Source organism: Chrysemys picta, chromosome 5, assembly GCF_011386835.1.
Source record: "Chrysemys picta bellii isolate R12L10 chromosome 5, ASM1138683v2, whole genome shotgun sequence".
Lineage (NCBI taxonomy): Eukaryota > Metazoa > Chordata > Testudines > Emydidae > Chrysemys > Chrysemys picta.
This window is the reverse complement of record NC_088795.1, coordinates 1,947,327-2,019,415: the sequence shown is the minus strand read 5'-3', so window position 1 is coordinate 2,019,415 and position 72,089 is coordinate 1,947,327.

Below are 72,089 nucleotides of genomic sequence, written 5' to 3'. Positions count from 1 at the left end.
AGTCCCCCTGAGGAGGGAGTCCCCGACCACCACCACCCGCCTCCTTCTCTTGGGAGCGGTGGCCGTGGAACCCCCATCCCTAGGACAGTGCATCTCATGCCTTCCAATTGGTGGAGTCTCCTTCTGCTCCTTCCCTCAGATGTATCCTCTAGTCCACTCGCCGCATTGGTACCTGTGGAGAGAACATGAAAACGGTTGCTGACCTGTATCTGCATTGCTGGTACATAGACGCTCCCATTTCTTCTTCTGGAGGTCACATGCTGCCACATTTCTTCACCATCGTTCTGTCCCCACTGTGCAGCCTGCTCTGATTCTTCAGAATGCTGTGCCCATAGAAGTATATCCTGAATAGGGGGAGGAGATGGGGTTGAATGGCTACTTGTTGTGTGCTCTTCTTAAGTAAATGTCTAGACTGGCAGCATTCCCTCAGCTCCAATGCCCAGTGAAGTTAATGAAAAGATGCCCATTCCCATTCATTTCAATGGGGGTTGGAGCAGGGCCAGCAGCCCACTCTCCTGCCAGGCTGTGGATTCCGGTCCAGTCTTCTCTCTGAAATGTATTGCTTTATCCTGCTGCGGAACATAACTGCCTGGCTGCACTGGCCTGCCGTGGATGGGCCCGGGGCCCTGTGCTGCTCACATGGAACCCGCTGCAGAGATTCATTCTTGGAGTCTATCCCCCTTTCCTGGCTCTTCAATAACACTTCTTTGTTGCTCCCCCTCCTTTCATCGCCTCTCCCTCCTTCCTTCTCCTGGTCAGGGTTCCTTTGGCAAACTTGATATTCAGTCCTGACAGGAGCCACGTTTACTTTTTTTAAGAGCTGGTCAAACCATGCTAAGTGAGAGGAGAGATGAGGGGAAATGAGAACACATTTTTCTCATTTGCTAAAAAATGAAAAATTTTGACCACAATAAAAATATTTGGTGAAATATTTTGTTTTGGTCATAAACCCTTTAAAAATTGTACAAAAAAGCTGGTCAGCTCTATTTTCTCATGATTGCTTTGCTTATTTGGCTCATGGAACGTTATACACTGTTTTTTGCCTCCTGTAATGTTGTTATAATTCTTTACTTCCTTTTCTCTCTCCCTCTCTCACCCATATTTCTGTATCTGTATGCCATTTATGGGATTGGACCTCATTTCCAAGAAGTCAGCCATGCAGTTACACACATAAAAATACCCGTGCAAGTGTGTGTCTAAATTGGGTACACAATTGCCATGAGCGCATAACAAAATTGGGTGGTTCCATGAGCAAATGGACTGTTATGAAGGAAACTCACCATTTGAATGCACAAACACCCAATGTATGTGTAAACTGCAATACTTGCAAGCACAAGTTAATGCAACTGCTGGTTACTCATTTTTGCGCATGTAATTACGTGCCTGACTTTTTACAAATTTAGGTCCATTAACATTTACCTTGAAATATAGAAATGAAATGGGGAAAAAATAAAAACGCGCAGGAGTCTATTCATGATAAAAGATCTATATGAAGGGGGAAACCCAGGTCTGTATTTTCAAAGTCAGATATGCTCACATGCATACATCACATATGCAAACAAGCATCAAATGAGCATGTGAAAATCTGCAGTACAGCAGTCTATAGATAACCTATGTGGCACAGAGGATCCCCAGATCTATGTCCTCTTACATTTCAAGGGGCCACTTTCATGTCAGCACTTGCCTAGGTTGATAAAGTGACTTATTGCTTGGATAACCGTGGCAGAGCTATTATATATTACACAGTCAATCCATATGCCCCTCTCCTCTGTAGCGGTGAACCCCTTATTAGCTCTCCATGTCCTTTCTTAGCCAGATGCTGTAACTCATTCACAATTAGGATAAGAAAAGCAGAACATATTTTTTATCCCTCAGTTCAATAACAGGGAACCAAAGGTATTTCTCGGTAGACTAGCTCCACAATTTCTCACCTGCAGTGGGCCACCAAATTGCATCTGATAATTTGTCCTCCTCTCTATTTGGTTTCTAGTTCTTTGTAGACGTTATTATAGTGGTGTCTGGGGGCTCCAGCATAGACCAGGGCCCCACTTGGCTGGGTCCTGCGCAGACACAGGGTGAGAGAGTCCCTGCCCCAGTTTTTAGACTATAAATTGTCAGGACAGACAAAGGGTGGAAGAAGTGAAGCAGATTAGATGGGATTTTCAGACATGCCTCATGAGCATAAGTCCCAGTGAATGTCACTCAGGTGACTTTGAAGATCTCACTCATGATCTTCACTTTATAAATGGGAGACAGAAGACCAAGGCATGTAATGACGGTCTCAAGGTTACACTGTAAGCCTGTAGTTGGGTCATGCAATGAACGCAGATCTCCCGAGTCACTGTCCAGGGCCATAAGCATAGAGCCATGTTCTTTGGGTGCAAAGCACTGATGATGCAGTGATACCAACTACCCACCCTGAGCTGCTGTTTCTGACTCTGGCTTGTGCCACACGACAGGGGATCACTCCTTGTAAAACTCTGTGCCCATCACATGTTTCCGCCCCCATTGTGTCGCCTCGTTGTTCCGAGCACCTGGCACCTTAACAAACCAAATCTCTTTACAAGGGGTTGAAAATAAGTCATAGAAACATGGAATATCAGGGTTGGAAGGGACCTCAGGAGGTCATCTAGTCCAACCCCCTGCTCAAAGCAGTACCAATCCCCAACTAAATCATCCCAGCCAGGGCTTTGTCAAGCCTGACCTTAAAAACCTCTAAGGAAGGAGATTCCACCACCTCCCTAGGTAACCCATTCCAGTGCTTCACCACCCTCCTAGTGAAAAAGGTTTTCCTAATATCCAACCTAAACCTACCCCACTGCAACTTGAGACCACTCAAGTCACTCTCCTTTGCAGCGAAGAGCAGCTTTAAAGGCCAGCTCCTCAGCTGGTGGAGTTGCTATAGCACTGCTGCTCCCCATGTCCACTCAGTGGTTCTGCCTCACTTTGGGCTGGCACCTGGAGATGTGCCCAGGCCAGTCGAGAGAATGCCAAATGAATTCATCATTGTGACATGGGGAGCAGCAAGTGGGCTTGTGATAATATCGCAGACACGTACTTCCAATTGCTAGGGAACACGGGTATTGAACCAAGGAAAGGGGAGGAAAATGTTTCACTACCTCCAATTTCAATATTCCACCCAAGGGTGGAATCCAATGTCTATGCCTTATACAGGACCCAGGAGAGGAGCTTTTTGCTTTTTATTAATTCCGCTGCTCAATTTTGTCTTAAGTGGGAAGGTTATGAGACAAAACCACTGATTTCTATCTCAAGAACAGATATAGCAGAAAAATGGGATTTAATCCTAGGTAGAAAACTGCACACAAGCCTACAGAGCTCTGGAGTTCAGCTCTGGTCAGATAGGCCAGGGACAATAGGAGCAACCTTTGTGCTGTAGGAGTCAGAGATGCCATGGACCAGTGAAACCCTCTGACAGGTTTGTGGGGTGAGGAAATGGTGAGTCAGTGTATCTCTGACTCCTTCGCTCAGCCTCATATTCAGTGGAAGCCTTTAAACTCTGACTAAGCAAACCTTGCCTGTAAATTACATTGCACATCCTGGGTGAAGCTATGATGTAAGCGTAAGGGCGATCAGTGCCCAATAATAGCCTCTCCTTCCAGTCTACACATCACACCCTGCAGTATAAGGTGTGTCAGAGTTTTCCCCCTCCCCCACTCTGAACTCTGGGGTACAGATGTGGGGACCCGCATTAAAGACTCCCTAAGCTTATATTTTACCATAGGTTAAAAAATTCCCCAAGGCACAAATTCCTTCCCTTATCCTTGGACAGTATTGCTGCCACCATCAAGTGATTTACACAAGAATTCAGGGAAGGGTCACTTGGAATCCCTATCCCCCCAAAATAACCCCCCAAGGCCCTTCACCCCCTTTTCTGGGGAGGCTTGAGAATAATATACCAACCAATTGCCTTAGCAATGTGAGCCCAGACCAGACCCTTTGTCTTCAGTACACTAAAAATCAATCAGGTTCTTAAAAGCAGAACTTTATTATAAAGAAAAAGTAAAAGAATCACACCTGCAAAATCAGGCTGGAAGGTAACTTTACAGGGTAATACAAAGATTTTAAACACAGAGGATTCCCCTCTAGGATCAGCTTCACAGTTACAAAACCAGGAATAAAAACTACCTCTGTAGCATAGGAAAATTTACAAGCTAAAACAAAAGATAACCTAATGCATTTCCTTGCCCTACTTACAATTTCTGTGGTTTTAGATGGATTATTCCAGGTATATTTTCAGGAGATGTTGTACCTGCTTGGTCTCTCCCTCCGTCCGGAGAGGGAACAACAAAGAGAGAGCACAAACAAATCCTCCCCCCAGATTTGAAAGTATCTTCTTTCTTTGTTGGTCTTTCTGGTCAGGTGCCAACTAGGTTATTTGAACTTCCTAACCCCTTACAGGTAAAGGGATTCAGTACAGCTGTCAAGGAGGGATTTTATGCCACCCTTCTCTCTATATTTATGACATGCCCCCCAAATCACAGAAGGTGCTGGACAGCCTGTTCCGCACTAGCTGTGATTTCTTCCTGGAGCTCTGTGTCAATGGAGTGGTATGCCCGTTCGGTCCATCCTGGGGTGGCTGAGAACATCGGTGCAAAGCTAGTGCACAGCTCCTTGATCTGCTGTTGCTGCATACATTCGAGGGTCATGGAGAGGTTCACCTCTTCCATGCCACCGTTACTTTTTCCTTCATAGTAGAAACCTTCAGGCCACTCAGTGTCATCTCCTCCCTGGGCTGTAAACTGAAAATCCTTGAATTCTCTGGACTAAAAGGACTTTAGAAAATGAACTTGGATAGTATTGCTGCCGCCACCAAGTGATTTACACAAAAATTAAGGGAAGGGTCACTTGGAATCCCTATCCCCCAAAAATATCCCCCCAAGGCCCTTCACCCCCTTTTCTGGGGAAGCTTGAGAATAATATACCAACCAATTGCCTTAGCAATGTGAGCCCAGACCAGACCCTTTGTCTTCAGGACACTGAAATCAATCAGGTTCTTAAAAGAAGAACAATAGTGCAGCTAGAAGCATGTCTTCACTGCTCAAGTAATTTGGGTGATTGGTACTCAGGTTGGCCTAGCCTGGGTGCAAGCAAAGCCTTACCTGCGGTATTGTGTCCTCATTGTTTCTGTGCTTACCTGTGTGTGACTGGACGCATAGCCCCTGGCTCTCTGTGCTGAAATGCTCTAGGATTCTTTCCCAGTCAACTGTGAGAGAACTTGTCTGTCCTTCTGGGAGAATTGTGGGAAGGTATTGGTGGGCTATCAGCACGTGAGTGATTTTACCTGAGTCCTCCCTGCAAAGTGGGCAGTTCCAGCCTATGTTAAACCAGAGCCCAACGCTAACCTACAGCCCCAGTTGGGTAAACTTGCCTGGGCTTTCAGATTTGGGCTCCAAATCTGGGTCTCAGGATTTTATGAGTGGCTATTCATGAAGGGGAAGGGGGAGTTGGGCTAAAACCCAGGTAAAAGTCCAAGTTAAATGTGCAGTGTAGACATACTCTTGGTGTAGACCAGGCCTAAAAGTTTAATTGTATATAAAATATACACATAGAACGTGAAGTTTACTGGATTCAAAACACTTCATAGGGAGATAAACTAAGTTTGAAACTGATTGGTTCTGACACAGAATGTCTATGAAATGTCTGTGAGAGGAACTGATTAGCCTGACTAGGCCACATTTATCTAAATGGTTAACCCCCTTCTATCAAGCCTGATGATCTTGATATCATGGGCCAAATTCAGATCTGATGTAGATGGGTGTAACTCCACTGGCTTTAATGTGTTGAACCATTTTACACCACGTCTGACAGAGGCCCTGCATCCCAACTAGTCTCCTCTTTGTCTTGGATAATTTTTGGCTTGCTTTCTTTGTTTCCATGAGAAATGGTTTGGGTCAGATATTTCCTTTGTCCTTTCTTTAAAATGTGTGGAGTGGCAGGAATGGATTAATCTTCAGCTGCACTGATGATGAAAAGCTGCTAGTAATTTTAAACAAAGACACAATGTTAACAGGATTTGAACTCAGGACTTTTGCACTAAGAACTAGACACGCTATCCATGGGGTACTGAGTCAGCAGCTCAGCCCTGTAACTATTTACACTTCTCAACTTGGCCACCAGAGGGCTCCCTCAGTGTTCCAGAAATACCTGAGAATGAAAAAAGAAATTAACTTTACCATTGAATAAAGGGGGAGGGGAAGCACATTCGCTGGCTCCCAGCTGGAGTAATAATGACAGGCAGAAGGGCTGAACGTGGGTAAGAAAGAGGCATTATTTTAAAGATAAAGGGGAAATTATCACTTGCTGTTGGCCAAGCATCCTGCTCTTCAGGGCCCCAGCTCTGGGCCCCCTTAGGAGCATGGGACTAACTCAGTGTTCAGAAACCACTGGCTCTCAGTGGAGACAGCAATGCATGTGGCTCCAAGGCCAGGGATGCTATTACATCCTCTATTGCTCTCCAGGCGGCAGGGAGACTGTGCAAGCACAGGCAGGGCGGCAGATATCCCCAACAGCCGTCCCTCTCGTGCAATCCGTGCCTAGTCCCTAAGTGTCTGCACAAGAGCAGGCGACCTCCTGAATGCCTGATGGAGGCTCCTCGGCAGCTGGGACTAACACCAGCACCATCCCTGACATACTATTGGCTGAACCCCTGGTCTAGCACGCATCTCTGCTCCTGGCTGGCTGGCTGCGTGCCCCACACTCACACGGCCCTAGCCACAGCTCAATGCAGCTTGAGCCCAGGGACAGACAAGAAGGCGGGAAGGGACGTGCTTTTCACTCCTGACATCTGCTGGCTTCCCCAGTGAAAAATGCCTTTGAATGCACCTCACATGCAAAACCTGAGGTGGAATCTCCATGGGAATCCTGTTGCCATGCCGGCCACCTCACCACACCATGGACTTGCTTATACAACACGAGCAGCTTCACCAGGCCAGGTGCTGCAGACACGAAGACTCCCCACCTTATACTGGGGTTACTAGAGGGCCTTGGGGGACATCAGGGTACATGTGAAGGGCAGTTCTGATATCGGACTCACCATCTGATGGCCTAAGTGTAGAGACACTAACAAAACTTTAGCTAGGGCAAGAGGCATCTCCCTGCATGCACCCAGCCTGGGACACATGGGAAGAACAGTACACTCCACATTCCCTGCTCGGAGAGGCATAATAAAAGTGCAACAGTTACTATCTGCAAAGGCCTAAATGCTCTGGGACGCAGCTACCACAGAGGCAGGAGAGACTCAGGGACCAGCTTCCAACACTTGGGAATTATTCTTTGCTTCTAAGGCACATAAAGCACACCAGCTACCAGTGCGATGGCACCCAGTCAGGTCTCTAAGAAATAAAAGTAATGACATAAAGTAGAAATGTCTGCGCAGAATTTCATGCAAATCAGTTTTCATTTTCTTCCTGTTGTGTGTGTTTAGCAGCAGTAGCAAAGAAAAAACATTTCTTGGCCTATCAGCTATAAACTTCTCCATCAACAGATTATCTAGACCGTCTCTTCTAAGTGTCTCTAGTACCTCTGTGCAGGTTATGGAGCCCCATGTCCCATGCACATGGGTGCCATGTGATTCAGGGTTGCCAATTTTGGTTGGATTTATTCCTGGAGATTTCATCACATGACATAATCTTTAATTAAAGATTCGTCTTTAATTCCTGGAGACTCCAGGCCAATCTTAGGGGGTTGGCAACCCTAAAAGGGCGAGCTCTGATTGAATCAGGGATGGGCAGAGAGCGGAGCTGGCTCCAGAGCCCTGGCTGGCTCGCGGAAGGAGAGAGAATCTCACCCCTGACTCCCTGGAACGAGCCCACCCTCCACTGGAGGAGGGGAATGCAGCTGGGTTTTCCCAGACAGAGACTCTTTTTTGAGCTTCTGTTCTCTGTCCTGGTGGATTTTTCAAATAACAGGCAATGTCTTGGATTCTTGCAGAGCAGATGCTGTACCTCAGAAAGAGCCCGGATTGATCCGCTTCCAATGGGTCCCTGTCCTGTGTCCGCAGCTGATTGATCTATTCCCCTGCACCCGCAGCTGCTGGATCCCTGCCCCCAGCCCTGGGGAAGGAGTCCTGCAGGGAGGGGCTGCCTGACGGACATCACTGCATCCCGAGCTTGTGCCAGCTCCCCTGCCACCATGACAGGGAGTGACACTGCCCCCCACCTCCAGTGATTACCCCCACTGCAGGTATCCCCAGGCCAACGAGGGGGGGGGAAGCCGGTACAAATTACTGGGGCCCGGCGGTCCAGAAGGAGGCCTGGGGCCCGGCTCCCCCCCACCTCTCATTGGCCCTGTTTAGCTGGTCCGCCCTTGCTGGGGAGGCCCGAAAATCTTTTTTCACCGGGGCTTGAACCCGCTCTCGGCGGCCCTGGGTATCCCCTCCAGCTCCCTTTCCTCCCTCCCACCCAGATACACCCTCTATCAGGCTTCTCTTTTTGGGAACCTGATATGGTAACTCTACTGAAGGAGCAACCTGGACCCAGCAAGGAGCCGTGACCAGCCCAGTGGCCATGAAGATGATGCCAGGCAACACAGCAGAGACTGGGATTCACCCTCGCAACTCACACCCCACCTAGCCAGTGCTGCCAGGGGCAGGAGGTGCCTGCCCTGAGACTGGAGCTGGGGTCGGATGGACTCTTATTTGGGCTAGCGAATGCTGGTCTGTATGTCTGGGCTCTGGGGACTAAGTACACCGTGCTCTAGTTGGAGGGAGGATGTGAAACTCCCCATGGGCCCACAAATGGTCTCATGCTATTTGCGGGTTTGTCCAGCCCATAAAGCCACTGGCGTGATAGCTGAGTGCAGCTTTTATTTCCGGGGTTAATTCCTGCCTCCCTGAGGGCTGTAGAGGGACCCCAGGGGGTTGGGAGGCAAGCAGGGTTCTCTCAGGCGTGAGGCTTGGGATCTTGGGATCTGGGGTGCACACAACAAACAGAGGGTGCCCCATCCCCAGTGGAGCACAGCATGGGGGAGAACAGTTTGGGGGCTGCCATTCCCCTCCTGTGCAGGCGGGCAGGGACTAGGGAGAGCATAGAAGATTAGGGTTGGAAGAGACCTCAGGAGGTCATCTAGTCCAACGCCCTGCTCAAAACAGGACCAATCCCCAACTAAATCATCCCAGCCAGGGCTTTGTCAAGCCTGACCTTAAAAACCTCTAAGGAAGGAGATTCCACCACCTCCCTAGGTAACCCATTCCAGTGCTTCGCTACCCTCCTAGTGAAATAGTGTTTCCTAATGTCCAACCTAGATCTCCCCCATTCCAACATGAGACCATTGCTCCTTGTTCTCTCTTCTGCCACCACTGAGAACAACTGAGATCCATCAGGTAGTTGAAGGCTGCTATCAAATCCCCCCTCACTCTTCTTTTCTGCAGACCAAATAAGCCCAGTTCCCTCAGCCTCTCCTCATAAATCATGTGCTCCAGCCCCCTAATCATTTTTGTTGCCCTCCGCTGGACTCTCTCCAATTTGTCCACATCCTTTCTGTAGTGGGGGGCCCAAAACTGGAGATGAGGGGCTTTGGCTCCATCCCTCAGTGCACTAGCCAGCAAAGCCGAGCCAGCACAGAGAAGGAAATGATCTGCTACTGGAATGCAGCAGGAGGAGATTGTCAGCACCACAACTCCCTGCCTGCTCCTTGCCACTGTCAGCGCAGCACTGTGTCACACCAGAACCCAGCCCTTTATTCCTCATGAATAGGTCTGTGCAGACCAGACTCTTTCCTTAACAGAGCTCCAGGTCCCTCCAGGGGATCCCCAAGCAACTTAGCTTTCCAAGAAATCACTTGCTGATCAGTGCAGCTTCCTCTCCTTGGCCTCTGCCAGCCAAGATGCATGAGGTTCACACAAGAACTCTCAGACTAATGATTCTGTATCTGAAAGGAGCTGCCCTGGGCAAAGGGATTACAAAAAATCCATGAGAAATGGCAAAATACAGATGGAATGCCTTATAGAAGTGTGTTGAGCTGCTAGACCTAGTGAGATGTGGCCTGCATTTAACTGGCTAAGGATGAATGTGAGCCACTATCTAATTCAATCCAAGAGCATGTGTTCCCATTCACATGCCTAATGTTTTACTGGTTGTTGTGCATTCTTTCTGTTGTTCTAGACTGCATTCCCAGTGTCAGGGAAATCCAAACTCATTAAACAAGTAACACATGCTCTCTTTGAACCACATGCCCACAGTCCAGCAAGTTTCCCAGAGCAAACCCGGGGGCAGATAGTTGGAAATCAAGGGAAATGATCATATTTGTTTCATTTTATTTTTGCTCGTTGTGTGTCTCAGATGATGTATTCATACCGAGCCCGAGATCTATGTCTAGTTGGCTCCATGTCTAGTTGGCAGCCGGTATCAAGTGGAGTGCCCCAAGGGTCGGTCCTGGGGCCGGTTTTATTCAATATCTTCATTCATGATATGGAGGATGGCATGGATTGCACCCTCAGCAAGCTCGCAGATGACACTAAACTGGGAGGAGTGGTAGATACGCTGGAGGGTAGGGATAGGGTACAGAGGGACCTAGACAAATTAGAGGATTGGCCCAAAAGAAATCTGATGAGGTTCAACAAGGACAAGTGCAGATTCCTGCACTTAGGATGGAAGAATCCCATGCACTGCTACAGACTAGGGACTGAATGGCTAGGCAGCAGTTCTGCAGAAAAGGACCTGGGGTCACAGTGGACGAGAAGCTGGATATGAGTCAGCAGTGTGCCCTCGTTACCAAGAAGGCTAACGGCATTTTGGGCTGTATAAGTGGGGACATTGCCAGCAGATCGAGGGACGTGATCATTCCCCTCTATTCGACATTGGTGAGGCCTCATTTGGAGTACTGTGTCCAGTTCTGGGCCCCTGTGGCAGGGCAGGGGTAAACCCCCCTTTAAAGCCTGCCAGAAAACTGGCTGCAGTCTGCTCGCTGGCCAGGAGGCCAGGGGAGAGACACAAGTATTCAGAAGTGAGCCCAGCTGCAAGCCCTAATCAGGGCTCGCTCGGAGGAACATGCTGAGCTGAGTGCTGACTGCTGGGCTGAGGCCTGGGAGGGCTATAAAAACCCTGAACACACGTCAGTGAGGAGGCTAGACTGGGAGGAGACAGGAGGGTCGTATCGCTGTCTCCTTACCCAGGGCTGGCTCTAACTTTTTTGCCATCCCAGTCAAAAAAAAAAAGAGCACCACCCCGCCGTAATACCCCCCCGAGCTCCGCACCACCGAAACCCCTGCCCCCTCCCAGCACCGCACCGCACCGCCAAAACCCCTACCCCCCACCAGTGCTGCGCTGCACTGCACCGGGCTGGGTCGGGCCGGGCTGCCGAAACCCCCACCCCTTCCCAGCGCCGCGCCGGGACGCCCAACCCCCCGCCCAAGCACCGCGCTGGGCCACCCAACCCGCCCCCCAAGTGCCGCGCCGGGCCGCCCAACCCGCCCCCCAAGAGCCGCGCTGGGCCGCCTAACCCCCCAAACCCCGAGTGCCGCACCACGCCGCCCAAACCCCCGCTGAGCGCCGCACTGCGCTGCGCCGGGCCGCCCAAACCCCGAGTGCCACGCCGGGCTGCCCAAACCCCCGCCCCTCCCGAGCGTTGCGCCAGCCCCCACCACCCCCCCAGTGCAGCACCGCTGAAACAAAAACAAAAAACCTCAAGCGCCGCCCCACCGAACCAAAAAACCCCGCGCGCCCCCCCGCCACCCCAAGATTGGCCGCCCCTTCCAAGGTGCCACCCCAAGCACCTGTCCTTACCAAAGAGGGAAGCGTCAAAGGCAGGAGACCCTCGGGAGGGTCTGTGGGGTGCTAGCTTTTGGGAGACCAGGGAACTGCACGAACGCTGTAAATAATGACACTTGGGTGATCCAGCAAGAGAAGGCGTGGAAGGCTCTTAATTATACCAGCCTAAACACAGGGTGCAGGCACAAAAGTGGAAGAGCCTGCGCCGACCCTGTGAGAGCGCCACACTACAAGAAGGATGTGGAAAAATTGGAAAGAGTCCAGCGGAGGGCAACAAAAATGATTTGGGGGCTGGAGCACATGACTTATGAGGAGAGGCTGAGGGAACTGGGATTGTTTAGTCTGCAGAAGAGAAGAATGAGGGGGGATTTGATAGCTGCTTTCAACTACCTGAAAGGGGGTTCCAAAGAGGATGGAGCTCGGCTGTTCTCAGTGGTGGCAGATGACAGAACAAGGAGTAATGGTCTCAAGTTGCGGTGGGGGAGGTTTAGGTTGGATATTAGGAAAAACTTTTTCACTAGGAGGGTGGTGAGGCACTGGAATGGGCTACCTAGGGAGGTGGTGGAATCTCCTTCCTTAGAGGTTTTTAAGGTCATGCTTGACAAAGCCTTGGCTGGGATGATTTAGTTGGGGATTGGTCCAACTTTGAGCAGGGGATTGGACTAGATGACCTCCTGAGGTCCCTTCCAACCCTGATAGTCTATGATTCTATGATCAGCAGCTGCCATGTCTTCTTTTCAGGTTGCCATGCATAGAGCAGGAGACTCCAGGAGTTTGCTCAGGGGAAGGCTTTCCCCACTGAGAACCGGCATGGGACAGATATTGGAATAGTGCCAGAAGCCCGGCTGGCCCTTCACTGGCTCCCAGATCCCCACACATCTGCCCCCCCCCGCCAGCTGCTGCCCTGGAGCCCCTGTTTATGGGTGGTGGTGGTTCACACTACATAATAACCCAGTTCTACTCCCTGCAGCCACCAGCCAGCACTGCCACGGGAAAACAGCTCTGCATTTGCAACTGTTCATTGCATGGGCTAATACAGCACTCACCCCAGACACCCAGGGCATGGCACAAGTTTCAAGGCAGAAATTAAAAGAAAATGAGCGTTGAAAAAATTCATGTCAAAGGAAACAATGGTGAAGAAGAGGATTCTGGCCTGAAAGATCCCACCCGGAGCCTCGAGGCAATTGCTGAGGGCAGTCCTGAGCCCTAGTTCTTGGGGCTTTTTATGGTGTGTCTGTACAGTGCCTGGCACACTGGAGCCCTAGTCTATGACTGGCAGCCCAAGCTCCTACCGCAAGTCAAGTAATGATGCTGTTAATAGCAGCCCCCTGAGGAAGGAGAGGCAGGCAGCTTGTGTGATCTAACTACATTAGAGGGCCATAATGGGAGAGGCTGCCTGCCTGTACCTCAGGCCTAGGTAATAACAGGGAAGCCCCCCAGCTGCTGTAAAGAGCCATCCCTCCATTGACCAACGCAGAGCTCTGACATGTGCCGCCAGCTGAGGATGGGCTCTGAGGAGTTTCAGTACTGCACCATCTGAAAGATCTTGAATTGGGCCTGTGGACAAAAGCCCCTGGTAAAACAACACAAAACACAGAGACAAGTGAAGGTAGCATACCAGCTTTTGTGCCATGCTCCCAACAATACTTCACAATAAAACAGATGTTTGCAAATGACTATTGCTCCCTGTGTTCAGTGGTGCGTGGTGTGAGTCATACAGCCATAAGGCCCATTTCTGACTTCACATTTCCCCCAGGTCCCGCCTTAGACATCAAAGTTAGGATCTTCAGAAGTACGAAGCATCGGTCTAACTCTGCTCCCGTAGAAAATCCTTCCACAAGATGATACGCACCTGCACCTTAGAAATGGCATAGAGCAGTGGTTCTCAAACTTTTTTTCGCTGACCACTTGAAAATTGCTGAGGGTCTTGGTGGACCACTTAATGATCTTTCCAAATGTTGTTTGTACCGTTAGCTAACTATTGTAAAACCCCTTGGATAAAAGCGCTATAGAAAAAAACTTAATAATTAATGTTTTTTTTGTTCTACAAATAAAAGCACACAACTCATATTTTAATACCAGTAATCTAACCTTTCTAGTGTAATGGATGTGCCCTCTCTCCCCCGCCGCAGCAGCCCCCGAGCTGGGGCTGGGAAGAAAGGAGGTCTCTCCCTCTCTTCCCCGCCTCGGCAGTTCCTGAGCTGGGGCTGGGAAGGAGGGGGAGTCTCTCCATCTCTTTCCCACCACAGCAGCCCCTGAGTTGGGACTGGGAAGCAGGGCTGTCTCTCCCCAGCAGTCGCAGCCCTGAAGCTGGGGAAAGTCACCTCTTTCTCTGGTCATCGCAGAACTGCACAACTCAAGTTCCCCCCCCCCCGTCTTCTCACCCCACTGCTCCCTCCCACCTATCCCCTATTCCCCCAAAGGCCACCATCTCTCCTTACATGTGTGTCTTCTCCAGGGTCCAGGCACCTAGTTAGCAGAGCCACGCCTGCGCAGCTCCGCTAATTAGATGGGTGACTCTTCATTCTCTTGTGTGCGGCCGCCCAGGCATGCACCTTAGAGGGAACTATCTGCGGACCACCTGAATGGAGCTTGCAGACCACCAGTAGTCCACGGACCACAGTTTGAGAACCTCTGCTCTATCACTTTTATCATCTGCTTTGGCCCATTAAAATTCACTCCCGGCATTCCTTCCTGTCCTGCCTGTCTATTTCATAATTTTCCTTTAAAGTCTCTCTCTACTCCCTGTGTTCTTGTTTTTTGTTCCTCTGAGAATTGGAGCACCTCTCAAAACATGTCCTCCTTGTTCCTCCTTGGTTGCTTCCTTATCTGGCAGAGGTGCTCTGCCTGTGTAGGGGGGTTCCCCTGAAGGCCACATCTGCAGAAGCACAAGAAACAATAAACAGAAGCATGATTGTTAGTGCACACACAGCATTGAATCATTATAGTAAAACATCTCCTTTTAAATACGAATCAGTTTCTTACCTTGGCAAGCACACAGCTCAGCAAATGCCCCAAACACGGTAAGTTCGGCCTGGGGAGGGTGGGGTGGGTGTTCAAGATGGTGCAAAGGGTCTAGGTGGGTTTTTAAGGGGATCACTGCACGCAACTATGGACAATATTATAAATTATGCCACCATTTTCCACAGGATAAGCAAGGATGCAAGGGTGCATCTCCTGCATGCATGCGGCTTCAGACCAGGTGTATATGCTGCTCATCTGTGTGACACTTTGGTCCCCGCACAAGTGATTGCCAATTGGCACAGGAAAGTTTCCTACAATGGAGGAAGGAACAAAGCTGCTCTGCCAAGGAACCTTCGGCAGAGGATTGCCAAGTACCATCAGGAAAGTTTCCTAGAAATCACTCTGGAGGATTCCCATGAAATCTCGATGTGCATTAAACACACTGATCTGCCGCACTGCTTAGCTGTACAGGGGAATGTGGATCACACAGAAACACAGCGAGTCGTGTACATTTCTGTCCCTTCACCCACTTCCAGAATATACAGTGCAAAGGGCAGCTCTACCTCATATGACTGAGCAGCATCAACTCAAAAAGTTCACTTACCAGAGATCTCCTCTCCTGCATCAAGCGTGCCAGAGACGGACTGCTGGAACTGGCTAGACCCCTCCGGAGTTCATTAAGGGGGTTCTGACAGGCTGCGCCCTGCTGTGTGCTCCACATCGTCCTCCAACTCAACCTCCTTGTCCACGACTTCATCCTCAGGGTTGAGTCTGCTGTACACTGTCTCCAGCCCTGGCAAAGTATCCACAGCGCTCTTGGCGGTGGTGATGGGGTTGCCACCGAGGACGGCGTCCAGCTTCTGATAGAAGCAGAAGGTCTTTGGCACAGCACCAGAGTGACGGTTTGCCTCCCTTAGCTCCTTTATCTTCGCACAGCACTGATACCTGTCCTGTTTGTAGCCCGTATCCAACATGCCATGAGAAATCTGCCTGTAGATATCAAAGTTCCTATGGCTGGAAGTGGAGCTGGGACTGCACAGATTCCTCTCCCCACAGAGCCGGCAGATCCAACAACTCAGGTGTGCTCCAAGCAGGAGAGTGTTTGCTGCATGGAGCCGCCATAGTCACCTGGGAAGATGTGATGTGAGCTCTCCAAGCCAAGCAAAAAGGAAGTGAAATTTCAAAAATTTCCAGGCCTATAAAGGGGAAGGGGCAGATGCCTGTGTATCTGGGCAGCAGAGTTCAAACTGCTGACCAGAGCGGTCAGGATGGGCATTGTGGGACACCTCCTGGAGGTCATTTACAGCAACATAACCAAGCGCAGTGTCTACACTGGCACTTTGTCGATATAACTTTGCCTCTACAGTTCTCATCGAGGTGATTTTATTTTGTTGGCAAAGCAGGAGAGTTTTGTTGGCAGAAGGAGTATTGTAGTGTGTACACCTCCACTGCTTTGTTGGCAAAAGCTGACTTTTGTCAACAAAACTCTTTAGTGTAGACAAGCCCTGAGGGATCATAATGGTACCTTTTTGCTTTCCAATCTGTGAATCTATTACATTTACCCAGCGGCTCAGGCTGATTAAATGAGCCTAATATACACTCTTGAAGTGTTTGGGTCAAAGAGCATGTCCAGTATCTTTCTACTTTCATAAAGATGCTGTAGAATGTGCTGCTTAGCCTGAGAAACCCCCCGGGACTCCTCTGTACGTGAGACTGCACCGGCAGTATTTGCATTTAGCAGTGGGGGCAGTGTATGCATTTAAGAACAATACCCTTTTCATTCAGGAATATTCCAATAGAAGTAATTCACATGGACAGTATGGGCCTGCAGCTTCTCTTGAATTCAACTGGAATTTGAGTGCTTCTGCCCATAATGCTGTCCCTACAGAGCACCAGGTAAATACAGTCAGGGCCACCCAGAGGATTCAGGGGGTCTGGGGCAAAGCAATTTCGGGGGCCCCTTCCATAAAAAATAGTTGCAATACTCTAGTAATATGTATTTGGAAATATAAAAAATGACCAGTGAAATACATTCAAAAATTAATTTGTAATAATTTCAAAATACACAAAACACATTCTTTAAAAACATTAAATGCTTTAATGGTATGTCTACATTTGCAATTACATAATGGGCTGTCGCTGGGTGATGGTGATGGTTGGTGCTAATGGGCTGTCGCTGCCTGGGGGTGGCGCTACTGTTGCCCAGGTCTAGGTGGGGAGCTGAGCTCGGGGTCGGGGGGTGCCCGGCTCACAGGGGCTGGGCTCGGAGCTGGGGGTTAGGGCTGTGGAGGGATGGGGTCGGGGGGTGCCTGGCTCAGAGGGGCTTGGCTCAGAGCTGGGGGTCAGGGCTGGGCTCGGAGCTGGGTCGGGGGGTGCCCGGCTCAGAGGGGCTGGGCTCGGAGCTGGGGGTCAGGGCTGGAGGGGGGATGGGGTCGGAGGTGTCCAGCTCAGAGGGGCTGGGCTCGGAGCTGGGGGTCAGGGCTAGAGGGGGGTTGGGGTCGGGGTGTCTGGCTCAGAGGGGCTGGGCTCGGAGCTGGGGATCGGGGGGTGCCCCACTCAGAGGGGCTTACCATGCCATCTCCCCCCTTTCCCAGAGCCATGAGCCGTGTCCAGGAGCTCCTGCTGCTTGGCCCGACGGAGCTCGCAGCCCCACCCCTTTACCACACGGCTCCGAGCAGGAGGACCTCAGGCCCGCCTGCCCCATGAGGCTGCAGCGCTGTCCAGGGCCGCTCCTGGACGCAGTGTGCTGAGGTGCCAGGGGATGGGGAAAGGCTGAGGCGGGGGGGGGGGGGGGAGCCTCCGACATTCTCGTGGGGGCCCCTGCAGGTCCTGGGGCAAATTGCCCCACTTGCCCCACCCCTGCCCGGGCAGCCCTGGATATAGTTAGCAAACTAGGTAACTGCACCCTACCTGTCCCCCCCCCCCCCCCCCAACCTGAGACTATATGGCTTTTTCGCAAAAACCCAAGGGACTGCTACTTCATGTCCTCTGAGGACTTGGACTCACCCATGAGGGAAGGAACTAGCATATGCAGATCTCACTCCTGCACACCTGCTCACACGAGGAGGCCTATCCAACTCAGTGGCACTACTTACTTGAGTAAAATGTGCCTTCGATTTTACACGAGTCTCCACCTTACCACAAGGACCAGTCCTGCATTGACTTCCCCTGGCATCTTGCTAGGAATGCTGGATCCGACCTGGAGTTTTTCTGTTTCTGGGTATTGGAACAGACATGAGACATTCCACTGAACTGACTCTACTTGGTTGTGTCTCATCTTGTAGATTGTCAGCTTCTCGGGGAACGTACCACCTTTCCGTTCTGTGTGTGTCCTGCACCTGGCACAATGGGGCCCCAGCCCCTCGGCCCTATTACAATTCAAACAATACTAATCCTGCCAGAACATCTCTTGACACCTGTGTAATCCATTTGTACCTGCATAAATCCAGAGTTGCTCCACTGAAGTCAATGAATTACTATAAATGCTCACTAGTGTGAGAGCAGATTGTGATCCACAGAATCTGGGCCAGATTATCAGCCGGGGGTGTCGTTTCTGCACTTGGCAGAACAGGCCTGCCTGAAACTCTCTTGTGTTTGCAAAGGAGTTGGTAGGGGCTGAAAGACACGTTCATAACTTGACTCTCCCCTCCGTTCTCCCAGCTCAGACAGAGCTGGGGCCACAGGCGACCAGCTTCAGGGGAGGGGGCAGTTGGATTGAAAGCAGCTGAACTACCTGCCCACTAGCAGAGAGTTCTCCTGCACAGGAAAATGCCCTCTAACTGTCTGGCCAGACTGCTTGGCTTACATGGTGCAGAGTGGTCTCACCAGACCAGAGAGGCTGGCCCTACTGGTGGGGTTTCCAAAGTGCTCAGCATTGGCCTGACTCTGCTCCCAGGAAAATCAGTGGAAACACAACTGCTTTGCGTCAGTGGGAGCAGAATCAGGCCAGTGCAGAGACAGCTGGGAAATCCCACACTCAAGAAGGACCCATCAGGTGGGACCAGGCTCTAAGAGGAAACAGATTCCCCCTGCTGTGAGCGCCGCCTGTATCTGGCTGATAATTACGTGATTCACCCAAGGATGAAACTCCATGTTTAAGGGACAAGTGATTAAGGGACAAAGAGCTGAGCCATTCCTCACAGAAATCAGGGGACTGAGGAGAAGGAGTCAGATCATGATTAGGACGGCTGATCCCTTTCGGGGTAAAATAAGGTCAGATCTGAGCACAGGATTTTTATTGTAGGGTTAGTTACCTGGAACATTATTTTTATGGCATAACTCAGTTCATCCTGGTTTTAGTGCAGGACTAGAAGTGCCAGCAGCACAAGATAGGCCACCACTGGCCCATGTCAAAACATTTCCATGTCCTCATAGATTCATAGATTCATAGATTATAGGACTGGAAGGGACCTCGAGAGGTCATCGAGTCCAGTCCCCTGCCCTCATCCCCAAAAGGCATCTCATCTAAAAGATACAAACCACTGCACACAGAATTTTGTACCCACTGTTGCTTTGACTTGTGATGACTTTCTGGGCAAATATGCTATCTGCATGCTACATCACTGTTATTGTCCGCTCAGTTATGAACAATGCCCACATTTCGGGGAATGTCTTGGGACTAATCCATTCACAAAAATTGCAGTTTTCACAATGAAATAACTAAGCAGGCCTTCTGCTTCCTGCTGTAATAATTCAGGTCATAAGCCTCATGAATGGAAACAAGGATGACAATTGTGTATTCGTTTAGTCTGCACCAACCCATTTGTTTCTCCATAAATTAGGGAGCCCCAATAGTGACTCCAAGGGACTATGACCATCTCCACTTAAAACTCAGTTTTGACATCTCCTCCTATCTTTCTGAACAAAAAGCCCCTTTCTGCCTGAAAATTTCTCACGCTCCGTCTGGAGCTGGAAGAAGGTTTGAGATGTTGACATTAATCTGACAGGATCTTTTCAGGTAAGGAATCTTTTGGAAAGTCTTAATTTCTTTTCCTAAAAAGCATCACTTGTCTAACATGACCTGTGCAAGCCATGAAGGTATATGAGTGTTCCATCCATTTCTCCTGCACTTGGTCTGGTGTATTCCGCTTGTAAACTCTTTTTGGGGAGGACTGTCTTATTGTCTGTGATAGTACTGTCACGCTGGCTGACGGGGCTCACGACTGGGAGTGCCAACCTCAGGGCAGACTGTCAATAAGCAGGGCACAAACCCCAAACTGGAGTTCTATAATTAGATTTTACCATCCCAGTAACAGGTAACTCCTAAAGTGCTGTAACAATCTTACCATGGGGTCACAGACAGTCCCCTTGGGCACTCCAGTCTATCTGCCCACCCAGGCCAGCTGGACGTACTGACTGTTGGTTGCCATACACCAAAGATCACAAAATATTCAGTTTGCTCCCAGTCCCAAGAGACCAGTCACTGAACCCAGGTCAATTTGTACCTCAGATCTCACCCTAAAGACAACCTATAGTAAACAATCTCAGGATTTATTAAGTGAGACAAGAAACAGGAGAGTTATTTACAGGTTAAAGCAGGCAAACATATATACACACATTAGTTTCAGCCTATGGGTTCCAAAAGGTGACAGAGTTGTAGCAATCTGTCAGCTCTGAAAGTCTTCTAGGGCTAACTTAGGTTGACCCTGGGAATCTCTGCTTTTGTTTTGTAGCTATTATTTCCATCTTCCAGAATTCAAGCTGATGGGATGAGCCCTTTGGCACGTAGCCCCTTCATGGGTGCAAGGGGGCAATTAATAATCTTTGTATTGTGATGTCCCAGAATGGCCCATTTAGTTTGATGGGCCTTCTTGATGGGCAGGAGACGATCCCTCCTGACTGGGTTCATAGTTTCAGAGCAAACTTTTTACAGTTACCACAGGAAAAATTTAAATATTACTTTATAGCACGGGACAAGGATACTATAAGTGGGATTGTGGCACCTTAGAGACTAACAAATTTATTTGAGCAAATAAATTTGTTGGTCTCTAAGGTGCCACAAGTACTCCTGTTTTTTTGCGGATACAGACTAACACGGCTGCTACTCTGAAACCTATAAGTGGGATTAATGCACATAACAATCTATGCACATTTCATAAAGTCTAAACACTGCACACATAAGCCCAATACCTGTTCTAACCATTCTAACACAGAGATGTAACAGACTGATTTCCAGCTATGAATTAAGTCTTGGTGCTTGGTCTGACAGCGTCACAAATGCCAGCACTGTGATTAAGGTGCCGGCTTAGAATTCAGGAGATCTGTTTGCCAGTTCCACCTCTACCAGTGACTTTGACCAAGTCACTTAGTCTCCCTGGGCCTCGTTTTCCCCATCTGTGAAGTGGGGTTAATACTTCCTTACCATATGGAGACACTGTGAAGATGAATTCAGTCACATTTGGGAAGTTCTCAGACACAGCAGGGATTGGCCCCATGCAAATGTCTCTTGGGGTTTTCCCTGAGATCTTTTTCACCAGCTTTCCCGAGAATTCAGTTTGACCTTAGTTTTGGTATTGAGGTATTTGTATTTGGCATGCAGCAAGGCTACGTGGAATTGATTAGACTCAAGTGTAGAGGGCAGATATAGGCATACCATACATCCATTGTTGTCTTGGTCATTGTCAGTGGTTCCCTGGGGATTCCCACATCTCTTACCTGGTGCAGACATTCTGTCTCCAGCCTGCTGAGCATAATCCTGTCCCCCGAGAAATGAGGTCTCACCCATGTGTAATTAGTCATGTCAAGTCAGGCCAGGCCTATGGTGCCTAGCTAGATCTAAATCCTTCCGGCTTGCTTCCTACCTTGTTCCTTGGTGAGTGCCACCATGTGCAATGGGCAGCTCTGGGTGTGACTGTGCCCCCCATGGCCACTCCATGCTGCTTCTGTACGAATGAAGAGTGGTCAAGTCTTGCTGATGGTGTGTGTAACAGCCGTTACTGGGGAAGAGATGGGTAGTCATCAGGAACTGCCCGGCTAGCTCAGCGGAAGACAGGCAGGTCTGCCACGTAGGAGCTTGAAAAGCAATGCAGTGCAGTCTATGGGAGAGGCTAAAGGCGTCATGCTAACAGCAGGGGGCTGCTCTGCCCTGGCTGGACATGCACTCGGATTGGAACAAGCTCAGGTAGGACTTACGCTCTTTGAGATGCCGGGCGACCAGGCTCACTGGAGAGGAGCCGGAGGTGCATTAATTGAAGAAAGGAGATGAGTGGCAGCACCCCAGGCTGCATTTCTGATTGATGGCTCATCACTGCTGGCCATATTATTGTAGTCCCTACCCTAGTAGCTAGAGAGGCAAGGGGGTGTCAGGAGTACACAGTATGTTAAGAGACCAAAGAGGCAAGGAAAAACATCCCCAACTGAAGGGAGCTATGTGGCCAAGTGCGGAAATAGAGCTGGGAGGGGACCAGATTTCCCGTTTTGGGGGAAATTCAGCATTTTTTTTCTGTTCCGAAACTGAATGAAAACAAACACTGGGGGAATCTCCCATGCATTTTGGTTTGATAATATTGAAACATTTTGTTCTGATTTTCTCCTTTGAAAGGTGTGTTTGTATTAAAGACAATGTACTGTGTTTCAAAGAGGCATTTCAAAAGGAAATATCAAAATCACCCCAGTCCCAACATGGCAAGAGGAGGAACTTTTCATTAAAAAAAAAGTTTGGATGAAAACTTTCAAGCAGTTCTACTCAGAAGCTTCTGCCAGCTTGCAAAAGTGCTGAATGAATCACTGCAAAATGTCGGGTGTGTCAACTCCTAATGTTTCCATAACTCAAAAGCAGCATTAGCCTGTCTCTGGGTATGTGGAACAGCTAATCTTCAGGGACCAGGAGGCTCTTGAGGACCAGGAGACCTTGAATCTTTACTCAATTTCCTTTCTCTTATCCCTCTTGTCGACAGCAGTGACGTGCCATTAATCAAAAGGCAAGTGCTAAATGCATTCAGATCCCTGCACACCATGCTTCATAACTAACACTGTCTGCTTGTGGAGGCTGGCAGCAGGATGGAGGATGGCTGGGGATGCGTCAGCATGTAACATAAGAGTCAGACCAAGGAGCCCAGGGTGGGTGGGGTTTTCTTCCTTTTAGTTAATGAGAAAGAAGGTCTTCCAGAGAACAAGGCACAAGGGAGCAGGTGAGGCTCTTTTCCTTGGGAGAGTTGTGAAGCATTCCCACAAGAATATCTCCAGTAGACAAGCCCACTGTGCTGAGGACAGCACTCGCTTTGGGCTCCTGTGGGAGCTTCCCATTCAAATTGGAATTCCCCATCACCAGGAGAACAGGAGGAAGCATCTTGACTGGCACCCAGTGTAGCCATTAGCTGGAGATCTCCTAGCGATGAGTGTGATGGCAGACTGAGGACAGGCAGTCAGATTTCCTTTCAGGTTCAGTGCCATCTGCAGTTCTCAGGGCACCCACTGATCCTGAATAACTTCACACCTCCCCTTGTCTTGTCTGGTTATTTTATACACCACTCTTACAGCAGGGAGGATGTGCCCATGATAATGGCACCCCACACCATTTCCCTAAGGGAACGGAGCAGTGGAAAAGAATTGGCACCCACAGGAAACCTGCATTCAGGTTCATAGAAAGCTGAACGTTCTGTAGTTTTCCCGACGGGCTAGGTGCTAATGAAAGGCTTGTACTGAAGACACTGCAACTTGACATGGGGCTTTTCATGGAAAATGGTGGCATTTCAACCTAGCTAAAAAGTAGTCTTCAGCTAAACATTATGGCCATGATGTTCAAAAATGGGTTTTCCAGGTGCTTTTGGAAAGTGCTGAACCACCTGTTATTCCCATTGCCCTCAAGGAGATGTTACATGCTCAGCACTTAAATCAGAGCACTTATTTCACTCACTAGATATGGAGCTAGGAGGCTACATTTGGCAGCCATTTTTGCAAATCTCAGCTTTGCCAATGCCACACATTCAAGTCATCAGACAGAACCACAGAAATCATGAGACTGACTTAAAAATCTTTAAAAGAATGCATCTGAGGTTCTTTTTATTTGCCTTCTTGTTTGAGGTTTCAGAGTTCATATCTTCTAGCTTTTCTTGAAACATGAGGGCTAGAAACGTATTTTTTAAATAAACAAAAGCTGTGAGTCTCATGTAATCACAGGACTGCGGGAGCTGGGGCTTTCATAAAAGCCACTAAATAGTGCAAGACTTGCAATAAAAATCACAAGAGTGATTCTTGCCCTAAGGTTCTCTAGACTGAGTCTAAAAGGCTTCACAGGTCCAGCTCAGACAAAAAGTACCAGATAACTTCGGTGACACTTCATATTATCCTACCTAGAGGCTCTATTTTCTTCAGCAATCAGCAGTTCTCTTGATGAACACAGGGAGCATCCCCCTGGAGCCTGTAATCTGCATTTTCCATTGCAATTGTGCTTATTTAAATAAATGCTTCTAAATAAGGTTTCCAGAGGCTGAATGAAGCTGGGGGCTTCACGGGGGAGAGAGGCGCATTCTGTGCATTTAAAAAGCACCCAAATGGAAGGTTAGGTTGCCTGCTGCTGGAAGTGCCACTGGCCTTAGCTTCCAGGATGACTATACTGTTACCTACTCAGTATGTTACTGCAGGACGGCCGCAGCCCTTAGCAAAGACTAGCACCCAGCCTAACCACATCACTTCCCTGGATTTAAAGCTCTCCCTTTAATTCTGTTGCCCATATGACCCAGGACTTGCTCATGTAAAGCCTTTCCCCGTGTGTATGTGCCTTTCCCAGGTCAGAACTAGCTCCTGCCCCCTACCTCCCTCCCAGACCCCACACCCCAATGTGTATGCTCTTGCCAGTGGAATACACCAAAGCATGACAACCTCCATTTTTCAAAGTTCTTTTCACAGATTTTTCAGGCCGGAAAGCACCACTAGATCAACTAGTCTGAGCTGCTATATAGTAGGCCAATGAATGTCACTCAGTGTTTCCTGCATTGAGCCCAATAACTTGAACTTCTGAGCTAAGGTCCCTTCAATGTGCGCAATGGGTGCAATTTTATTGATTTATTTTTTAAACAGCTCTACATGGAATAGCACCATTTTTTTTTTGCAGGAAATTATTTTTAATTTTTTAAAAATATATATATTTCCCCCAAACAAACTGAAATGTGAAAAATTAAGTTTTTGAAAAACAATTTTTACTGAAAAATGATCCAAAAGGTCCCAGGATATGAGAGAGACAAGGTGAGTGAGGTAATATCTTTTATTGGCCCAACTTCTCTAGGTGAGATGGACAAGATCTCAGGCTGCACACAGACCTGAAGAAGAGCTCTATTTAACTCGAAAGCTTGTGTCTCTTGTGTCTTCTGTGAACATTTTCATGTGAGTCAGAAAGCCAGTCCTCTGAAAAAATGGCCAGCAGCTCTTTCCCTGGCCATAGAATCATGAAAGGGAAGAATCTTCTTCTCAATGAAAAGCTGAAGAAAACTCCCATTGGTTTGCATTCCTAAGTCATTTAGTGTACATCTACACTGCAAAAAAATGGTGGCAGTGAGTCTTTGATCCATGGTCAACTGACTCAGGCTCACCTGGCTAAAAATAGCAATGTAGACGTTTCCACTTGGGCTGGAGCCAGGGCTCTGAAGCCCAGTGAGAGGGGTAAGGGTCTCAGAGCCTGGCATCCAGCCCGAGCAGGAACATCTATACAACTACTTTTAGTCCCATAGTGCGAGCTCCACACAGCCAGGTCAGTTGACCCAGACTCTGAGACTCGCCATCAAGGGTTGTTTCCCCACCCACCGTGTGGATGTACCCAAGGTGCTTTTAAAACTCCCCCCACAATGTAACTGACATCAGAAATGATCACTGGCTGAGGGCACAGGTACCATGAGAAGCATTGCATTGCTCTTACCGGGCTTCCCATTTTGGAGGTGAGGAACGACATAGCCAGAGCTGTAGAATTTCATAGTGTACAACTCTTGGGAGCTTCTTCTTGAGAAGTGCAATGCAGGCAACCCCCTCCCTGCAGGGGGAATCCTGACTTTTACTGAATCCCTCCCGTGTCTCCAGCTATGTCTGCATCGCAGTCAGAGAGGGGACTGTAGCTCGAGGGTGCTCGCCTGAGCAAGCGAACGCAGATAAAAAGAGCAGTGAAGACACAGCAGCACAAGCCCCGGATCAGACTAGCAACACACTTACACTCCCAGTGTTGGCCGGTACAGTCTGCCCTGACGCCTGGGCTGCAGCCTCTTCACTGCTATGTCTAGCTCAGCTAGCTAGATTAGAACCAGCCTTGCTGGGCTGCAATCACACCTTCCAGTGCAGTGCAGCCTTCTCTGAGCAAACGTGTCCCACCCTACTGGGCATGGACAAGTTTAACAGAAGATTCTTCCCTTGCTGGGACCACTTTTAGTACTGTCACTGACCGTACCCCCCCAGGAAGCCAATGGCCACCCTTCCACTGGCTGTCCTGAGTGCAGGACGGAGTGTTTGGTGCCACTCCCTTTCCATTCATCACCATTAGTCAGTGGCAGCCATGCAGGGTTGCTGTGTGACTGACTCCTCCAAATATTCAGCACAGTCACATTTTTCTTGCTTGTTTTTAGCCAGAGAGGTGAGGCAACAGTAACTATTCCTGTGCGTTGCCCTTAGCTCCTGGGTGGGCTCTCGCATGCTGTCTGGGAAGTGGTGAGAACAGAGAGAAGCAAATATCAATGACCCCTGCCCCAGTTCTGCAGTAAATGTTTTCTCGCCAGCAGCAAGTGTAACAAATCTCTTGGGCAGAGCAACCCGGGGACGTGGGGTTGGGCCGGTGAGATTTACCCAGGGAATAACAGCCCTTGGGTATGTGACATGCTCTCTTCGGGACCCATGCACAGGGATCTGGGCAGAGCACTGGAGCCAGGATGCAGGAATGGAACACATCAGTTACTGGGGATAGGGCCAAGCCGTGTGTATCTCCACGTAGGACATTTTATGAAATGATCGAAGGGGCTGTTTTGCACATTTGCATTTTGTAGACCTATGTAATTTAGTGCTGGCGAGAGGCCTCTCCCAACAGCCCTGAGGAAGCCCTTTGGGCATCAGCAGGGCAAGCTTCATGAACACACTGCCCTGCCAGCCTGCCCCAGACAGATCGGGGGGAGCTTCTTCTTGGAGCCACAGGGCCCATGGGCAGTGGGTAGAAGAGACTGCGGTGCACCAACCTCCGGAGGTGTGCTGGCCACTGCCTTTGGAGTGCTGCTGACGAAAGGGCATCCTGGCCCTGGATGACCAGGAAAGGTCAGGCACACACTATTACAAACTCAACGCTAACTTCAGAGCAGGGTTCCCATAGCCATTCCCCAGCGGCAAGCCACAGAAATGAATAGGAGTCATGAGATTCAAGTACTTTGTAACTGCAGCTCAGACAGAAATCAGCAGCCCACAACAGGAAATAAGTGATTTGTCATTTCACTGTGGAAGAGCCCAGCATGTTCTCTCTTCTGATCCCAAGGGAAGTTGCGCTGAGCAAAGGAAGGGATATGCCATGTCATTGAATGCACCCCTCTGCAAGAGTCAGCCCCCAGAGAGGACAGTGACAAGCTACACTACTCATCCTAGGAACTGCGTCCATTTAAAATAAATCAGTGCAACCCTCCCCCCTCATGTGGACACATTGATTTCAGTTTGAGTATGGTTGCTATTGGTTTAGCTTAGAGCTGTTCCTAATTAATTTAAGCTAATCCAAATCAAACCAGGGTTAAATCAAAATAAGAGCATCCACACTGCTATCTAACTAAATCAATCTGGAAATCACACCACGCGACCCTGCATGTAGACAAGCCCTGTGTCTCCTCTGACTCTTGTGGCAGGAGCTCCCCTCAAGGTAAGACAAGTCTGCACTGAACGACAGACAGATGCGGTGTAACACACGGTGGTGGTGCAAAAAAGCACTAATCAATAAACAGCTATGGAAATGGGGGAGGGAATGATGAGGGATTCCCTTTACAGGATAGCTGACAAATCCCTAGGGAAGTCACAGACATCCCCTGAGATGTTCAAGTATATTCATAGCACAGAACATAGGTACGGGTGGGCATCTGTACCAGTCCATAGTGCTAGATCCTAGCACTCTGTTATATTCCAGTTGTGTTCCTTGGGAGAGCCCAGCTAGGAACACAGTTCCTGCCTTCCTGTTCCAACATCCTCTTTGCAGAGAGTTCCAGCTGTGGAATTGTAATAGACTAGGGGAGGGCCTGGGACATTTTGTGAGTTTGCCGTAGGGATCTGAGTGGCAAGAAACTTGCCTTCTCCTGTGACTGCAGTCAGCATTTGGCCCCACTGTCCCACCTAAGATGTGTGCATTACAATGGACTTCATCATTTTCGCAATGCTCTTTTGCCTTGCCAAGGCTGTTTATTTAATCACCATCCTGAGTGTAATGGATGGGGACACCCCTCTTACATTGGACTCACAGAGATTCCTTCACATCTGCCACACACTCACTCGTAGGGCCAGATTCACTGGCCTGATAAGCCTCCTCCAGCCACACAAAGTAGATTTAACCAGTTGCCTTGGGATACCCATGGCATAGGGGAATCCCTAAGAGTGATAGGGTCAGCATAGTCCTGCCCTACAGTCTGTGATTCTCTGAGCTCCACCTAGCCCCTGATTAGGGCCTGTATCTGGGGAACCTCAAGTCCCCAGCTGCTGTAATAGCTCCATAGGGCCATAAATCACTAGCTTAAGGGAGCACTGCCGTAAGGCTGCGGCCAGCATTGACCAGCCCTTGGACTGGGGAATGCAAAGATAGCGCAGGTGCCTCCCTCTCCCTTGGGAGGGTTCCATGCAATGTCTCCAGAGAATTGCTTCTCTGTCTCTGTGAGCTGAGGGGTGAAAACATTATCCACCTTAAATACATTTCTTTAAATCAACCTTTAAGGCCAGATTCACGCTACGCCTGCTCTGTGCCCATCAGGTGCAACATGAAGCAGCCTGCAAACACTGGCCAGGTAAGACAGGTACACAGCTCTTTCCCGTCCCTGGAGCAGTGCCATACTGGTGAATTTGACCCTGAGTTTGCCTGCGTTCTGCCATGGTTAAGAGCAGTGATCATACACACTGATCCAGTGGACAGCTGGCAGCCACGTAATCTACATGCAAATTAGCCTAAGAGGAAGGGTTGGTTGACTCACCTCTGATGTCACAATGGTCTCAACTAAGTGACCTGTACTGTTGCCCTAGCACTGTCCATTTGTCTAACAAGTGGGTGCAGCAATTGTTAGTAGAGCTGGCTGGAAACGGGAATTCCATTCTGCAAGAAACTAACAGTTTGAAGTTTGTTTTTATTTGGAATTGGAATGAAAATCTGAAAGTTCCCATGAAATGAAAGTTCTGAATAATTTTGATTCAGCTCTACCAAAGACGTTCTGGGTTTTTTTGATAATGTCATAAGAACATTAGCCCTACCGGGTCAGACCAATGGTCCAACTAGCCCAGTACCCTGTCTTCTGACAGTGGCCCGTGCCAGATGCTTCAGAGGGAATGAACAGAACAGGGCAATGATCGAGAGATTCACCCATCCCCTGTCGTCCAGTCCCAGCTTCTGACAGTCAGAGGCTTAGGAACACCTACAGCATGGGGTTGCTTTCCTGACCATCTTGGCTAATAGCCATTGAGGGATCTGTCCTCCATAAATCTAGCTCTTTTTTGAACCCAGTTATACTTTTGACCTTCGCAACATCTACTGGCAATAAGGTCCACAGGTTGACTGTGCTGTGTGAAGAAGTACTTTCTTATGTTTGTTTTAAACCTGCTACCTATTAATGTCATTGGATGATCCCTGGTTCTTGTATTACATGAAGGGATAAAAATAGGGTTGCCAGGCATCCATTTTTTGGCCGGGACACCTGGTTGAAAAGGGACCCTGACGGCTCTGGTCAGCACCATTGACCGGGATGTTAAATGTCTGGTTGGAGGTGCAGTGGGGCTAAGGTAGGCTCCCTGCTTGCCCTGGCTCTGCACAGCTCCCCAGAAGTGGCCGGCATGTCCAGCCCCTAGGCGCAGTGACAATCAGGGAAGCTGCGTGTGCTGCCCCTGCCCCGAACACTGGCTCTGCAGCTCCCATTGGCCAGGAACTGCACCGCCCTCCCAGACCCCACACCCCCACCCAACCCCCCTGCCCCAATTCAAAACCCCTTCCTGCCCCCTACCTCCTTCCCAGACCCTGCACCCTCACCCCAACCCCCTTCTCCAGGTTGGAACCCTCTCCCACACCCTAACTACCTCACAGACCCCACACCTCTACCCCAGCCCTCAGCCCCCACCCACACCCAAATTCCTTCCTGGAGCCTGCACCCCTTCCCGTACTCCAACCCCCTGTCCCAGCCTAAGCCCCCTCCTGCAATCCAACCCCCTCATTCCCAGCCCCACCCCAGAGCCCACACCTCCAACTGGAGCCCTCACCCCCTTCTGCACCCTCATCCCCTGTCCCAGCCCAGTGAAAGTGAGTGAGGGTGGGGGAGAGAGCAACGGAGGGAGGGGGTCTGGAGTGAGAAGGGGCAGGGCAGTGGCTACAAGGGTGTTCGGTTTTGTGTAATTAGAAAGTTGGCAACTCTAGATAAATAACACTTCTTTATTCACTTTATCCATACCAGTCAGGTTGAAATGTTACATTTTGACAAGGCAAAACCATTTTTTGATAATGTCAAAACATTCTATTATAATATAAAATCTTAAATATATATATAATATTGTGTGTGTATATATAAAATATATTATATGTACATATAATATCAAAATATTATTTTGATATAATATAAAAGTCTAAAGAAAATATCAAAATGATAGTCAAAATGTTTTATTTTCCTTTCATCAAAACATTTTGACATTACCAAAACACACTTGACACTCACATTGAAAGTGAAACATTTCAACTTTGACTAAATTGCATTTTTCAACAAAAACTTTGACGAGTTCTCATTGTTAGCAATGTAACTTAATTACAACTTAATTTGTTTCAGATGTAGTCTATGCAGAAGATGCCAATGAATTTTAACTACATAAGAAATTTGAAGAGTTTGTGCTATTCCATTCATAAAATTATTTGGGACAAAATAAGATCCAAAATAACTCAAGCTAGTTATAAATTGCACTTCTTAGGAAGTGTATGCGAAGAGTTAGTGCTGGAATCTTAGGGAGCATCAGCAAAATTTTTCCTGCATAAGAGAGACTGAACCCCTGCTTTAAAGACAAAACTCAACTCAGCCATAACTACTGAGCTGCACTCAGCACTGCCATACGTCAATAGTCCATCAGACAATATTGTTATGCTCAGGGTTGAGAAACTGGTGAATGCAACACTCGCCTTCCAGTCAGGCTAAATGCGGGAACAATTAAATGCCCCTTTCTTTAGAGATAGCTAAAACAATGAACGCCACCACCCAAAACAGAGAACACATGCAAGGCTGCTCAAGAATCTGAACTATACGGTTGGAGGGGTTTCATGGTTGGGTTAGTGTAAATGCAGTGGTGGGGAAGTGATTTGCTTGCAGGTCTGTGTCTGTGTGTGAAAGCAAGAAGGAGGAAAAACATTTCAAGTGTACACAGAGAAGGTACAAGGAAGCCCCAGAAGCCCTGGTAGCATGACCCTGAGGGGAAAACAATGGCGAGAGAGCACTTTTGGGCTGAGTGCTCGCTGACAGTGACAGGGGGGTGTGAGCAGAGAAACTATCACCTAATTGATTCCCTTCAGGGATAAAAAGAACGAGGAGTACTTATGGCATCTTAGAGACTAATCAATTTATTTGGGCATAAGCTTTCATGGGCTAAAACCCACTTCATCAGATGCATGCAGTGGAAAATACAGTAGGAAGATATATATATGCAGAGAATATGAAAAGATGGGGGTTGCCATACCAACTCTGATGAGACAAATCAATTAAGGTGGGCTATTATCAGCAGGAGGAAAAATCACTTTTGTAGTGGTAATCAGGATAGCCCATTTCAAACAGTTGAGAAGAAGGTGTGAGTAACGGGGGGGGGGGGGGAGGGAAATTAGCATGGGGAAATAGTTTAGTTAAAGAATAAATGGACACAAGTCAGACGTCAAGAATTATAACATTCAAAAACCAGTCGGAGAACACTTCAACCTCCCTGGACACTCAATTACAGACCTAAAAGTCTCAATTCTTCAACAAAAAAAACTTCAAAAACAGACTCCAATGAGAAACTGCAGAACTGGAATTAATTTGCAAACTCGACACCATCAAACTAGACTCGAATAAAGACTGGGAGTGGATGGGTCATTATACAAACTAAAAACTATTTCCCCATGCTAATTTTCCCCCCTACTATTACTCACACCTTCTCTAAGGTGCCACAAGTACTCCTCGTTCTTTTTGCTGATACAGACTAACACGGCTACCACTCTGAAACTTTCAGGGATACAGGACTTTGTCCATTCTTTGTAAATAAAACAGGATTGCAACAAACACATGCATGACTCCATCATCAATTTCTCTTCCTAGCTGAAACAACCAGCAAGGCCTTGAACATTGACCAGTTGTTTGGGTCAAAAGCAGTAACGATGTAAACAGGTTTGAGTGGTCTATGGCAAGATGAATTCAGCTGCTTACCATGGTGGAGGCAACATGAAACTTACATGCCGGAGCTGGAAGTGAGCCCTATCATTGCTATTTATTTGTCTCTGGCAGTGTGTGCTAGGTGGTGTCCAAACGTCAAGGAAAGCATGCCCCTTGCCCCAAAGAGCTTGCCACCTAGGCAGGAGGAGTCTTCTGAGGCACCACTAATTGGCATCTGCTAGTCTATTCTGTAGAGGTTCTTATATCACCCTCACCACTGAAGTACATGGACACCTTCCAATAGCATATTAAGCAATGTTACTAACTACTGGTGTGTTGGGTTTGTTCTCTGTCTCCCTGAAACCTGTTTGAAAGTATTTGTCCCTTTGTCCTGCCCCAAGAGGGCTCATACACTTGAACATGAATGGAGATAAACACCATCAGTGTTGAGCTGCATCCAGAAGAAATACTCGCTTCAGTGTGAAAACTGTGTTGCAATCCAGCAGATCTTACTCATCTACAATCCTCAAGACTAACAGTCACTCAGTAATTGCTCGGAGAGATGAGATGGCCAGTGGCCAGGCTATGTCCTCTGTTTATTATGTGGATCAGATGGTTTCCTGATACTAGCAGCTTAATGCTTTTTGGATAGTTCTGTATAATTACATCTGACTTATAAATAGACAACCTTGTTACAGCTGCCTGCATTCCATCTGGGGAAATGTTGAGTCATGTGGTCCTATGATGTGAAAAGCAATGTATTCTGGCTGAATGTGGACGAACAGCTACCTCATATTTTACATAGCCAGGGATCTCCAAGGGGCCAAGTTGCGCCCTTGATATGACAGGCAAAAATCTGGCAACAAAACATCCACTCTCTCTTTCCTCCTTTTCCTTTTCTAATTTCTTTCCTTCTTTTTTCTCTCTCAAGGTTTCTTCCCTGTGCAGGAGCAAAAACACATGTGCCATGTAGTCCCTTATTATAGGGGAACACTGGCTATACCTTGTGCTAGACCCCTGGGAATTTTGTCTGCCACCTGGTAGATTCCCCTGCTATCTAGAATTAATGTTCTACAGATGATTTGTTAGGCAGTAAGTCAATTGTCCTTTCTCTTCTAACTTGAATTACAAATTGTACCATCAATTTGCAATGCATTGTGTCTAGATATGGCAAAAAACCTGGACTGGATCCAGCATAAGAGTGGATCAGATTCTGCAGGATGTTTACAAAGTACAAACCTCCATGCCTGCTGTAGTGGATCCAGGAAAATAATTGGAGTTGAATTCTCTGGGCATATCAGGCTATGAAAAGAACTCTAGCACTTATACACCTGCATTTCTGGTTCTTATTTTGTCTGAACCAGTTTGAACTCAACCCATGTGTGTGTTTTGGGTCCGAGCTGGTTTATTAGCCTCAGCAATCCCCCTCCTCCCTTAGGGTTTGGGCTGGCTCTGAAGGACATCAATGAGAAGATGCCCACTGACACCAGTGGGAGCTGGATCAGCCCCTTAGCATCCAATGTCCACTTTCCATGATTCCCTTTCACCCACTCAGGGCCAATAAGTCTGCAATCCACTCTGGTGGGACACGCCGCTGTGTCCTGCTATTCTGGGGCTTCCTCCTGGCTGATGTTCACCCAGATGGCCTGCATTCACACCCTGAGTGCCGCGCTCTTTGGGATTCATGATGGCATGAGCTATAAACAGACCAGCAGCATGGCCCACCTAACTCTGGGGCCCCGCACCAAGCCAGGGGCTGGCACAAGGGCAAGGAGCATGTGGGAGGGAATGACAGCCAGGACCATCAAAAGCATGGTAGATGTCTTGCGGGGAGTGGTCATGGAGAAGACAAGACCGTGTAGCATTAGTCAGCACTGTGCAATACTCATGCATATCTGCCTTCGATGATGACATCCCAGGTCATTTATGACTATCTTGAACATTACAGGTCCCTGGAGGACCCTGCTATTTACCTCTCTCCAATCTGAAAACTGATCATTTATTCCTACCCTTTGTTTTCTGTCTTTTAACCTATGAGATGACCATCTTTCTTATCCCATCACAGCCTACTTTGCTTAAGAGCCTTTGGTGAGGACAAAGGCTGCCTGAAAGTCCAAGTATACTATAGCAAATGGATCAACCTTGTCCACAAGTTTATTGACCCCCGTCAAAAAATTCTAATACATTGGTGATGCATGATTTCCCTTTACAAAAGCAGTGTTGACTCTTCCTCCAAATTGGGTCAATTGGGAGCAGGTTCAAGCCAAATAAAAATAGAATCATAGAAGTGTAGGGCTGGAAGGGACCTCCAGAGGTCATTTAGTCCAGTCCCCTACACTCAAGGCAGGACTACATAATAACTAGACAATTCCTGACAGGTGTTTGTCTAACCTGCTCTTAAAAACCTCCAATGACAGAGATTCCACAACCTCCCTAGGCAATTTATTCCGGTGTTTAACCACCCTGACAGGAAGTTTTTCCTAATGTCCAACCTAAATCGCCCTTGCTGCAGGGACGGCCCATTGCTTTTTGTCCTATCCTCAAAGGTTAAAGAGAACAATTTTTCTCCCTCCTTCTTGTAACAACCTTTTATGTTCTTGAAAACTGTTATCATGTCCCCTCTCAGTCTTCTCCAGACTAAACAAACCCAATTTTTTCCAATCTTCTATCAGATATCATGTTTTCTAGACCTTTAATCATTTTTGTTGCTCTCCTCTAGATTTTCTCCACATCTTTCCTGAAATGTTGTGCCTAGAACTGGACACAATACTCCAGTTGAGGCCTAATAAGCACTGAGTAGAGAGGAAGAATTACTTCTTGTGTCTTCATAGAATATCAGGGTTGGAAGGGACCTCAGGAGGTCATCTAGTTCAACCCCCTGCTCAAAGCAGGACCAATCCCCAGACAGATTTTTGCCCCAGATGTCTAAATGGCCCCCTCAAGGACTGAACTCACAACCCTGGCTTTAGCAGGCCAATGCTCAAACCACTGAGCTATGCCTTGTGGGAGGAAGGGCTATGGGTTAGGGCAGGGGGTTGGGGTGCAGGAGGGGGTGAGGGCTCTGGTGTAGGGCCGGGGATGAGGGATTTGGGGTACAGGAGGGGGCTCCAGGGTGGGGCAGGGGGTTGGGGTGCAAGGGGTTGTGAAGGCTACAGCTGGGGGTGCAGACTCTGGGATAGTGCTCTGGGATGGGACCAAGGAGTTCAGAGGGCAGGAGAGGGATCAGGGCTGGGGCATGGGAGGAGGTCAGGGGTGCAGGCTCTGGGCGGCGCTTACCTCAAGCAGGTCCCGGAAGCAGCGATATGTCCCCCCTCTGGCTCCTATGCGGAGGCACAGCCAGGCAGCTTTGTACGCTGTCCCATCCATGGGCTCTGCCCCCGCAGATGGGGCAGCGCAGAGCCCCCTGGCTGCCCCTAGGCATAGGATCTGGAGGGGGGACATGCCGCTGCTTCTGGGAACTGTATGGAGTCAGGGCAAGCAGGGAGACTGCCTTAGCCCCGCTGCATCTTTTAACAGCCCAGTCAGAGGTTCTGAGCGGAGCTGACAGGGTCCCTTTTTGACCAGGCATTCTGGTCGAAAACTGGACATCTGGTAACCCTACCCGTCGCCCTGTGACAGTCAAAGAGCATGTTGCCTTTGGCTTTAAACCGAGCCATCGGAAGGGCAGCAGGGACCCTTCTGATTATCTAGTCTCACATCCTGCAGGAGGTGGGTAAGAGAATTTCACCCCTGGGGTTAATGCCTCAAGTCCGTAAGTTCTGTATGCACTAGAGCGTATCTCTGAGGGAAAAACACCTACTCTTGATTTAAAAACTTCGAGCAATGGGGAATCCATCACATTTCTTGGCAAGTTTTTCCGTTGGTTAATTACTTTCACTGTTAAAAATGTTCACCCGACTTCCAGTCTGAATTTGTCTAGCTTCAACTGCCAGCCATTGGATCTCATTCTGCCCTTTTCTGCTGGATTAAAGAGCCCTCTACGCTCTCAGAAATCTGTTCCCCACATAGGCACTTGCAGACTGGAATCAAGTTGCCTTCTCTTGATGAAATTACATTGAAGAAAAACAGTCTCTCTCTCACCATTGGCAGGTTTTCCAGACCTCTGAGTATTCTTGTATCTCTTTTCGGCACCCTTTTGAAGTGTGGACATCAGAACAGGACATTCCATTCCAGTAATGGTGTCAATGTTGTATACAGAGATAATACCACTGCTCTACTCCTACTTAATAGTCTTCTTTTTATTCATTCAAGAATCACATTTACCCTCTTAGGACATGTCTACACTGCCCCGCAGTTCACACTACGGGGTGTGAATAGTGGTGCGCACCAAACTGTTTGTGCTGTAATTACCCCTTGTGGACACTGCAGTTATGAACTAAAAGGTTCCTATGTGGATTATATTCATGAGGGGCAGTGTAAGACATGCCCTTCTGTACAGCATCACCCTGGGCATTCACAGTCAGGTGGTCATCTACAGTTGCCCCAAGTCTTTTTCAATGTCACTGCATTCCAGGATACAGTTCCCCAACTTGTAGTTTGGCCTAGGTTCTTTGTTCCTAGACATATGACCATGTGTTTGGCTGTATTAAAACACAGGTACAGTTCAAACGAGCCCAGTTTACTAAGTGGTCGGAGTCAATCTGTATAACTCACTTGTCCGCAGCATCATTTATCACTTCACCAATTTTTGTGTCATACAAATATTACCAGTAATGATTTTATATTTGTTCCCAGATCATTAATGAAGGTTGATTAGCCTTGGACCAAAAACAGATCCCTGAGGAACCCACTAGAAACACCCCCGTTGGATGAGTCTTTCCCATTTACAGTTACTTTCTGTGAAATATCCGTTAACCAATTTTTAATTATTTAATCTGGGCTGCATGGGTTTTATATGGTGCTAATCTTTTTATCAGAATGTCATGCAGGAGTAAATTAAATGCCTTACAGAAATCTAAGTATAGCATGCCAGTACCTTTATGAAAAAAAAAATTTTTTTTTTTGAGATCACAAATCCAACAAATTTTCTATAAAAGCATGTTAATTTGCACTGATTATGCTACTATCCTTTAATTCTTTACTGACTGCATCCTATATAAGCGGTTCCATACTTGCCCAGGATCAGTGTCAGGCTAACTGTCCTATAGTTACCCAGGTCAATGCATTTATCCTTTTTAAGTACTGGCATGACATTCGCTTTTCTCTAGTGCTCTGCAGCAGTGGTTATTGCAAAGTCCATAACTCACCAGGAACTGAACTGAGAGCTTCAAACCAATTTCCCAGAGGCTATTAAACATCAAATGGCAATATCGTTCGTTTGCTATTATCCCAGATTTCAGCAAGCCACCTTGACTGAAAAGTTCTGTTTCATTGCCAATATACCTACAAAAAAGGAAGTGAAGAAAATTGATTTCTTCTGCTGCACCATTAAGAAGGAGAAGACTTAAATTCCTTCTGGTATAAATATTCCTACATTTCTAGCTACTGCTGAGAGATATTACTGTTGTAATGTAGACATACAACTCTAATTGCTTCAAGTGAGCTGCTTCCATCACGCTGAAAGGCCTGTCTCAGAAAATAATGAAACTTACAAGGTTTCCATTTTTATAAACGTTAAATAAAAACACGTCTTTGCAGCTACTAGTGTTATGTAAGCGGGTCTCTTCCCTTCTATGCCAGGCTTGGAGAGCGCTTGGTGGTTTTAGAAATGTAGAATTCTGAGAAAGAACCAATTTCACTTTAATTGAATCTACTGGCTGAATCATAAAGAAAGGGGAAACTTATTATAGGCAGAGCCAGTAGCACTTCCCATCATAATACCTTATTTTCAGTTGTTTATAACTTTTCCAAACTATAATGTGGAAACACAGGATAGACAGTGCACACTGAATGAGCAGCTATGCTTTTGTTTTCTCCTTTTTGTTCAATATGGAGGTACTGGCAACCTTAATTCTGGCATTACCTAACTTTGGATTGTTTGACTTTGCAGCCACAATAATGCTCTTAATGTAGTTTTTTGGGATATAATATGTACATATATATATATATATACACACGGTCAACTGCCTTATACATACAGTAATTCCATAAAGAAAGCTGGGCCATGACTTTGTCCATTAATTTATAATTCAGAACAAAAGCCCACATGTGTTTACACTACTAATCTCAGCAATGAGCATAACATTGGGCCATATTGTCCAATTTGGAGGAGCTGGGGATGAGTTGTCAAGGACAAAATACTCACAGGGACGCTTTACCTTGGTATAAAATTAGAATGTTCAATTGCAATTCAGTTGGAAATGACAGGAATGTAATTGTGTCCTATATAAATGCAATCGAATTTCATTGAAATGCCATGCTCAGTGAGTTGGGAACTAGGCAGGATTAGATTAGCTGAGATGGGGCCAAAGCAGAACCATTTCTCTGAATCCCTTCCCCCACGACACACAATCTTTGGGCATTCAGCAAAATGGGACGTGAATACAAAAAGTCATAGCTTTGCAAAGCCAGTTGTGCGTCAGTAGCTAGAAGGTGCTGTTGCGATAAGGACCGCTCAGAGAGGTGTATGAATCCCAACAAGTTTTAGGGCAATTCAAATCTGAATTAAGCCATGACAGGAGAGCTGGCTGAAGGTTACTGAAAAAGCCTTTAAAATTAAAAAAAAAAAAACCCAAAAAAACCACGAACAAGTTTGTGACTAAACCCGCTGACTTTCAAAACTTTTCACATTTTGGGGAAAGTTCACATCCTGTTTTTTTAAATGCAAATGTTATTGACATTGTTAACACAGTGGTTGTTGAAGTGTATCCTTACTCAAACCTGGGCTTCAATAAACAATAGGTCATTAACTTTTTTTGCATGGTTTAACTATATGAGTATAACTATGTTGGCAAACCCCTCCCACTGTAAACCAAGCCTGTGAGGTTATAGATAATAGTGAATATTTGATTTGGAAATAAAATTGAGTCCTTGGCGGGGGAAATAGCTCAGTGGTTTGAGCATTGGCCTGCTAAACCCAGGGTTGTAAATTCAATCCTTAAGGGGGCCATTTAGGGATCTGGGGCAAAAATCTGTCTGGGGATTGATCCTGCTTTGAGCAGGGGGTTGGACTAGATGACCTCCTGAGGTCCCTTCCAACCCTGATATTCTATGATGAATGAAGTTTGGGGAAAAGAGGCCCAGTGCAAACATGGAATAAATTGTCAGAATACCCAAAAAGGGTGGTGATCTTACCAACTGCAACAACTGTCCATTAATGCCCCTCTGCCATGTACATTGGCCAAACCGGACATTCTCTACGCAAAAGAATTAATGGACACAAATCTGACATCAGGAATCATAATACTCAAAAACCAGTGGGAGAACACTTTAACCTGTCTGGCCATTCAATGACAGACCTGCGGGTGGCTATCTTACAACAGAAAAACTTCAAAAACAGACTCCAACGAGAGACTGCTGAGCTGGAATTGATTTGCAAACTAGATACAATCAACTCAGGATTGAATAAGGACTGGGAATGGCTGAGCCATTACAAACATTGAATCTATCTCCCCTTGTAAGTATTCTCACACTTCTTATCAAACTGTCTGTACTGGGCTATCTTGATTATCACTTCAAAAGTTTTTTTCTCTTACTTAATTGGCCTCTCAGAGTTGGTAAGACAACTCCCACCTGTTCATGCTCTCTGTATGTGTGTATATATATCTCCTCAATATATGTTCCACTCTATATACATCCGAAGAAGTGGGCTGTAGTCCACGAAAGCTTATGCTCTAATAAATTTGTTAGTCTCTAAGGTGCCACAAGTACTCCTGTTCTTTTTGTGGATACAGACTAACACTGCTGCTACTCTGAAACAAAAGACAGACACCTTGGCAAAAATAGAAGGCCAACCGGGGCTCTCGATCAGTTACATCCAAACAAACATCCTGAAACCAGACGTCAAACAGGAACATCACATTAGAAGGCAAAAGGGGTCTATGGATCAGTGTTCACATTGCACTCCCTGCCAGTACCCGGCCTGGGTTGGGGAAGCTAATGATCCAACCAGCGGACCAAATTCGGTGATGAATCCTGGTCACATGCCACTTGAGGCATGTTATGCCTATACTAAGAAGAAAAAGGCAAAAACATCAAGTAGTAGAACAATTCATTTACATGAGCAGTGCCATGCTAGTCAATGGAGACCTCAAGAAAGAAGTGACATCAAGGATAGGAAAGATATCTATAGCATTCACTAAACTCAACAACGTATGGAAATCAAAGATAGACAGCACCGGAACAAAACTGAGAATTTTCAGCTCAGACATAATCTCAGTGTTAACATATGGCTGCAAAGGCTGGAGCGCTATTAAAATGTTAGTTTCACATACATCGAGTTTTCTATCTAAGTGCCTGCAAAAGATTTTGGGCATTGGTTGGAAAGACTTCATCACCAGCGAAGAGATCCATGAAATCAACAGTCAGCAGCTCATGTGCCCAGCACTTCCTTCTGTTTCTGGCGGATATTTGAGGCACATTCTCTAGATGCCAACACAGACTCCCCATGAAGCAGTCAAGTGGAAACTAACTGGTGTGAGGAAACAAGGGCGCCCAGGAGAAATCTTAACAAGAACCTTTAGCAGGGAGGGCAGGCCAGTCAATGAGCACAGAGCAGATGGACGCAGCAGCTAATGACAGAGAGGACAGAAGAGACTAGTTTCTGTCCTGTGCACCAGCATAGTGTGAGAAGCCTGTAATGATCAATAGCCACCTGTATCTTGCTAACAGTATTCTCTGTTAATTGGCCCTGGTGGGAATAAGAGTTTGGGGAGAAAGGACTGTGATTGGAGTGGCTCTGGAGTTTTCTGATGAAACTTTTTTCATATGAAATGCAAATTTGTTGAAACTGAAGCTGTCAGCAGGAAAGGGCCCCTGCTGTGCCAGTGAAGACAAATGTATCTCCCCTCACTTATCTTAGCTCAGCATGGCAGAGACCGTAGAAACTCGACAGTCCCCTCTGGGGTATGTTTACACAGCACTTAACCACCTGCAGCTGGCCCAGATCAGCTGACTTGGGTGCCTGGGACTGCAGGCTTAAAATTGCTGTGTAGACATTCAGGCTCCAGCTGGAGCCTGATCTCTGGGACTCTGTGAGCAGGGAGGGTCCATGAGCCCAAACATCTACCTAGCAAGTTTTAGCCCCACCAACCCCACAAGTTGAGTCAACTGACCCGGGCCAGCCATAGCTGTGCCGCTGGCCTTTTATTCCAGTGCAGACGTCCCTATGGTGTCAGCTAGCAGACAAATTGGAGCAGAGCTGCCGTGGGGACAGAGGGAAACATATCAATGTGCAATGGAGGACAGAGACTGGATGAGAAGGCCAGAGCTCACAATGGGAAGGAGAAAGTGCTGGAGCCCATGTATTTCTGCAGCACAGGGTGAGGTGTGTAAATGGTAATGTGACCTGCTGCCTGTAGTAGGAAGAGAGCCTGAGACATAAGCCCTTGTATCAGAGGCCTGAGGCCTGGGCTAAAGTAGTGGGCAAAACTTTGCTGATGTAAAGCAAAGTCAGGCTGTGAGCTAGAGGCTGGCCCTGCTCACAGAATCTGGGAAGAACAGGGCTGATATTGCAGAAACACACATTCCGAAGAGGTGCTAGGCACAGAGCACTCATGCAAGCACATTCCAATAGGGTGGTACCAGAACACCTCAATACCAGCACATTCCCTAAAGAGAACAGGAACACGCTGACCCATTTGAAAGATAAGGTCAGGATGACAGCATGATGGATAGATATGTACAAGGTGATGGATGGTAACTGGCTATGTCAGAGGATGTCAACTAATCACGTCAGAGGGGCAATACATAACTTGTTTGTATTGATGTATAAAATGGAGCCTCAAAGGGAGTGTCTTTGTCTGGCTGAGGGATGAATGGAAAGTCCCACCATTCACTGAGCTGGTCCATTGTTATGAGCATACATGTATTAGTGGCCCAGTAGAGTCTGTGGGATACTAGTACTGTGCTTCATTGACAATAAACCTGGCTGGTGCCTTTGTACCTTCATGGATCTAGTGGTCATTGGGCGATTCACTTGAGGTCTGCTGTGCCAGCTACCTGTGCGGGGCTGGGACAGCACACAGGGAGATCACACACATGCAGCCAAACATTGCTCAACACTGCCCACATGGCATTTTTGCATTGCCTTATAGATATTAAAATCCTGTTCATAGAATATCAGGGTGGGAAGGGACCCCAGGAGGTCATCTAGTCCAACCCCCTGCTCAAAGCAGGACCAATTCCCAGACAGATTTTTGCCCCAGAACCCTAAATGGCCCCCCTCAAGGATTGAACTCACAACCCAGGGTTTAGCAGACCAATGCTCAAACCACTGAGCTATCCCCCCCCCCCCCCCCCAAGGACTCAATTTTATTTCCAAATCAAATATTCACTATTATCTATAAGCTCACAGGCTTGGTTTACAGTGGGAGGGGTTTGCCAACATAGTTATACTCATATAGTTAAACCATGCAAAATCCTTCAGGGAATCAGCAGAAGCTATACCATCAGTATGGTTATCTGGGTGTAACTGAATCTGCACTACAGATTTTTCCAGCATAGCTGTGTCGTAAAAATTACACCTCTAACTGACATAGCTATGCCAGCAAAACTGAAGTGTAGAGCAAGCCAAGCTGTTTTCCAGGCAGTGCCATAAAATGACTGAAGGGTCATGGTGCTGGTAGAGATACTGGAACTTTATCCTAGGTGTTGTCATTGACGATGCTAACCTCTACTTAGGTTCAGAGAGCTAAACACTCTGTTGTTTAGCTCTCTGAAGTCTGGCTGCACTAGCTTGATTGTGGCATATTCAAGAATTCATTTAATGGAGAAAGCAAAGGAGAATGGCTGCTTTCTACTCAGGCCCAGGGATCTCATCCAACACAAGCAGAGTAAGATGCACACTGACACCGATACATGTTGCACTGATGGAACCCTCTAATGGAGAACAGATGGACCGTTAGACACTCTGCCACACAGTAGCTGTATGGGGCTGGCAGGCCATGTCAGCACTTCTCTAGCATCCCATCCGATTTTGCAGAATGTAATTGTTCATTTAAAAAAATATGTTTCTGTCCTTTGTGGTGGAGGGAAATTAAACCTTCTAACTGTAAATTGCTGCTATGCTGAGACATGCAGTCTGCAGCAATTGCATCCCGTTCATCTCCATGGAGGGTTGACTCTGAAACCTAAGGGTTGTAGTCTAATTGGTAATATGTTTGACTGTTTCTGAAACATATTTCTCAAAGAAGCATATGGCAAGGATTCCTAAATCCTATTTCCCCTTAATGCACAGTGTAGCCTTTAAATTAATCTAGGGTGCAAAGAATAACCCTCGCCTGAATGGTTATTGCAATTATAGAATTATTTATTGAGGTGCAACATGCACTTGTCACAAATAATAGATTCTTTTTCAGATGGCTGCTTGCAATTAATTGAGAAGATAAAATCTGGTGAAGCACACACAGAAACTTTGTGAGCTTTAGTTAATACAGACAAACATAATTGAAATCTTAGAAAAAAATAAATATACATAAGATGTCTCATTTGATCAATTTCCGTGACCATAATATTTGCCTATTATCCAGATGTCATTTTCCAGGTATTTATAATCACACCTCTAATTATTTAACAGCCTGCATTAATCATTTCTTAATAATCCCTATGCATCATTGCAGTCCAACAGCCTAGATGCCATATTGCAAAAGCCCCCCAAACTCCCTCTAACTCATCCAGCTTGCCATGTACCTGCACCCTTGCTATCATTTGCTTACTTGCACAGAATGAGAAGGCATCAATTGTGACCTGGGCTTATGTCCTCAGGCCTATTTTATTTTAACTAAAAGCCCAGCCTGAGCATGACTACTACTGCAAGGGCCTCGCATTAATAAAACAGCCATTAATCACAGCAAAGCCTAATAACCCAATTATTTGTGTTTTCCTGTTTGCTGTTGCAGCTTTCATAACTTCCATTGATAGTCCTGTCAGCACACTGAGCAAATCAATTATATTTTACCCCTAACTATAAACTATCCGGTGACCCTAGGCACCTCAATATTCACACTTTGCACACTATTGCAATAATATTTGTACAAAAATATGCCTTGGGAAGTAGCACAAGAAAGCTAATAACACGCTGGTTACTGAATTCCCTGCACAAAGTGTTATTAGAACATGCATAAGACAAAGGCAAAGACAGCCTAGCCTAAGCAAAGTGAGTTTACCTCAATTTACATATTAGCCATAAAGAAAGCTATCAAGCTAAACCAGCCAAGGGTTATCTTGAACCTGAACTCGAGAGACGAGACAGAGAATTAACATGGCTCCTGCACCCCAGAGACTGAATCCCCAGGAGGTCGTCCTAGCTTTCAAGACAAAAGACAATCCATTTGGGAACATAAGGAACAGAGAGAGACTCCCTCTGGTTCCTTCACCTTAGGAGACAAAAGAACCAAGTAATTTGATCTCTGTGACCAGTCAAAGCTGGAAAGGAGACTGGGGTGGGAGAAGCCATCTTGAACAAAGACTGTATCTTGCTAGTTTAAGTTTTAAACTTTTAGGTGTATGCTTTCCCACTTTAATTTGCTTGTAACCATCTCTACCTTTATCTTTTACTTGGTATCACCTAATCCATGGTCTTTTGTTAACAAACTTATTTTACTTTTGCCATACACCAGCTCAGCGCTGTGTTTGAAGGGAAGGGTGTATTTAACCCAGTCAAATTGATAAAATGCCATGTATTGACTCTTTAGCAGAGCAGGAAACTTAATATCGTCGGTGAATACACCAGGGGCTGGGGGCTTGATTGGTTATAACTATGTGTGTAAAAGCCAGAAAGCCAGCAGATAGCCAGAGAAAACATGGTGAGTGTGGCCCTGGGAAGAAGCTCAGAGACAGAGCTTCCTTTGGGCACAGGCTGGCTGGAAAGGCAGGCTTGGATTTCTGAGCAAGGAAATGGGCTGCTGCTGTTTGTTCCTCCTGTGTTCAGGGAAACGGAACTGTGTGTTCATTCATTGTAGAAAAACAGGATTGCATCAAGAAATACCTGACTGGAATCATCCATTTCGCCTGCTAACAGAAACAAGCTGGCAAAGTCCTAAAAATTGGCGAACTGCTTGGGCCCACAAGGGGCAATTGTCTCAGTGAGAGTTCTAAATCAGGCACACGATGAAGAGAGCAGGCATCATACAGGCTATTCCCGTTATTTCTCCTTTGCCTGCTTTGCCGACAACCAGAGTCCAATCTGCAATGTTGGTCTTTCTCTGAGGAGTTGCTAGTTTTCATTTTTAAGCTAAAATACATGCTGAACAATTCTTCAGCATTCCTCTCATCTAGCAGCGATTGGCTCAGAAGGCGCCAGCCAGTAGGTGTTAGGGAAAGATTCCTACTGAAGAAACAGGTGCTTGTGGGCAGAGCTGACCGGTTTTATGTACAGAGGCACACTCATTTCATTTCTCATGCAGAGATGATCAGTAGCAATCTGTCCTGACAGGGCACAGGATGGCAGAGTTATTCCAGGGGCAAAGAGTGAAGCTTGCACCTACAAAATATTCTGCATTCACCACACAGCTCAGGCAGCACAAGAAATGTAGGTGCTAAACAGATAATTCCCCCCTTCTTATGTCACAGTTACCAAGGCAACTGTGCATGAGTCATCAAACTACTACATGGAATAGCACAGTAGGTTTTTCTCTTAATGCTTTTGCCTGGATGGGAAGTGTCTGGGCACCTGTCTCCTTCCCACTCCCCACCACCCTCCAAACTGGGTCTGATTTCCTCTGCCAGGAGTAGGTTACACTTGCTGCTCCCCTAGGAAGTTTTGGAGACTTGTGTTTATTTGTTGATTTCACTTTATTGGTCCAATGTTTTCCTCTTTGGGATAAACCTTAACACAATCCCATTGGGATATTTCTGCTTTGCCGCAAATCTTTCTTTTCTTTTTCTAGTTCAACTGCCAGGGCCAAATTCAGTCCTGGTGTAAATAAGTGACTCTCTCACGTAAATCTTTGGGGTGAAATCAGAATGCATGTTGACTGTACATTGCTCAGACATGCAAATTAGAAAGTTAGTGGAACTTGCACCAAATTTGGTATTCCATGAGTGTGCAAAATGAGGGAAACTTGCATGTCAAGAGTGAAGAAGGGAAAAGCACCTAAAAGTAGTGCCCAGTAAGGTTAAGAGGACCGTTTCCTACTACAATGCCACTAGTTACCCATCTCAGCACATGGAGTGACATGCTTGCATACACACTGAATGCTGGATTGATGTAAGTTACACTATTTTACCACTGACACCTTAAGAGTGAGATTTTCAAGAGTGCCAGAGGAATGTAGGAGCATGTTTCGTTGACTTTCACTTCTTGTGAGGCCCCTCTTTCCCCTTTGCCCTCCCCAACCGAGACCCATCCACCTGCGCCCCAAACAGATCCTGTACACACACACACCCTGACTCCACAGCATAACCCAGACCTCCCTCCAGGACTCAGCAAAATGATCAGGGTCTCCTGCCTCTCCACTTCAGACATTCCCTCCTCATAGCATCCCACGTGGCCACAACACCTCTGTGAAGCATGGCAGTGCAGTTATCCCCATTATATAGATGGGGAAATTGAGGCAAGGCATCTAAGTGACTTGCCAAATCTGCGGCAAAGCAAAGCCTCTCAAGCCCTAGGCTACAGCACTAACCACCAAACCAATCTGCCCCTTTGGAGCCATGGGTAACACTGTCACATGTGCATTAATCTTGACCATGACCAGGGAGTAACATGTCACAGAACATCCTGCAGCAGTTCGTCCCCATAGGCAGCAGCCAGCACCTCCCATTGTTGTGATTTGGAAACATTGCAATCCGGCTGCTGGCAGGGGCAGACAGCATGGCCATTGTCCTGAGCCCAGGCTACAGAGGGGGATAGAGCTGGTCCGAAGTGGAGGGGATATTGGGTATTTCTCAGCAATATCCTGACACTTTTCCCCCATAGCTTTTATCCAAACTGGAAATTTTGACCTAAAGGCGGCGAATGTTGAGAACTGCCGACGGGCCGTAAGAAGGGGGTCTAGAGCAAATACAGCAGGCCTAGCAATCCCTCTGCTTCCGGCGGCAAACTCCGTCCACGTTCATGCTCTAGACAGCTCCTCTCCTGCCTTGTAAGAGCATGTGTAAGCACCATCACATGCACAACCATATCAGAAGCAGCAGCTTGCAGAGCATCCAGGCAGCAATACAAGTTCAAGTGACCCTTCCCTGGCAGGAGAGAAGCATCATGTGCTTCCTTAACAATCCACTTCCCTGCTGCCAGCAGCCACTGCCCTCGTCAACTGGCGAGATTATGGCACATTTGAAGTGGGGCAGGGATGGGAGAAAGAGGTGAAACAGTGTGCGTTTGATATGGCTGAATGGGGGACTCTAACGTGGGAAGCAGGGACTTTGAAAACGATTTGCGTGTCATGGTGCATAATCAGCTGAACATGAGCTCCCAGTAGGGTGACCAGATGTCCCAATTTTATAGGGACAGTCCCAATTATTACCACCCACCCCCCTGTCCCAATATTTTACATTTGCTATCTGGTCACCCTAGCTCCCATTGAGATACTGTAGCCAAAAGGGCTAATGTGATCCTGGGATGTATAAACAGGCCAATCTCAAGTAGAAGTAGAGAGCATGGGCGGTGTATGAATTCTCCCTTTGGGGAGGTTAGACCCCAGGCCCAGCCCCTTCTGACCCCCCAGAACCCCAAGCCACTCCCCATCCTCATGGCCAGAGGAGCCCCGACTACCGGGCTGCTTTCTGGCCAGCCCCGAACACTGGCCTGACTCCTGGCTGGCTTCCTCTCTGGCTGCCTCTCCCCTGAAGCCAGCCAGGAGTCGGGCCAGTGTTTGGGGCTGGCCAGACCGCAGCCCGGTGGTCGGGGCTCCTCTGGCCATGAGGGTTAGGTGGTGAGTGGGGCCATGGCTTGGGTTAGGGGAGCTTAGCCTCCCCTGGCCTATGATACCTGCCACCGACGGGAGAGGGGTTATTTTGCCTCTGTATTTGGCATTGGTGTGACCACTGCTGGAATCCTGTGCCCAGTTCTGGTGCCCACTATTCAAGAAGGATGTTGGCAACTTGGAGTGGGGACAGAGAAGAGCCACAGGAAATGATCAAAGGATTACAAAACCTGCCTACTAGTGATAAACTAGATCACTTGAGCTCTTTCAGTCTGACCGAGAGAAGGTTAAGGGATGACTGGATCACAGTCTGTAAGTATCTGCATGGGGAACATTTAATCCTGGGCTCTTCAGTCTAGCAGAGCAAGGTCTAACATGATCCCAAAGCTGGAAGCTGAAGCTAGACAAATTCTGACTGGAAATAAGGCGTAATTTTGAGTAATTAACCACTGGAACAATGTACCAAGGATTGTGGTGGATTCTCTATCCCTGGCATTTTTAAATCCAGATTGGATGTTTTTCTAAAAGACTTTCTCCAGGAATTATTTTGGGGCAGTTCTCTAATCTGTGCTATATAGGAGGGCAGGCTAGATTATCACAGTGGTCCCTCTTCTGGTCTTGGAATCTATGAAGCTTTCAAGTTGGAATAAAATACAATTTTTATCTGAATTTTTCTTGGAAAACATTTAAGATTTTCTGACCATCTCTGTTAACTAACATGACATTCCTGCTATTTCCAAAGTAAATAAATATCTTTATACTGTACATTGAGAGAGCATAACAAAGGGCTTTTTTCCCTTTCACAGCTCATCTTTAAAATGAATAAGGCCAGATTCAGCTCTCCATCACATTGATGTAAATCCATAGTAATCCCATTAACAGCTAGTGAGTGTTCTGTGTTTGTACAGGGCCTAGCACAGTGGGATCCTGGTCATGCCTAGATGCTATTCTGATACAAATAAATAATAATCCACATTTACTTCTCTGTGAACTAAGATTAGAATTTGGCCCATTTTTTTCTGGACTGGACAGCCTGGAGAGATGTCTTGGCCAGAAGGCCAGGCCACAACTTTGTCCTTGGCATAGCGCCACCTTCAAGAGCCATGTGGGGAGCACAAGCAGATGGGGCCAATTGCCCCCACTCCCAGTGGACATTGTGGGTATATCAGTTTAGGGGGGCCAGTGTCAGGGTCCCAGGGTCCCAGGTAAGCCAAACCACAGTCTTCAGTCAGCAAATGAAGTTCATGAAGAAAAAGAAAGAAAAACCTGTAGGGAGCTTCTATCAGGATAATGGATACTCTTGTACTCCAGCAGCCTGTTCCCTTACCAGGGCTACCCTGAGCTGAATGCACTTCCCTCCTTTTAAGCCTCCTCCATAGAATCATAGAATATCAAGGTTGGAAGGGACCTCTGGAGGTCATCTAGTCCAACCCCCTGCTCAAAGCAGGACCAGTCCCCAACTAAATCATCCCAGCCAGGGCTTTGTCAAGCCTGACCTTAAAAATCTCTAAGGAAGGAGAATCCACCACCTCCCTAGGTAACCCATTCCAGTGCTTCACCACCCTCCTAGTGAAAAAGTTTTTCCTAATATCCAACCTAAACCTCCTGTACTGCAACTTGAGACCATTATTCCTTGTTCTCCCATCTGGTACCACTGAGAACAGTTTACATCCATCCTCTTTGAAACCCCCTTTCAGGTAGTTGAAAGCAGCTATCAAATGCCCCCTCAATCTTCTCTTCCGCAGACTAAACAATCCCAGTTCCCTCAGCCTCTCCTCGTAAGTCATGTGCTCCAGTCCCCTAATCATTTTTCAGAGTAGCAGCCGTGTTAGTCTGTATCCGCAAAAAGAACAGGAGTACTTGTGGCACCTTAGAGACTAACAAATCTGTTAGAGCATAAGCTTTCGTGGACTACAGCCCACTTCTTCGGATGCATATAGAGTGGAATAAATATTGAGGAGATATATATACACACATACAGAGAGCATAAACAGGTGGGAGTTGTCTTACCAACTCTGAGAGGCCAATTAAGTAAGAGAAAAAAACTTTGGGGCTATCTTGATTATCACTTCAAAAGTTTTTTTTCTCTTGTCCTTGTTGAACCTCATCAGGTTTCTTTTGGCCCAATCCTCTAATTTGTCTAGGTCCTTCTGTATCCTATCCCTACCCTCCAGCATATCCACTACTACTCCCAGTTTAATGTCATCTGCAAACTTGCTGAGAGTGCAGTCCACGCCATCCTCCAGATCATTAATGAAGATATTGAACAAAACCGGCCCCAGGACCGACCCTTGGGGCACTCCGCTTGAAACCGGCTGCCAACTAGACATGGAGCCATTGATCACTACCCATTGAGCCTGACGATCTAGCCAGCTTTCTATCCACCTTATAGTCCATTCATCCAGCCCATATTTCTTTAACTTGGCGGCAAGAATACTGTGGGAGTCTGTATCAAAAGCTTTGCTAAAGTCAAGGAATAACACGTCCACTGCTTTCCCCTCATCCACAGACCCAGTTATCTCCTCATAGAAGGCAATTAGGTTAGTCAGGCATGACTTGCCCTGGTGAATCCATGCTGACTGTTCCTGATCACTTTCCTCTCCTCTAAGTGCTTCAGAATTGATTCCTTGAGGACCTGCTCCATGACTTTTCCAGGGACTGAGGTGAGGCTGAATGGCCTGTAGTTCCCCGGATCCTCCTTCTTCCCTTTTTTAAAGATGAGCACTACATTAGCCTTTTTCCAGGTATGCCTAGGTGAAGTTCTTCTTCCCTGCTGATTGTGCTCCAGTGCGCTGAAGCCAGGCTGTTTCCTCATCATCATCATCACTGGAGTTTACCTCTGATGCAAATGAGCTGCCCATTGTCTCTGGTACCAATGTACATTGTCTCTGCTCAATGTACATTGTAGATGCAGGCAGACAAGTAAAGCAACACTCCTTTATCTAGGACAAGGTTGTTTACCAAGTCTGCCCTCAAAACATTTTTTAGGAATGCATTTCCAGCACACACACCCATAACTTTTTACACACCATACAGCCATTTGTCACCAGCTTTCATTTGATATTACACACCTCACCCTTTACAGATACATCCTCTTGTAGTAGGAAGAGAGCCTGAGACATAAGCCCTTGCATCAGAGGCCCAGTGTAAGGCCTGAGGCCTGAACTAAAGTAATGGTCAAGACTTGCTAATATAAAGCAAAAGTTAGCAAGAGACAGGCTGTGAGCTCACAGAACCTAGCAAGAACAGGGCTGGTATTGCAAAAACACTCACATTCCTAAGGAGTGCTAGGCACAGGACACTCACGCAAACACATTCCAGAAGTATGGTACCAGAACACCCCGATACCAAGTATGGTACAACACCTCCCCCACAAAGATACCAGGAACACACTGACCCCTCCTAAAGATAAGTTCAGGATGACAGTCTGATGGATAGAGATGCATTGATTGAACCAACATGTACAAGGTACATGTGATGCTGTTGCAGAAAAAGCAAACATGATTCTGGGATGTATTAACAGGTATGTTGTGAGTAAGACACGAGAAGTCATTCTTCCGCTCTACTCTGCTCTGGTTAGGCCTCAGCTGGAGTATTGTGTCCAGTTCTGGTCACCGCATTTCAAGAAAGATGTGGAGAAATTGGAGAGGGTCCAGAGAAGAGCCACAAGAATGATTAAAGGTCTTGAGAACATGACCTATGAAGGAAGGCTGAAAGAATTGGGTTTGTTTAGTTTGGAAAAGAGAAGACTGAGAGGGGACATGATAGCAGTTTTCAGGTATCTAAAAGGGTGTCATAAGGAGGAGGGAGAAAACTTTTTCACCTTAGCCTCTAAGGATAGAACAAGAAGCAATGGGCTTAAACTGCAGCAAGGGAGGTTTAGGTTGGACATTAGGAAAAAGTTCCTAACTGTCAGGGTGGTTAAACACTGGAATAAATTGCCTAGGGAGGTTGTGGAATCTCCATCTCTGGAGATATTTAAGAGTAGATTAGATAAATGTCTATCAGGGATGGTCTAGACAGTATTTGGTCCTGCCATGAGGGCAGGGGACTGGACTCGATGACCTCTCGAGGTCCCTTCCAGTCCTAGAATCTATGAATCTATGAATCTATAAGGTAATGGGTGGTAAAACCCATGTCAGGGGGCAATAACGAATCACGTCAGAGGGGCAATATGTAACTTGTTTGTACTGATGTATAAAATGAAGCCTCAAAGGGAGTTTCTCTGTCTGGCCATGTTACGGGCATACATGTATTAGTGGTCCAGTAGAATCTGCGGGATACTAGTACCATGCTTCATCAACAATAAACCTGGCTGGGTGCCTTCGTACCTTAACAGATCTTGTGGTCACTGGGCGGATTGCTCGAGGTCTGCTGTGCTAGCTGTCTGCTCAGAGCTAGGATGGCATACAGAGGGAACACACATTGCCAAACATTTGACAATACTTCTGACAGCAATGTGTTAGTGTAGTGAGTGTGTTAGACTGACAGGAGTTTACAGGGCCCTTTTCCAGATGGCATTGAGGGATTCTTAGGGTCACACTCCTATGCTCCTGTATTCCTGTCCTTTAGAACATCCAACCTGAGAGGAAGTGCACGACTCTTGTTTTGTCTAATGGATGTTGATATAAAACATTTAAATTTTTCCTGTGACTGTTCTCTAGAAATGGGCTTTTGGTCAAAGAGTTGTGCTGAGTTGGGAGGGCCCAATCAGCCAATTAAGCAGAGATTGAGGCTGGTGTTGATGGAGCTAATTAGAAGGAAGCTTACCTGTGTGGGAACAGATGGGGCTTCTATAAAGCCAGGAGGCCAGCAACATTGGGGGGAGGGGGCACAGTAGGGAGGAAGCCTGCAGTCCCTCTCCCTGAAGTAAGGGGGAAGCCCAGTGGGAAGGAGTTCAGGGGTGAGAGCAGTAAAACTGAGTCAATGCACACCTTCACTGCTCACTACAGGGTCCTGTACTGGAACACAGAGCAGAGGACAGGCCTGGGTTCCCCTGCCAGCCACTGCAGCGTGGTATTGCTAAGGGCAGTGGATATGGAGACTGCCGGAGTCACTGTGGGCATTACACAGTCAGGGCAATGGGTGTAAGAACTGCCTGATACTGCTTGTGTAGAGAGACCTTGCAAGACCATCCTGGAAGGAGAAGCCACTTAGTGACCTAGCCGGAGGGCTGAGTCATGAAGAGGAAGCTGCAGCTCATGGAACGAGAGAGGGGCTGCAGAGAGAGCAAGTGATGGAGAACAACCGCAGGAAGGGATGTTTGCCTGGAAGAGCTAATCTCCAGGACGGCCAGAGGTGGCACCATCCAGCAGTGAGTAGAACCCCCACCCCCATCACAGGGGGCTGCTTCTTTAAAAATGTCCAATATGCAATAGCTCACTTCAGGCTCTGATTCCCACAGCCCATTGTAAGACTGTACTGCTGTAGTTAAAGAGGTACAACTGCGTGTGCGTTGACAAGACCCAAGTGCCCATTCCTGTCCCTGCTCCTCACCTGGGTCCCACTGTCTGTAAGCTCAAAAGATTTCTCCAGTAAAGATGAGTGACGTGCCGAGGCAGGCTTTCCCTGAGGTAGTAATCTGATAATGGAGGAAGAAAAGTGAGAAAAGCCTCAAGACCCAATGAAGCTTTCATGAGCATGTCCTAAGAGACCGGTTCTCCCTTTGGAAGGGGTGGGCTTGAAAGTTGGTGACACATGGGTGGGATTCCCTGTCAGTGTCTGGACCCATCCTTTGGTTCCTCATTTTCAGTTAAGAAGGTTCAGAAAATGTCAATCTTGAAGACAAATTCCACATTTGAACCTCTGCTCAGCACAATTTGGGGGGGGGGGGGTATAATTGGCTTTCTGCCACCTTGATCCTGATAGCTCAAATTAGAGACACCTCAAGGCTGCTGTAGCTTACCTCAGCTGGAACAAACCCCTGTGGACCCAGGATCCCTGGAACTCAGTGTATTCCAGCCACACCCCATCGCACCTCCAGAATACCACTGAAAGGTCCACTAAGCTGGGAGGGACAGAAGCGTGTCCACCATTGAGGGATTCCCCCATCCCAGGAAATCCACAGCTGTCCTGTTAGCACAGCCCTGCAGCACACAGCAAATGAAGTGGGGACCCAGTAAATGGTCCATGAGTTCAAGGGACTGTTACAGAAACAAACAGTTAGCAGTCAGAGAAGGAAATAAACAATGAGAAGGAGACAGAGACAGGCCAACAAGCAGGTTCACAGATTTCTCTGACCTTTGAGGCCTCTCCCCAGAGCTGTGCAGAAACTCAACAGTGCCCCTGGCACCCACAACCACAGAAGCCAAGTGTGGCCATGCCTGTACTGCAAAGGTGACTTTAAACACAGTGTCAGCTAGCAACCTGCTATGGGAACAGAGTTTGTCTCTGGTAACCTATTCAATGACGCCGCACTCCAGCCCCCACAGCCACCTAACATGACAGTCAAGTGGGATGCGGAGCAGAGCATGGTATGGACGAGAGCTACAATGCCCTCACTCAGGTCTGGGCAGCAGTCCCCAGGTGTGCACCCATGGGAGTGTGGTGCAAGGGCTATTAATGGTCTGTGGAGCAAATAGCACCATGGATTGCTGCTGCAGTCTCAGGGGATTGTAAAGTACCCAGTGAGCTACCCACATAGTAGAGACAGGAAGTCAAGAAGGTGGAAGTGAGTGGTTGTCTACCAGCTTTGCCAGGGCAGCATCTTCTGGGATCCTGCCACTGGGCAGTACAGCATGGGGAGAAGGTGACCAGCCCTCTGTGGAGAAAGAAGTGGTTCGGGACTATTTAGAAAAACTGGACGTGCACAAGTCCATGGGGCCGGATGAGCTGCATCCGAGGGTGCTAAAGGAGTTGGCGGGTGAGATTGCAGAGCCATTGGCCATTATTTTTGAAAACTCATGGCGATCGGGGGAGGTCCCGGATGACTGGAAAAAGGCTAATGTAGTCCACATCTTTAAAAAAGGGAAGAAGGAGGATCCGGGGAACTACAGGCCAGTCAGCTTCACCTCAGTCCCTGGAAAAATCATGGAGCAGGTCCTCAAGGAATCAATTATGAAACATTTAGAGGAGAGGAAAGTGATCAGGAACAGTCAGCATGGATTCACGAAGGGGAAGTCGTGCCTGACGAACCTAATTGCCTTCTATGAGGAGATAACTGGGTCTGTGGATGAGGGGAAAGCAGTGGATGTGTTATTCCTTGACTTTAGCAAAGCTTTTGATACGGTCTCCCACAGTATTCTTGCCGCCAAGTTAAAGAAGTATGGGCTGGATGAATGGACTGTAAGGTGGATAGAAAGCTGGCTAGATCGTCGGGCTCAACTGGTAGTGATCAATGGCTCCATGTCTAGTTGGCAGCCGGTTTCAAGCGGAGTGCCCCAAGGGTCGGTCCTGGGGCCGGTTTTGTTTAATATCTTTATTAATGATCTGGAGGATGGTGTGGACTGCACTCTCAGCAAGTTTGCAGATGACACTAAACTAGGAGGCGTGGTATATACACTAGAGGGTAGGGATTGGATACAGAGGGACCTAGACAAATTAGAGGATTGGGCCAAAAAAAACCTGATGAGGTTCAACAAGGACAAGTGCAGAGTCCTGCACTTAGGACGGAAGAATCCCATGCACTGCTACAGACTAGGGTCCGAATGGCTAGGTAGCAGTTCTGTAGAAAAGGACCTAGGGGTCACAGTGGACGAGAAGCTGGATATGAGTCAACAGTGTGCTCTTGTTGCCAAGAAGGCTAACGGCATTTTGGGCTGTATAAGTAGGGGCATTGCCAGCAGATCAAGGAATGTGATCGTTCCCCTCTATTCGACATTGGTGAGGCCTCATCTGGAATACTGTGTCCAGTTTTGGGCCCCACACTACAAGAAGGATGTGGAAAAATTGGAAAGAGTCCAGCGGAGGGCAACAAAAATGATTAGGGGTCTGGAGCACATGACTTGTGAGGAGAGGCTGAGGGAACTGGGATTGTTTAGTCTGCCGAAGAGAAGAATGAGGGGGGATTTGATAGCAGCCTTCAACTACCTGAAGGGGGGTTCCAAAGAGGATGGAGCTCGGCTGTTCTCTGTGGTGGCAGATGACAGAACAAGGAGCAATGGTCTCAAGTTGCAGTGGGGGAGGTCCAGGTTGGATATCAGGAAAAACTATTTCACTAGGAGGGTGGTGAAACACTGGAATGCATTACCTAGGGAGGTGGTGGAGTCTCCTTCCTTGGAGGTTTTTAAGGCCCAGCTTGACAAAGCCCTGGCTGGGATGATTTAGCTGGGAATTGGTCCTGCTTTGAGCAGGGGGTTGGACTAGATGACCTCTTGAGGTCCCTTCCAACTCTAATATTCTATGATTCTATGATTCTACATCGTCACTTCCAATTTATAGCAGGGCAAGAAAATAGCATAAACAGGAAGTAGTATGAGCAAAATGCACTGCAGGGGCACAGTCCCTGCATTCCCTTGGTGCTCTGCTTGCTGAGAGACAGGACTCTGGAGAGCAGGCTACTCCTGGTGGCTGTGCTCAAGGCCCACCGGAGATTGTGGGACCCTCTAGTACTGAGTCTTATTCACTTTGTGATATTCAGAAGGCCTGATTCTGATCTCAGTTACACTGGATTGTGTGGACAAGGCCTGATTCTCCCTTCACACTGTGGTAGATCAGGAGTAACTTCATAAAGGTCCATGAAGTTACAGTTACAAGAATGAAGCACGACTATGAACAAGTGGAGACTAAGACCAGTGGTTAGGGTTGTCTGTAGGTCTATGATGGGATGTACAAACCCCACACTGGGCAACAAGGGGTTAAGGGATTATTTTAGGCTCAACCAGCCCCACTCTGCGGCACCTGCAGTAAATGCTCCATCTGCTGGAGGAATTAAAGGACAGGGAATTAGCTCATTTGGATGGCAGAGCTGGAGGTGAACAGACCTGAAGCCCACAGCTCCAGCAGAGCAGAGGGAAGTAAGTAAGGAAGGAAGGACCCACCCACCCCTGAGACAATCAGAGCGGACAATCAGTGTCCTTCAACCCCACCTGTGGAGCCTGGACACTGGTAACCCCCCTTATTTATTTTGGTTTGGACTTGGACTAAGCTTACCGGGGGAGGAGGAAGAAGCCCGGGGAGGACAGCCTTGGTTGCCAGACCACTGGTAGCCCAAAGGGTCCTGGATCAGAACCTGGTGGAGTGGAAGGGCCTGGGCTTCCCTCCCCACAACCCCCTTGACAGTGAGGGGCTGTGACTGTGACCACTAGGCCATGCTCCCCAACCAGATCCAGAGTGAGGACCATTACAAGGTCCCATTAATATAGGAACTAAACACTGCACAGGTAAACTAGAACTCCATACCAAGTCTGGACTTCATGAAGCATTCTGCTATTGACTTCAAAGACATTACTCTTAATTGACACTCCTGTAAGTCAGACTAGTTGCCCACCCAAAGCACCCTTTACACTATATCTATCTATCCGATATGAAGATTTGTCTTCTTTACATATGAAAACCTCCCCTGGATGTTTTGTGCATAGGCCACAAGGTGTTTGCACATTCCTTAGTTTCTTTGCACTAGAATCTATGTGCTGGATTGAATATGGGTAAAGATGATGTTTTTTAAGTTGCACTGAGGTTCCCATATTTGCAATGTCTCTAATACACGGTAGACTGTCTTCAATAGGCACATGTAGCACCGTTCCAAAGTGAACTTCAACATCATAATTTGTAATCTGAAACCAAGAGAACTTAGGTCCAGATCCTCCAAGGATTTTAGTCAATGGGAAGTAGGTACCAAAATACCTTTGAGGGCCTGAGCCTTAGCGGCAAAGCAAAGTCAAATATTAGAGCTGAGGAATATAACCTGTTGATTCAACAGTCATCTTGTTTAGTTGTCAAAAGATCTGTGCATTTAAAAAGATGTCCAATGCAACAGGATAATTCTATCTGTGAAACAAATGTATCAGTGCCTGAAAGTTATTTATCCCAAGAATGCACATGTGGCACGCACTTGTAACTCAGAATTCACTGACAATTGTGTTTTGGATTTTACAAGGGAATAAAATCTCTCCCTCTGAATCACCAGACAAGTGCTGAGATACAGAGATGCTTTTGACTCAGGTGAATGACAGAGAAATTCTGACTCACCTGAAACATGAAACAGAACTTCTGCAGGATGCAGAAGATGTGGTATGACTAGACTGTAAGGGCAGCAAGGAGATTATAACTGGAAAGGCAGCCTGCAGAATGTATTTAGAGGCAAAATTATTTGTGTGACTCAATGCTGCTTTTCTAACATATAGCAAGCAGCATGTGGTAGCTCTACTCCTAAGAATGCTCTTTACTCCTCCCCAAAGATTTTGACTTGCAAATGGAAAATTTTTTTTTCTGTTTCACTACTGTCTAAACAAATAAACACTTTGCACCTCAGCAGCCCCTTGCATGTGGAAGGATCCCCAGGTACACACAGCCCAGAGATAAAGGTTCACAGCCCAGAGATAAAGAAGCACTGGCATGCAGTCCTCTGCAGGGGGGAGGGCAGCAGTGAAGGGGTGCACAGGGCAGGAGACATTTTTGGCCAAGGACATTATAAATGGACACTGGATTACATTTGATTATTGCAGACATGAAGAATTGCTCTTCTCGGTCACAGACATTCCTTACTCCTCTCACAAACAGAAAAAATATCTAAGGGTTTATAGTCCTGGGGTTTAACTGTGCAAAGAAAGCAGTTCTATTCTGAAAAGTGACTGTCCCAGTGAAGGCATAGGGAGTTGAGCCACAGAGCACAGGGATACATGAAGTACCCTGGCATATCAGACTCACTGCACTGGTAATGTGGTGCATATGGAACCCGAATGCACCTAGTAGCATTCTGTAGCACCTCGAAACCTCAGTCAAAGATCAGGGCCCCATTGTGCTAGGTGCTGTACAGACATGTAACAAAGACATTCTACGTGACAGAATGGCTACAGCAGGTGAATGTAACAGACAAATGAGCTGAGTGTGGATGAGGTAACAATGAAATGAACAGGGTAGAGCAGAAAAGCAGAAGCGTCTCTATTATTATTCGCAAAAAGAAGAACAGGAGTACTTGTGGCACCTTAGAGACTAACAAATTTATTAGAGCATAAGCTTTCGTGGACTACAGCCCACTTCTTCGGATGCATATAGAATGGAACATATATTGAACATATAATCTATTATTATTAGTTGAATTGCACCTAGGAATGCCCAGGACCCCACCGCACCAGACACTGTACACACACAAAACAAAACAATGGTCCTTGTCCCAAAGAGCTTCCAATAACTGAGCCTCTCAATGAGCTCTCTGAACTAACATACCTCACACCACCTGTATTTCCACCCTGTAACCCAATGGCGCTAAGAAATAGCCAACAGATCCATTGGGTATGATTTACAGGACAAAGTGAGATGTCTCCTAACAATGCTGTGAATTATTTACTGTACATGAATAAACAATGACAACAGCTGAGCCCATGATAAATCTAATGCATAAACCAGGAGCGAGACAAGCCAGAATGAGGGAGCTATAGACCCACAGCTACAGTCACCCCGATAACAGATTATAAAATTATAGCCAAGTTTGACCATCTGACTTTGGACTTGCTAGATGAGGCAATTCCCCTGGATCAAGGAGGCATTTTACCACTGTGATAGACCCAGACCAGTTGGGAACAGCAGAGTAGCAGAAGGGAGATATACTAGCCACTGGATAAGTAGTTTTCTGTTCCCTGAGTGACCAGAGCAGGGGCTGCTCCAGGCTAATAGACCATCTGACTCCAATTAACCTGTTAAGAGTCAGGTGAGGCAGTGAAGCACCTGACTCTAATTAAGGCCCCTCTGATGCTGTAAAAGGGCTCACTCCAGTCAAGCCAGAGTGACCCAGATGAGAGGAAGTGTGTGTGTGTGTGTGTGTGTGTGTGTGTGTGTGTGTGTGTGTGTGTGTGTGTGTGTGTGTGGAACTGGGAGCAAGAAGTGTGCAAGAAGCTGAGAGTGAGTAGGCGTACTGCTCAGGGCCGGCTCTGACTTTTTTGCCGCCCCAGGCAAAAAAGCCTCCGGCCGCCCCCCGCCCCAGCGCAGCAGGGGAGGGCGGCCGGAGCTCTGGGGGGAGGGCAGCGAGCCCCAGCCGGGGCTCCGCTCTCCCCGGTGGCCAGAGCACCGGGGGGGAGGGCGGCGCGTCCCGGTCGGGGCTCCGCTCTCCCCGGCGGCCAGAGCGCCGGGGGGAGAGCGGCGCGTCCCGGTCGGGGCTCTGCTCTCCCCGGCGGCCAGAGCGCCGGGGGGAGGGCGGCGCGTCCCGGTCGGGGCTCCGCTCTCCCCGGCGGCCAGAGCCGGAGCACGGAGCCGCCCCCCTCCAGGTGCCGCCCCAAGCACAAGCTTGGTGGGCTGATGCCTGGAGCCGGCCCTGGTACTGCTGGAGGACTGAGAAGTACAAGCGTTATCAGACATCAGGAGGAAGGTCCGGTGGTGAGGACAAAGAAGGTGTTGGGAGGAGGCCATGAGGAAGTAGCCCAGGGAGTTGTAGGTGTTGTGCAACTGTACCAGGAGGCACTCTAAACAGCTGCAGTCCACAGGGCCCTGGGCTGGAACCTGGAGTACAGGGCGGGCCCGGGTTCCCCCCATACCTCCCAACTCCTGATCAAACACAGGAGGAATTGACCTGGACTATAGCTTCTACCAGAGGGGAAGGTCTCTGGACTGTTTCCTGACCCACAGGGTGAATCTGTGAAGTGAGCAAATCTGCCAATAAGTGCAGGACCCACCAAGGTAGAGGAGGAACTTTGTCACACCACCTACAAGCTCGTAGATAAGATGTGGCGTTGTGACGTCTGATGGAGCAAACTGCAGAGCAGGAGAATCCCACGGCAGCTTCATCAGAAAAGACAAAAAAGCATTTGAGGAGACTGAATGGCAATATTAGATACATGTATCTGTTTCTCTTCAGCCGGCAATAGCCAGCCACATATTGCAGATGCCTCTGCCTGTCTCGCCTGCCCAGATTAGCAGATAACAGTATTTTCTCTTCCCATGTTTGGATTCCAGGGGACCCTTGGAAACAAGCTCTGCGTGCTACTCAAACCTCTTCCACTCCCCTTAGCACAGGGGCTGCAATTGTTCATGGTACTCACATGGGCCGGGCCAGTTGTAGGAAACTGTTTGCACATTCCATCCCTCTACACACGTGAAGATCCAGGCACAGTCTGACCCTATGTAACTAGAAGAAGCTTTAAACTGGGCCTCCCTCACCCTCCCAGGAGTTAGATGGCAATGGCATTGCAACTGGAAAAGGTGTCCCAAGCAAAACAGTCTTTCCATATCAGATTATCTCTACGCCCCTTTCCTCATTCAGATTCTCCCTGGATGGGAAGAGGCAGATGAGGTTGTGGCATACCATGCTCAAAGCACCCCGGAGCCCCCATGTTCACCAGTTTGATAGGATTGATATGTTTTGTACAAAGCATGCCTTGTGAGGTATCATTTTAAAAGTCTTGATCTATTAAACATTAATATCCTGTTGGATGGTATGTGCTATCATTGTACTGAAAGTTTTGCTATGTGTTTTTACTGAAATATGCTGTGAAGTTGAGAACACCCACGATCAGCCTTTCAGCTAGCCACTTTAACCCCTTCAGGCCTGGTGTGGGGTGGTCACCCCAGCCCAGTCCCACACAAAACACTTTACTAAGGTGAAATTAAGGATGAAGAAATGTTTCTATAGTTTAAATGCAAGAATACTAGAATTAATACCAAACCAATGTAGAAACCCAAGACATGCAGAGTCCAGGTTGTACTTCTCAAACAAGGCATCCAAATTTCTTATCTCCACCCATAATACAACCCTTTCTCTGCCCATAATTAGGGCCCTACCAAATTCACGGCCATTAAAAACGCATCACGGACTGTGAAATCTGGTCTCCTCCCAGGAAATCTGGTCTTTTGTGTGCTTTTTTTTTTGGGTATACTGTACAGATTTCACAGAGGAGACCAGCATTTCTCAAATTGGAGCTCCTGACCCACAAGGGACTTGCAGGGGGTACACAAGGTTATTTTAGGGGAGTCGTGGAATTGCCATCCTTATTTCTGCGCTGCCTTCAGAGTTGGGCGGCCAGAGAGCAGTGGCTATTGGTCAGGTGCCCAGCTCTGAAGGCAGCGCCCCGCCAGCAGTGGCACAGAAGTAAGGGTGGCAATACCCTTACTTCTGTGCTGCTGCTGCTAGCGGGGGCTCTGCCTTCAGAGCTGGGCTCCCAGCCAGCAACCACTGCTCTCCAGTGGCCCAGCTCTGAAGGCAGCACTGCCATCATCAGCAGCACAGAAGTAAGGGTAGCTGTACCACAACCTCCCCACAATAACCTTGCGCTCCCTCCTCCCCCCACAACACCTTTGTGGGTCAGGCCCCCTCCAATTACAAAACTGTGAAATTTCAGATTTAAATAGCTGAAATCATGAAATTTACAATCTTTTAAATCCTGTGACCATGAACTTGATCAAAATGGACCGTGAATTTGGTAGGGCCCTATCCATAATACAGCCCAAGACAGACATGACCCGCATCCGCCAATAGCAGGAAGAGGGAAGGGGGGCAGAGTGAGGGCAGCTGGCTTCTGTAGTTTTACTGAGCACGCAAATCTTGGGTGGGTGGGGGGCATGTGACCACCTCTGGTACGAGAACAAGGTCTACTGTGTGCACTTCAGGCCATATTGTCACATTGTCAGAAATCAGTGCCTAAATTGCAGTGCAGACCCACAGAGCACGTGTGAGTGGCACAATTTTTACAAACCAGCTGGCCAGGACTGACATTCTTGGTTTGGAATCAGAATTTTCCTTCTAGGTAAGCTGCCTGCCATGACTATGAGCCCCACTTGCCAGCTAGAGGCACAGGGAGGTAAATTGACTTGCCCTGGGTCACCCAGCAGGTCCATGGCAGAGCCAGGAATGGAATCCAGGTCTCCCAAGTCCTAGTCCTGCACCCTGTCTATTGTGCCACGCTGCCTCCTCCAGTTTCTCCCTAAATTGCAATTGCAAAATATTCATGTGCAAAGTACAACATAGCATACTTGGATAATGGCATGTGCAAGGGGAGTCTGGCACCTAGAGATGTTTATTTCTGGTGCAATGGCCTATTTATTCTTGTGCATACACATTACATGGCCATGACTTAGGCTCCAGCTTTTCCAAATTCAGCCTTTGAGACAATGTTTCCTGCTGCAGATGCAGTGAAGTGCAAGGCTCACAGGCACTGTGATTCTGAATGTGCATCATATATGCACAGGATATGAAGGGACTGAAATACTATCAGAGGAGAGACAGTGATATCTATCCCCTTACCAATAAGGCTGCCTGCGTATCCTTAGCTTACACTGTTGTGTTTTAGCATCAAGGCATGGAGTGTACAGTGGGCAGGTACTGCCCCTGAACTGATGCTTGAGTGGAGCACTCAAGCTGCAATCAATGGGTCAATTCCTCTCCTCTGTACAAAGCCCTTGGTGAAGACAAATTCCATCCTTTCCCCCACCACCTGGAATGGGGGGAAGGGTGGTCGCCAGTGGATACACTGGATTTGTCCCTGCACCCCAAGATCTCCCTCCCCACTACAGATACTCCATGAAACCTCCAATCTGGCTTCTCCACCCATCTGCCTGCCACAGCAGAACCTTGCCAGGTTCCTTACCATTGGCATCTGTGTGCCTGAGATGGAGGGGGACAGTTTGGGCCAAGGAGGGATATAAGTAAGAACATATGAGCTGCCATCATGTGTTAGACCATGCACATCTTGGCCAGTATCCTGTCTCTAATAATGGAGTGATCCATCCCTGTCTTCCACTCCCAGCTTCTGGCAGTCAGAGGTTTAGGGCTGCCCCATGCATACCTGCCTATCTCAGCTAATAGCCATTGATGGACCTATTCTCCATGAACTTATCTTTTTGAACCCCATTATAGTTTTAGCCTCACAACATCCAATGGCAATGAGTTCCAGATGTACGGGGACTGTTGGCCCCTTACTGAAGTTTAGTGGGGGTTTTTGGTTGGCCCTCTCCAAGAAGTGTTGCCAACTTTCCAATTCCTTAAAGCCAGACACGACAGTCCCCCACTCACTTGCTACCTCCCTCCCCCAGGATTCACCTGCCACCTGCAGAGCTGGGCTGGGAGCTGAAGCAGAGCCTGCCCACAAGATGCAGCCCTGGCTGAAAAGGGGCTGGCGTGGGTTGATGACCCAGCGCCCCTGGTCCCCACGCCCTGGGCCAGGCAGGTGGTGGTGTTTGCAGGCAGTGATTGCAGGGGGAGAGGGCGGTATTGTCAGTCTGTCTGTTTGGGCGGACCGGGCTAGGCTGGCGGAAATGCCCTTCCCTCCCCCAGCTGTGTGTGCGAACTGGAGGCCAGGCTCCACAATGAGCTTCATGCCCTGAGCTTTAAGGCTCCCTCCTGGGCCGGGCTGAGCCCCCATCAGAGTGGCAAGCGGTAGGAGCTGAAGTGGGAGCCAGTGCTGTAAAGTTACCTCTACCCCAGGGAGAAGCGTCCGCCCTGCTTGAGATCCCCAGCTCAGACTGTGGCTCCGGTGCCGGTCACGTGTGTCTCAGAGCCCCTGGAATGGCTTCCCATGAAGATGGTGTGTTTCTGCAGTGGGGGTGGGGGGATCAGAGCCAGGGAGCAGAGAGGAGGGTGGAAAATGGGATGTTATCCAAACAAAATCCCGTGGCATAGATTGGCACCCACTTGCTCACAGCCATGCAGTACCAAAAAAAAAAGGGGGGGGAAGGGCTGATGAGAAATCAAAACTCTGAGATTGACAGTCCCCAGTGCAATGGGGAGGGGCCAGCCAGATCAGTGTTCCAGGTCAGTCTGATTAACAGGGCAGGCAGGCCAATGAGGGAGTCAGGAGCCCAGGGTCCCGTCCTCGGTGTGAGTTGGAGCTGCCTGGGCCAGGGCCAAGCTAAGGAGAGAATAGGAGCTCGAGCTGGGCGGGGGGAAAAGACCCGGGCCGGCCAGAGCCAGAGGGGCCAGAGAGCCGAGCTCAAGGCAGAGCAGCTGCAGCACTGAGCAGAGTGGAGCTGGGGCTGGAGCAGTCCGGAGCTGAGTGCCAGAGCAGCTGGGAAGGGCGAGGGGGACCCTGGGCAGCAGGCCCAGCGCACGGAGATGTCCCCAGCCTAGAGGCCTTGGAGGCCAGACTGGGAGGGGATCATAACCCTGATGGTGGGGCTGACGCTAGTCCTGCCACCTAGAGCCTGAGAGCGTGTGGCCACCACCAGAGCAAGTGTCCGACCAGCAGCGTCCCTGCAGCACAGCCAGGGCCGGGGAAGGGGCCTGGGACATCTGAGAGACAGACTGTGAACTTCCCTTGTGTCACAGAGATGGCTGTTTGTGGTGTCCCTGTGCCAACAGAGCAGGGTTATGTGTTTTCCTTTACTCTTTCCCATTTTTCCTTATTTTTTATTAGTTGCTGTTTAATAAATTGTATTTGCTTTGAACTGTATGTAATGATCAGTGGGTCAGGGAAGCATCCGGTGTGAAGAGAGTGCCCTGGAGTGGGGACACCCCAGCCCCTGTCCTAAGTGACCATGACAAGGTTGAGGGTCGAGCTCCCCAGGAATCCTGGGCCCAGCCTTGTCGGGGTTACAAGGACTCTGGGTAAAGGGAGTGGGAGCGAGGACGCAGATCCGTTCACTAGCCAATTCCACCGGGGCAGTGTGTAAGCCAGGAAAGTTCCCCACAATAGTGAGACCATCCCCCACTTACACATAGGTTAGTTGCACATTGTGTGGAAAAGTGCTTCTCTTGTTTGTATTAAACCTGCTGCCCATTAATTTCATTGGCTGATCCCTGTTTTTGTATTGTGTGAAAGGGTAATAACACTTCTCTATTCACTTCTTTCCTCACCACTCATGACGTTATAGACCTCTAGCATAGCCCCGCTTGGTCATCTCTTTTCTAAACTGAACAACCCTAATGCTTTTTAATCACTCCTTGTATGGAAGCAGTTCTATACCCTTGATCAACTTTGTTGCCCATCTCTGAACCTTTTCCAGTTCCACTATATCCTTTTTGAGATGGGGCAACCAGAACTGGACACAGTATTCAAGATGTGGGGGTACCATGGATTTATATAGTGGCATTATGATATTTTCTATCTTATTATCTATCCCTTTCTTAATGGTTCCTAACATTCTGTTAGGCATTTTGAATCTTGCTTCACATTGAGTGGATTTTTTTAGAGAACCATCCATGGTGACTCCAAGTTCTCTTTCTTGAGTAGTAACAGCTAATTTAGACCCCATAATTCTGCATGTGTGTGTAGTTGGTATTATTTTTTCCAATGTGCATTACTTTGTACTTATCAACATTGAATTTCATCTACCATTTTATTTCTCAGTCATCCAGTTTTGAGAGATCCTCTTGTACCTCCTTGCAGTTTGCTTTGGACTTACCTATTTTGAATAATGTCGTGGCAACGTTTGGAGACTATACGACACTGTTCACTCCCTTTTCCAGATCATTAATGAACATGTGGAATATCACAGATCCTTGGAGGACCCTGCAGTTCACATATCTCCATTGTTAAAATCGACCATTTATTCCTACCTTTTGTTTCCTGTCTTTTAACCAGTTACTGAGCTATGAGACGACTTTCCTTCTTATTCCACGGTTATTTAGTTTGCTTAAGAGCCTTTGGTGAGGGACCTTGTCAAAGGCTTTCTGAAAATCCAAGTGCACTATATTGACTGGATCACCCATACCCACATACTTGTTGACTCTCTCAAAGAATTCTAATAGATTATTGAAGCATGATTTCCCTTTAGAAAAGCCGTGTTGACTCTTCCCCAACCAATCTTGTTTGTCTATGTGTCTGATAATTCTGTTCCTTACTATAGTTTCTACCAATTTGCCCAATGCTGAAGTTAGGCTCACCACCCTGTAATTGCTAGGATCACTTCAGGAGCTGTTTGCAAAAACTGGCACTTTTGTACAGGGTACAAAATATATAGGTATGACAGAGTAGGTTATGATGTGGGGGTGTGGTGCCATATGTTAAAAAATGCATAGAGTCAAATAAGGTTAAAATCTTAAATGAATCAAACAGTACCATAGAATCTCTATGGATAGAAATTCCATGCTTGAATAGTAAGAGTATAGCAGTAGGAAAATATAACCAACCACCTAACCAGGCTGGTCACAGTGATTGTAAAATGCTAAAGGAAGTTAGAGAGGCTACAAAAAATGCAATAACGAGTGATGTCAACTATCCTTATATTGACTGGGTAAATGTCACCTCAGGGCATGATGCATAGATTTCTAGACAGCATTAATGACTTCTTCTCGGAGCAGCTAGTGTGAATCCACAGGGGGAGAGGCAATTCTTGATTTAGTCCTAAGTAGTGCACAGGATCTGGTTCGAAAGGTGAATATAGCTGCACCACTCAGTAATAGTGACCATAATGTTATTTCATTTAGCATCCTTGGGGAGGGAGGAATTCCAAAGAAGCCCAGTAGCATTTAACTTTAAAAAGGGGAATGACACAAAAATGAGGAAGCTAGTTAAATGGAAATGAAAAGAAATAGTCGCAAAAGTGATATGCCTGCAAGCTGCATGGAAACTTTTTAAAAACACCATTATAGAGGCTCATACTAAATGTATATCCCAAATCAAAAACACAGTTGGAGAACCAAAAGAATGCCACTGTGGTTAAATCACAGAGTAAAGGAGGTTGTTAGATGCAAAAAGGCATCTTTTAAAATTGGAAGTCAACTCCTAATGAGGAAAATAGGAAGGAGCACAAACTCTGGCAACTAAAATGTAGAAGTATAATGAGGCAGGCCAAGAAAGAATTTGAGAAGCAAAAACTAACAGTAAAAAAAAAAGTTAAGTACATCAGAAGCAGGAAGCTTGCCAAACAAGCAGTGGGGCCACTAGATGGCAAAAGTGATAAAGACTCAGTCAAGGAAGACAAGGTCATTGCAGAGCTAAATAAATTCTTTGCATTGATCTTCACTGTAGAGGATGTGGGGGAAATACCCACATCAGAGCTATTCTTTTTGGGTGACAAATCTGAGGAATTGTCCCAGACTGAGATATCAATAGAGCAGGTTTTGGAACAAATGGATAAAATAAAGAGTAATAAGTCACCAGGACCAGCTGATATCACCCAAGTGTTCAGAAAGAACTCACACATGAAATTACAAAATATTAACTGTGGTCTATCACTGAAATCAGCCTCTGTACTAGATGTTGGAAGTTAGCTAATATAAGATACCAGAACAGTCTGACTCTATCATTTCCTTCCTTTTATTAGTTGTCGCAGATTTATTATACAGCAGTTTACATTTAAGATTTATAAGCATAACCCTCTGTCACATTTCTTAGAATGGCAAATCTGGTAATGTTCACAAAGTCAAGTAAGATAAGTGAGTGGGAGAAAAAAATCCCATGCATTTATGTGAAAGACTGTGAATTACACAGATGATAGATAAATAGTTTGCAATAAAGCATGTGTCAAATCAGCACAACCGTAAGTTGTAACTGGAACATGATTTTACACAAAGTAAAATCTATTTCCCCATGCTAATTTTTCCCCTCCTGTTACTCACACCTTCCTGTCAACTGTTTGAAATGGGCCATCCTGATTATCACTACAAAAGTTTTTTTTCCCCCTGCTGATAATAACCCACCTTAATTGATTAGTCTCATTAGAGTGGGTAAGGCAACACCCTTTTTTTTATGTTCTCTGTGTATATATATCTTCTGACTGTATTTTCCACTCCATGCATTTGATGAAGTGGGTTCTAGCCCACGAAAGCTTATGCCCAAATAAATTTGTTAGTCTGTAAGGTGCCACAAGGACTCCTCGGTTTTTTTGCTGATACAGACTAACACGGCTACCCCTCTGAAACATGATTTTTAGTGTCTAGCAAAGTTATGAATTTACACTCCCAGGCTTGTCTTTTGAAGGTGTTGTGCAGATTTCTTTTGAAGGTGGACTGAGGGGTCAAATATAGAGTAATTGCTTAGTCAGAAGTGTTCACCCACAGGTAATATGATGGTTTTGTCTTTTCACATTACATTTTATCACTCAGTGTCCCAGTAACAATTATGTGGGTGAAACGAACCAAGCACTCTGTGCTTGAATGAACTCACATAGAGTTCATTTGTTTCCTTTCCCCCCAGTTTGGATAGCAGAATTTGCGAGGGACAAACAGTCTGCTTTTAGACAAAACTTGGTTGCTTGCACATGCTTAAGCACCTACTTTGTATAGTTATATTGGTGCAACCCCTAGTGTGGCTGCAGTGTTACAGTTATACTCATACCAGTATAGCTGATTCCCTTTCCCAGACAGGAATAAACTATACTGATATAAGCTCATTTATACTGGTATGTGCCCAAACTAGGGGGCTATACCACTTTAATGGCATTATTCTAATTAAAGCGGTATCATCTTTGTATGTAGGCAGGGCTGAAGTCCCATGGATCTCAGGCTCCTAAGGTACTTTCGTGTCTGAAAATGTTACCCACAGTGGCTAAATGCAGAGCCAAATTCAGCTGGGGTGGAGCTACATTGACATCAGCAGTTATCCAGACTGCAGCAGACTGGCCTCTAGGCTAAAATGTGACATTGGCCAAGAAGGACCCCATTTGATAAGGTGTATTGGTCTGAAATGGAAAATCCTCCTGTGTGGAGAGCTCGTTCATCTCCCCAGGGGAAAGCCGAGGCTGGGGAGAGAGCTTTGCACGTGCCCTCCCCCCCATATTTATTTTTCACATGTGCTATGTAAATAAAATTAAAAAGCGAAAAATTCCATTGGAAAAGACAATGATCTTAAACTGTGCTCTCTCCCCATCCACCGTGTGTCAAGGTCAGCCTCAGGACGGAGGTGCCGGTTTATTCTCGCCGTGGTAATGGAATCGACCCCTGGCCGCGAGCTGTTACTGACGGTCTGGGAGAGCACCATGGGATGGGAGCTTTTCCCCCTGCACAAATATGAAAATTCATTGGCTCAGAGGAAATGTCTCAAGAAAAGGAACTGCCTACTGGCCCACCTAGGAGACAAGGAGGCAAAGCCAAAAGGCTGCCCGTGGGATTGGCTTGGGTCAGATGATGTTACATTTCACAGTGTTGCAGGTCTGTCTCCCTTAGAGCTTTTACAATGTTTTGCTGTGAGGCAGGGCGTTGTCCTCCCACTGGGTTTTGCAAGCTACACGTATTGCGGATCTGGGACAGACATTATTATTATTAATAATCGTAATTTGTATTGCAGTAGCACCCAGGAGCCCCAGCCCAGTAATCCATTGTTCCAGGTGCTGCACAAACACAAAACAAAAAGATAGTCCCTGCCCAAAGAGCTGACAATCTTGGGTCCCTTTTGCGGGGGTGTCTTGTGTTCCCAGGCTTCAGCTTCCTCCCTGGCCTGAGCCGCAGCTCTGTGTAGACTAGAAACAGATGGGAACATTGTGGAGCAAATCCTGCCTCAGCTAAAGCTGCCATTGACGTCACTTGGCTTTGGACCAGGCCCTTTGTGAGTGCAGGGCTACAGCTAGGTGGATACAGCAGACAGTTTCCTAGGAGGCCTGGACTGAATGTTTACATGAATTGACTTCAGCTCCCCACTCTGCCTAGTCTGGTAAACCAGAGCGTTTCACTGATATCTTGAACTGCAGGAGGTTGGATGCTGCACCTGGGGTGGGAACCACAGTACTGTGGGGCCCAGGTAGGGAGTGCACCCCAGGATGGTGCTGCGTGGGCATAGGGAGAGTGGAATATCTGGGAGGAATGATTTGCCCTCAGAGATGTGCCAGAGCCCAGTGGTCCCAACTTATGCTGGAGGGGAGAAGCCAGGCCCTGGTGGGGAGGGACAGGGCTGTAGCTGAGCTGTTGGGACATGGGAGAGCAGAGCAGTGAGAGGAATTGCTTTGCACCTGTGTCAGAATGCTTTTCCCTCCCAGCATGGGGCAACTCACACACTGTCTCTGAGTGGGTGCACTGGGGCAGGGCATGAAATGAGGCAAGGCCCTTCCCCTCTATGTGCACCCTCTACGTAAAAGCCAGACACATCACAAGCTTCATACTCCAGGGGGCACAGGGGTTGCTGCCTTCCTGCACCCCAGGAGGTGCTGTTTACTGCACCGGGAGTGAGGATGGACAGAGCAAAGGCAAGGCCATGCCTCTCACCCCCAGCAACCTATGGAGATGTTTGGATTTGCTGGGGAACATTGGGAGGGGGCTGCAGGCACGTTCCCACACACAGCAGGGAGCCTGCAGAGGCTGTGCTCCTGAACCCCTCTCCAGCAGCATGGCTGCACACCACCTCTGAGAGCCAGGCTGTCCATGACACTGCCCAGCCCTGGAGAGGGCCAGGCCTTTGCAGGTGCCGAATGGACAGTGGAGCTGCACTCATCTATACCAGCTGAGGGGCTGTTCCCATTGAGAGTTCGACAGCTGTCAGAGTAGGTTCTCATACCTCTGTCCAGAGGCTTCTCTCCAGAGCAGTGTGGTCTAGTGGGTGGAACACTAGGCTGGGACTTGGTAGACCTGGACTCTGTTCCTGACTCTGGCCTGCTGGGTGACACTGAATAAGTCACTTCACCACCCTGTGCCTCGGTTTCCCCATCTGTAAATGGGAATAATAACACCAACCCTTCTTCAGAAAGCACCTTGCAATCTGCTGAAGCTAAGCACTAGTTGCTGTTATTATTATACAGCCCACAAGCTCCTTTTCAAAACAAAAGGACTCCCATTTGCTTCTGCTTTCTCCTCTTATTATTTCTGATTGCACCAAAGTCTATGCCAGGACGACTCGGCGAATAAACCCAAGGAGAGCTTGGGACTTTTCCTGCTGTGTCCTCAGCAGTGACTGCTTAGCCCACCCCTGGGCTGAAACATCAGAGACAGAAAAAAGAAGGAAAGGGTCAACAGCCTAATAGCCCTTCATAATTCTCCTGGCAGCAAT